This window comes from Pinus tabuliformis, chromosome 9 (assembly GCF_031772625.1).
Source record: "Pinus tabuliformis cultivar Carrire ecotype Pingquan chromosome 9, CPIR1, whole genome shotgun sequence".
Taxonomy (NCBI): Eukaryota; Viridiplantae; Streptophyta; class Pinopsida; order Pinales; family Pinaceae; genus Pinus; species Pinus tabuliformis.
The window spans coordinates 101,177,731-101,249,819 of record NC_142307.1 but is presented as its reverse complement, the minus strand read 5'-3'; the positions used below and the strand labels follow the sequence as shown (position 1 = coordinate 101,249,819).

General features: G+C 37.2%; 1 pseudogene; it reads right to left on the bottom strand.

Moving 5' to 3' along the window:
* Positions 1-14,363: 14,363 nt before the first annotated feature.
* Positions 14,364-56,738, bottom strand: LOC149147279 (DNA replication licensing factor MCM4-like; annotated as a pseudogene).
* Positions 56,739-72,089: the final 15,351 nt, after the last annotated feature.

Sequence of the window (72,089 nt, the reverse complement as noted above, 5' to 3'; positions counted from 1 at the left end):
TGGCATGGATGCCCCAGCACCTCAAAAGTTCAGTATCCCTTACTTTCTCCTTCAGTCCCTCATTGACTCCAGCACCAATGTACAAGCGCTCCATGCAAAGGCGAAAGGTCAACTGGATTGGCCTCAAACTGAGTCCTCCACTCATATTAGGCATGCTGGAAGGCAGAAGAGAAGAAGAAGAGGAGGAGCAGTGGAAGGACATAGACAGAAAGGCAGGATTTTATGGGGAACATTAGCAGACCACAACATAAGCCTAGGATGCTAGGGAGGCCACCACGACCATAAAAGATGAAGAGATTGACTAGGTTGCTCAGAGGATGAGCAACACCTTCAGTAGGGGGTGATGATGAGCCTCATAAATGGGTAATTATATGGGCTCATTTTACCTCCTAACCTAGTCAAATCAACCATTCTCTTAGCTTATTGTATGATTTTCTGATTATATTTATGCTTATAGGGTGAGTTGAGTTAGCTATGATGCCATGTGGTCTAACATGTATTTAATGCAGAATATTGATAGATTTCGAGGTCAAAGTCAATTATCCAGTGGTCAAATTGTAGCAATAACTCGAAGTAGACAGAGGAGAGGACTTATAGGAGGGAATCCCCCTCATTTATTACTCCTCACTTCGAATTCCCCTTCATTCAGCTCGGAGTACAAGCAGCCGAATCATGCACTAGAAGGCAACCGAGCAAGTGGAGGATGACTGATAGTTATCTTGAGTTTTTGGAGCCAAGCCTCCCTGATTTTAAGGAAGTTGTTGGTAGCTTCAGATGTATAAGTAGAGAGGCCTAGGGCCTCACTAGGGTCAGATTTTTTGCTTATGTAAACTCTGCTCAAATTTCGAGCTTATTATTTTGTGACAGCTTCATGTAATCTTGCTATTGTTTTGATAATGAAGATGAAATCCTTTTTGAGCTAGCACTGAGTTACCTCAGAGGGCTGAAGCTCTTGGGTTAGGGCCCAATCCAAGAAGCCAAGATTCTCTTTGTATTTGTATGCTTTATTTCAGTTTGTAGATTAATTTGTTGTTAGATGTATTTCTCTTATGGTTAAGAATAGGTTGCTTTTGATGATTTCATATTTTGCTTCCATTTGTGCTTTCTATAGCTGGTTAAGCAGCGATCAGAGAAGATTCAAAAAGGCTAGAAACAGTGCCTTGGCCTCTCTTCCTCCCTCTGGGACCATGATTTGAGGCAAAGACCTTCTTGCTGCCCCAAAAACACATATTTTCCTCATTCCTAGGACTTTTAGTGTTTGCAGCTCTTTAGTAGGTTGATAGTCCAGTTTCTTTTTGCTTTAGATCTTCTTTATCATGTCGAATTCCTAATTTGCAATAGTAATTTTTCATGCTTTCCTTTCCTACATCATTTCTCAGTATTTCCTTTCACACATCATAGGTTAAGCCATTTTAATGCAAGACTCTGTTTTTCCTAGATGCAGTCATTTCATTGGTTGCTTGATTTCCTTCGTTGACTGTCAGTTTCTATGTAGCAGATATCTGCCAGCAGTAGGCCATCTCACCAGAAATCACACCCTCCATTTGATCCATGCCCTACAGGTCTCCCAAACCTCACCTCAATTCTGCCCTAGTTTCTTGCATTTTTCATAGAACTTCTTCCTCCCTCCTTGAGCAAACCCGATCATCTTTCTCTCTCCTCGTGATTCATGGCAGACCTTAGGCACCATAACACCTCATTCCAACCTTCATCCACCTTTTCCACCCACTCTCACACCCTCAGAATAGTGAAAATTGCTCTCAGCCTCCTCCTGTAGGCCCCCTGTAGTTTCCCTGTTTTCCTCCTGTAGTTTTCCTGTGTCCTCCTGTAGTTTTTCCTGTAGGATTTCTTTTGAAGTCCGAGTGCGGGAAAAGCCACTAGAAGGCCGCCTAAGACCTTTTAGGACCCATCCACACCATCCTACATCCTCCCAAGCTCCAAAACCGCCCTCTAACACCACCTGTTCGTTGCCAAACTTACACATAATAAATTAGATGCATGTTGAATTAACATAAAAAAACATAAAAATCAAAAAATATGTTTTTTGCTTATTTACTTCCAGAAATAGCATGGTTAGATGTTGTTTACTTCCTTGAGTAGGTAATGACATTGCTTTCATGGTTTTCATAGTGCTTTTGGCAAAAGTAGAATTAGCTTGTTAATTAGGGTTTACTAAGTTTTGCTTTACATTCTAGTCTTTCTCCTTTCTACAGTTAGAATAGCATCTATAGAGTAATATTTCTTTCCTTTCATCATACATAGAGCTTCTTCTGAAATCTATAGAATTTGGATTGATCTCCTAGTGATCTTGCGTCGGCTAACCAAGTGACAACCTGCAGTGAGAACTATTACTTGTGCATACAGCACCGACGCTTCCAAGTTTGTTACGAACTACCGGGTTGATAAAAGTAAAGATGGCAGCCCATGAGTTGCATCATTCTTGCTACAATACTGGTGCTCACCATGATGCATCTTCACTCATGTGTTCCCTTCCAATCCGTGTGTTATTACAAGTTTCCAAGGGGTACACTGACCCCACTTTCCGCGTGTTAGAACCGTTCATGAACCTTCCTTGACTCGCCGCAGCTGTCACACCCTTGCTACCAACAGGGACATCTTACTTGCCTCTGTGCAAAACCACGGTCAAGGAGATACCGTATGACCCACTTCTGGGTCTCCTACACCAAATGGTTTGAGGTCTAATTGGGACTTCTTACCGGGGAGATCCCCTGACATGTTGGCAGGTCTAGCACCGTCAACAATAGTGTTGGTTATGTAGTCTCCATTAGTAGGAATTTTGGACCATATTAGTGTATCGTTTTTCAGACTCAACCTCATAAAGCCACTCTAAAATTATTGATTGAAGAGATTCCATTGCTCAGCTTTATGTCCATCTAAATCTAGAAATCCCTCATTATTCCCACATTGCTACCATAATTAATTACGACCTAGAACTATTAGTAGCTACATATGCTAAGATTATAATATCTTGTTGCAACTTGGCACAGATACTAAATCAAATATTTTGACAATTTGTTCTAGCCATTACATCCCACCCAAGGCTCTATACTCAAATCAAATACTTCTCTCATTTCCAACTTTCCAACATAACCGATTCTCTGCAATGGGGAATGCCAAGACTAGTGCTCTCCAAATGATAGAAGCATTACATAGGTTTGATTGGAAATTTTATCCAACCTTCTATGGAAAGAGAAATAAGGTATTTTGTATGCATTACTTACTACTCAAACCCTTCTAGTTTGATCATCCTCCATAGGCTATTTGTTGCAAGGGAGTTTGCCTCTTTCTCCTCCAGCCTTCCTATCACATCTCATTTAAACCTATGATCACACACACACACACACACACACACAGTTTAAACAAGGACTTCATTTTGTTTTCAAGAAAATATGATATACAATGTAAAAATAGATGATTGAACACCATCTTACTAAATTTAGACCCCCAACATTCCTATGTACCTGAAGAACTCCAAATGCTTCAGAACAGAAAACATTTGATAAAAGAGAGCATCCAAGTATTCCCATTAGTCTCGTACATTCATAAGTCAACTTATTTGTTCATCTCTTGATGTGGTCTTCCTGGTCCATTACCTTATTCATCTCCTAGTGCGGTCTCACAGTGCTACTTCCATGGGAAGATTCTTAATCAAAGTTGATGCTCTTAGGGGTTTCAGTTACAATAGACTCATCCCTTACAAAAAATGTGTTTGAAATTAAGAAGACATGATATTTTTATTCACTTATCCTCCTATCTAGGAAATGCTCAAAGCATAGGATATGGTTGGTGACTTCACATAGCCATTGTTCTGGCTACTATTGCACATCATCCCCCAACCCACCTAGCCCCGAGTTGATCTGGCAAAAGACTTCCACCCGATGTGAAAGCCTTAATACCATTGCAAGGAACTTGGGTGATGTTTGCAGTCTACTGTAATTTTCCCTTGAGGAAACAATGTTCAACTTTCACTATAAGGAGTCTATGTTGAATTTCCACTATGTCATTTTTATTAGTGGATCTGGATGGGCAAGTAGGTTACTTATTTTAGGGACTAGTTTTTGCAATTGAGTAATAAATATGAACTCAGAGAGAGTACTATTCAACAAGAATAACACGTGGGGAAGGAATAGGAGGGAAATGTTGATCCAATCACCACACATGATCCTCTACACCAACCATATTTTTGAGTGTATTTGTCGAAAAGCCACTTCCTGATGGTTGTTGTCGATCGATAACTGTAACACAATTGAAATTATTTTGCATGATGGACGTAGTCTGTTGTATTCTTCCCACTTAATAAAAAAATATATTGAAGAGTATATACCGAAGGGCCTTTATATTCCCTTTTCACATTTTCCAACTAAGCATGTTAGTTAACTCTTCATGGCCATTGGTTCCTCCAATAGAATAATATATAAAAGCCTCGAGCAAAGGAATATTCAGTGAGAATAATGATCAAGGAGGGATAAGGTGGTGATTTGTATATAAATTTTTCCATCAACCCTTTAGTGTGGAATATTTAATGGATAGTCACCCTCAAAATCTAAATCCATGGGGACTAGTTCTCTAAGAAACCTTCTTCCATCAAAATGGTGTTGGACCTCCATCTGGGAAGACTTAGGTACTACTAACTGGACTTGAGGGAAATGTTCATCACGATGTGGGCAAGTCATCTAACACACCTTAATGGATAGAAAAATAGGGAGACTAGAATTGGTTATGGATGTCTCTTCTTTAGTTTTCCCATGTCTTATCATGGTCATGGCATGATGTAATCATGGGAAAATTCACATTTATCCTCATAGGGTTGTGTGCTCCCTTTAATGTTCTTAGTAAGGGGTGTAGAAACCTACTATGTATCTTCCATATACTAAGATTTCCAAATGAATTCATGGAAGTGGAAGGATAAATTTTTGCCTCTACCACTATTCAGTCCTTATAAATCCTTTACCCAGATATAATTCCTTCATTCACTAGTAAATAAGCCTCCCAATTTATTTTTTTTGTAACTTGCATCATGCTAAACCCACAAAGGATTATAAAAATAGCATAATCCTCATCATCCACACACAGAGTTTTCTTACTGAGACACTTTAAAGGGTGGAGACAATTGGTAGAGAATCCCACACATAATTAATATGCTTTTTGTTAATATTTTGGAAAAGGACAAGCCCCTAGAAGATAGCAGTAGGTTCAGGAATTTTGTTTGTTGTCCTCTATCATCCTTAAGATAAATTATGGTTGGAATTTCCAGATAGGTTGCAATTGGTGGCCCTGCCACCTGCAGGTGCTATCTTTCCCTTAGACATTCCATCAAAAAGTAGTTCCTGAAGGGTATGGATAAAATTACTTCTAGGAGGGACATGGGAGATACAAATTTATGGGGCTTTGGAGCTAATATCATGTTTGCATGCTCCAAATTCCATAGACTTGTCTTTCCCCATTAAAAATTATTTTTTAACAACTTTCTCTGGAGGGACATGGAATAGCCAAAGCCTTGGGGCCTTGGAGCCAATCATGAATTTTAAGTCTTTAGAGAATATGGACCTATCTATTCCTTTTAAAATTATATTTTAACAACTCTCTTAAAAGGGAAACTACTTGGGCTATGATTCTGTGAGTTGGTTGCATGTCATCAAAAATCAGTTTATTTACAGCTTGTTAGGTTTTCCTTTGAGTACAACTAGTTAAAAGTAATTCCGGGCCCATAAGAAAGTACTCTAGTCCATGGTTTCCCTTACCTCATGCATGTCTAGATCCTCAAGAACTATTCTCCAAGTTTTGATAGTTAATGGCCAATTTAAAAAAATGGCTAGAGTATTCATCATCAAATCCACACATAAAATATTCCATGTAATTCCATGCAAGATTCAAGAAGAATGGAGCTTAAAGACATGATACTATGCAAAAGGATCGACTGTTGAATAATTCCAAAAAAAAAAAAAATCTCACCTCGAATCCTCCATATTAATGATGACTCTTACCAATATCGTTATATGTTGTTAGACATATTATGTAATGTCAAGTACATTTGAAGGCATAGTACACTGAAAGAAAGAAATGAATTAAGAAGAAATATATTTGTGAAAGTCAAAATAGTTCACAAAAGACAAGATTCCAGACTGGAAATCTTCATCCCCATAAACAATTTCATTGCCATGAACAACTAGTTTCTTCATTATCCAAGCACACTTACAAGAAAATGAGAAAGAAAAAGCATAAATATGGTATTGCTAGACATCATCAAAATTTACAAGAAAAATATCATAGAATACCTATTAGTGTCAAGACTTCATGATCGAAGCCAAAAAATCAAGAAATGATAAAAGAATCATTAATACACTATTTTCAAATTCAACAGGTGACTAAAAGGTATAGGGCTAGAATAGGTAAAATATCATCTCATAGCACAAAACCAAAACCAAGCCTTGTTGATCCAAGATAATGCATAAGAGGACATAGAAAAACAACCCAAAGAATTTTGGACAAAGGAAACTAAAGATAGCAAGAGTTCAAGCACATAATTATACTTTCAAGGGTAGAATTAATGTGATCACATTCCCCAGAATATATTTATAACAACATTGCATGCTACTTTTTATATACTTTGAATACATGTTATAATAAACACAAAAAATAGTAAATATAAAAAAGGAAAAGAAAATAAAAATTAGATGTCCTTTAAAATTGCTTACCTGTTAATTCTCTTAATAATCTGCAAATGAAGCTCCCACAAATTCTAATTATTGTAACTGTGGTAATTGTTGAGGAATTTATTGAACGGGTTGCAATTAAGGTAGATATTATTGAAAGGACTATGAAGAATGACCTTGGGAATGGAGGGAAGTAAGTTAAACTTGTGTTTGTCCAAGCTTCATGAAATTAGTCAGATGTTGATGGTATAGTCGTTGAAATTGTTGATGCTGAAGGGGTGGTGCAGATGGAGGTGGAGGTAGCAGAGTTTCCATAGAAGGTTGTACAATTTGTGTGATAGGAGACATAGAAGAGAGTCTTTGCGATTGTTGCCTTTGTAAGAAAGGAATGTTTCTCGATGATGGTGTCAGGTGACATGAAGTCAAATCTCAGGGGATCAGAGACAAGGGAATAACCCACATTGGCATGATATTTTGGTACCATTCCCAATGGCATTTTTGGACCTGATGACCTAGAGTCATTCACTTAAGTGATAGGGTGACCAGTAGAATGAGTTAAATTGAATGAAGATGACAAGCCAAAACTTGAATTGTTGTGGCCAAGAACATAAATTTGAAGTGTTCTCAGCCTTTATTGTGAAGTTGGACTATCATTTTGATGTTTTAGTGAGGAGGTCGACCCATTATATGTCAATGTCCTAATGCACCTTGACTACTTTGCGGCAAAGACGATGTCTTAGTAGACATATCTTTGATATTTTTAGACACAATGTCTAATTGTAGAAGAGAATATGGATTGTGCTCCTTAGAATCCTACATTAAGAAAAATATAATTCTATTAGACATCCTTTACCTTTACATGCTAAGGAAATCACTAAAAGACCAAGAAGGAGAAAAAGGAAATGAGGAATATTTTTTCATCAAACTAATTAGATAAAAAAAATACAACAGGGAGAAAGGAAGGCTACCCTTCTACGAGGTCATCTCTCCTCACTCATCATAGCGCTATCCATATGAGACAAGCATCCATGCATCTATGAATCACTGTCAAGAAGAGTAGGTTCCAGATCCATTCTTTTCTCTCTCTCGAAGCCTGACCACTTCTTTAGGTCACCAGGAAAATAATCATATTTCCTTGAGTTATCACTTCCTCTACCATGGTTCTCCAATATTGGGCTCATATCCTCTCAAATTATTCTGCTTCCTCTAAATTTCACCAGTTTCCAGACACCATTCTACTTCTTATTATATCAATTTCCTCAGGTAGTTGTACATGTGAAAGTAGTCGATGTGAATATCTTTTGTCCCTGTAATTTCCATAGGCATCAATTAGAGTACCATGTATTGGATGATGCCTCCAATCATAGCCATTCCTTGAACCATATGCTACACTCGTATTATCAGTGTCAAGTTTCCTGAGGTAATCTCCATCACCTTTCCCACCCATTATCCTACTCTTCTTTCCTGTCATTCATCCTTCTAAAAATCCTTGATGGAGAAGGACTCCTTCAAACTCCAATTCTTGATGATGCGAGAGGATCACTCTTGCCTACAACACTTGATAGAGAAGGATACCTTTCGATTCCAACTCTTGGTGAAGAGGAAACCCTTCCACCTCTTAACCTGGAGAGCAGAGGGGAAGGTTTTCCAACTCCCATCTTTGACAAGGGAGAGAGAGGCCTTCCAAGTCTAATGCTTGATGGAAAAACATTGAAATCGTAATCATTATAGCTTGTAGCAGGATTCTATCCATATCCAAGCTCAAGAAAAGCATCTGCACTTTCTAGTTGATTGGCCTTCTAGTAATAAGAAATAATAGTGAGTGGTAATGTAGAAAGATACGAAACCTACAATCCAAAATCAATTCTACATGCATAACATACAACATCCCACATGAGTTCATGACTTGATGGTGAGGATAAGGAATTTGGGGTCACCAAACAATATTTGACTATCCAAGAGCATGATTATAGAGGTTGGGGCCACATATAAAGGAAATAGTACCTGAAATACTTTGACACAATATGAACCCCCCTGTTGTAGTAGCATAACCACGCATGCAATTCATAACAATATGAGAATAGGACATTTATTTTTGTAGGTTGGCTAAATGGAACTTTGTGATTTTCCATTCAAGGAACTGGACACATTTAGGGGAGCACGTCAATTATAAGAAGTTATGATTTAAACAATAATATACAACACCAAGCATCAGTGAAAAAACCAATTAAATGTGATGAGAATCACACAGAAAGCTAAAATGTTCAATAATCCAAATAACAACAATCAAATTTTTTATTTAAAAAGAATGATGAAGTCCATGGTATTGAAAGAAGCTAGCTAGACAGAATTCCCAATGATTTTTCTAAAAAATTGCATACGCATGAATGGTTTCCAAATAAATGTTCTCACAAACTCATACTTAACAAAGAAACACTCAATAACTTGAGAAATACTCAATAAAGACTATTTCCAGTGGCAAGCATCAAGAGCAAGTCTTAGGCAAGACTCATGAATCTTAGCCAGCTGGTGAGTTTCAAGAGAAATTCTTAGGCAAGACTCACGAACCCTAGCCAACTCAAACTACACTGTTCCAAATTTTTGCAAGCATCAGTTGCAAAAGCTAGGTCAGATTAAACAAGGTTAGAACTGTGAAAATATGTAAACAAACTTTTATGTGTCACATATAGAGAGGTAATTTTCTATAAGACATGTAAATGTTCATGATCGTATTAACCTAGCAAACATAATCTTACATACATCTACATGATTGGTTACCATTAGGTGTAAACTTCAATCTATACACTATCTCAATAATTGGGCTACATATCATAGAAGAATATTATACATACTTGAAATAAAATTTAACAATTGTCGGAGAAAATTATAAAGTACATTCTAAAACTAAAAGTATATGTTAACTAGAAGTCACCTACAGAGTCATATTTTGACTGTGTTGTTTATCTCAAAAAGAAGAATAACATGCATCTAATCTTTGGGAATCTTCATGCCACCTTTCTGGACTTTCATGTATAGATCTACCAAATCTCTCTAGTTTTGGACTTGATGAAACCTCATTTATTTCTGAATTTGACCCCTCTACCTACCATGTGGACCATGTCCACATTTAACATGAATGTTAATTTGCTACACCTTAAAGAAATCAAATATGGGACTTTTTTGCATAAAAATGTACCAGAGAGCATAAAAAACATCAATAATGTTGTAGATCTAACCCAGAAATATTATAGATCTGATATCAAAACATAAGATAATGCAAATAACCCAAAAATAGATAGAAATGATTCTCTTTATTAGCAAAACCCTTATGGTAGGGCAACACCATACATTCACTCCTTAAGGAAGGAGAACACTCCACAAGCCATATGCATGTTCATACAATAATACTTCTCTTCATCTTCATATCCCTCCATGTGGAGTCTCTAGCCTCTATATAGGCCTCATACATACAATACCATGGGTCATTACCATGGTTCCCTCATACCATCAACTAATACCATGGGCCCATTACATTATTATTAACTACTTGTGGTCCCTTACATGACATGGGTTAACCACCTTATTTATTACTATGGCCCATCTCATTATTACATTATTACTTTGGGTACCTCCCTTGGTACCCCATATTATCCCCCCTAGGTATATAACATTCCACCCCCCTAAGCATGTTTCGTCCCCGAAACATGGGAAGAACATAAATAGTAAGATCTACTCAAAAGAGTAGTCCACTGGTACCATGCACGTGCATCTAGCCATCCAAGAGAAAGGTGAACCCTCGATCTTGCTGGTGCCTCGCTCGCTTGAGATGGAAGTTGACTGCGGTAGCACTTCTGTGTGGATGTGTAGTAGGTGGATCTTTGTTCCTCTCGATCTGTCCTGCGGGGTTTGTTGTCCATGTGGCTAATTGGTTGCCATCTTGATTGTTGTCTTGCTGGGTGATGTGGGTGATGATATGTTGAAGTTTTAACCCACGATGGCTTTTTCTTTACTTCACCTTGTTGTGGTGCCTGTTGTGGTGTCTTCTTTTTCAATATGACTTCAACTACTGAGCTCTCCTCTGATGTATCATCACCTGTAACCTTTTCTTCTGCAGCCTCTGTTTCTGTTTGATTGTCGATCATCAAAGGCTCATCATTTGATATGTCAGTCCCTTGAACATCTTCTGCTTCAGCCTCCATGTGCTCTACCTGTTTATGGATGGAAATATCCTGTAATGTAATTTTCTTCTTTTTATACCATAGCTTCAGGAATTTCTTCTGTACATTAATATTGATAGTACCCACTGATTCCATCCAAGGGTACCCCAAAACAACATCCATGTTATCCTTATCTGAAGCATAAAAATCACCATGAAACACATACTTATCCATAGAAAGCTTCAAATTCTTATAAATTTGAACATCCTTATCATCAACCTGTGTATGTTCAATTTGTTTTGCTGGGACTTGCAATTTTTTTGCCAAATTAACATTGATAAAATTATGCTTGCAACTCGGATTTATAGACACAATGATTTTCTCCTTCTGAATCAATCCATGAACCTGCAATAAGGATATACCAGTAGGAAATAACCCCACATGTTTCTCCTTATCTTGTTTTCTAGCATGAGACCATCTGTCTAAAAGTAATTTTTCAAATTCTTCATCAGGCAGGTTGCCAAACTGTTTGATGCCAAGTGATCTCCACCATCTGTCAGCCTCTTCTGTCAAATTAAACCGTGCTTTACCTTTCCAACATATCCCATAATCGGACTTTATTCTTTGTATGAATTCTTCAATAGTAGGACCATCATCTTTTCCTGTAAAATATAGATCCTTGCTAGAAGCCATGAATGGTTTGGAAAAAAAATTCACTTTCTTGGCGAAAATTTGAAAATGTCACAGTTTCGTCAATATTGCTCAGAATCTCTATTATAACCTGTTTTTGGAAATGGAACAACCATTCTGCATCTGCCCATGTGATAGAAATCCTGATCCAGGCACTTTAAATTTTAGATCTGTGCTGCTACTCTCCCGTCGTCACCAAAATTTCTGCAAAAAGAGCTGATTTTAAATCAGCGATATCTCCCTCATCCGGAGTCCGATTCGACTGATTTTTTTTTTGAAATTGGGTAATTTTTCTCAAAAAATTCAGATCTACAATTAGATTTTGTAGAACTTGCACCAGAACGTCTAGATCTGCGCCGCAAACTCGCTGCCCTGAAAATTGTCTGCAACCCCACTGATTTTTAAATCAACGATATCTCCTTCATCCGGACTCCGATTCAATTGATTTTTTTTTTTAATTTGGGTATTTTTTCACAAGGAATACAGATCTGCAATTAGATTCTGTAGATATAGCACCAAAATGTACAGATCTGATCTGCAAATTCGCCGCCCCCGAAACCTTGCAAAAATGAAAAAAAAAAAATTCTCCACGGTTTGCCCAAGAAAGAGCTATGATACCAATTGTTGTAGATCTAACCCAGAAATATTATAGATCTGATATCAAAACATAAGATAATGCAAATAACCCAAAAATAGATAGAAATGATTCTCTTTATTAGTAAAACCCTTATGGTAGGGCAACACCACACATTCACTCCTTAAGGAAGGAGAACACTCCACAAGCCATATGCCTGTTCATACAATAATACTTCTCTTCATCCTCAAATCTCTCCATGTGGAGTCTCTAGCCTTTATATAGGCCTCATACATACAATACCATGGGTCATTACCATGGTTCCCTCATACCATCAACTAATACCATGGGCCCATTACATTATTATTAACTACTTGTGGTCCCTTACATGACATGGGTTAACCACCTTATTTATTACTATGGCCCATCTCATTATTACATTATTACTTTGGGTACCTCCCTTGGTACCCCATATTATCCCCCCTAGGTATATAACAAATAACCCAGGTGTTCCAACCATAAACTCAATTTTGAAATTCTTATAAATGATGTTCTTCAATGCATCTTAAGGGGAAAACCTCTTACCATGCTTGATTGTTCAAACTATTTCCTAGCTTCCAAGTACTTTGGATTTACATGGATGTTGTAGCTCAGCCATTGGGTCTGAGACTTAGGTTGTCTTGGAGATTTAGTCCCAGAGGATGGACTATTAGGAGGAATTTGGAGGTCTTCCTCGATTATCCAGATAGGTACATAATGAAATGCTCCTCCCCACGTATGGAAAAGATGTTGCATTGCACTATGGGAAGGTGGATGAGATCTAAGGTCTTGTAACATGATCGAGGTATATGTTTCCATCATAGCCCTTCATCTAGTGTAGTCATATCTTCTTCATATGATGCAAAAGGTCATCTCTTGTTGAACATTATCAAGATGATTAGAAAGGAAACCTATGCACTTGTGGACACACTCTTAGGTCATTATAGCCATTGTCTTGAAGTATTATTGAAGATCTATCTAAAAAAGGAATGCTTGTTTTGGTTTTCCCCCTTGTGGGGTTTTTCCCTAGTCTTTGACCTAAACATCTATATCTCTTATTATGATTTGTTATCTTTTTTTTCTCCTTACTATTATTGATTTATTTATGAAGTGAATTTGATGTTAGAGATGAATAAATTATATAAGATTCTCTAGCAACCTCACTTGTAATTAACTGGAATATCATTTATCTTAAGCAATACAGACCATCCTCATAAATTAGACTAACAGGGGAAAGAAATGCATGTATGAAGGGATATATCAATAACTAAATTATCAATTGACAATTGGTCACATAAATTGATGCAATTTGAAATATCATACTATATTATAATGACACATTTTACAACTTTAATGGTTATGTCCCCCAAAATCAAACAATTACTTCGTAAAATTTTAACTTGACAATTGAATAATGCAAGGAACTGAGGACTAAAAAATCAATTGAAAGAGAAAAATGTTGTATAATTGGTTACATAAGAAGGAATAATATAAGAGTTTACACCTTTGACTTGTGATATACCCATTTTCATATTCTAGTCAAAGCTCATAAATAAAGGCTTCACAAGGTGTAAATATTTCTATGTTACATTTGCTTGTCACAACCATTCTCAGGACTTCTTTTCTTAACTTGAATTTTTCAGCCAATCTGGTACCTGTTTGAGTTGGTAAGGGAAGCTTCCATGAAGGGTTACAATAGTTTCAGGGTGGATGACAATTATGTCAAATACACTGCCTAGAAATATTACAAATTGACTTCAAAAGAGGATCACACAGAAGGCATCAACGTAAGAGATCAAATGGGTCTGTGAAATACAACCTTGATACTTTCTAGGGACACTAATTTGTGTCTTATATTCTCTTGACATTGTCTCCATGAATAACTACAAATCCCTTGGTGATGAGGATTACAAGAGCATTGCGAATCTGAAAGAATCCCAAAGGAAACCAATTAACCATGTGAGCATACTAGTGTAGCCAACCAATAAAGACAATCATTTCAACCACAACATACAAACAATCCATTATGTCAATCTATATATGCAACCATGATTGAATTGAAAATACACAGAGGGCATCCTTAGATCATGAAGATGAACTTTGACTAATCCCTAATTGCACATCCCCTCCAAAAGTTGGCGGTTCATCCATATATCATAGGTTAGGATTTTAATGCAAACAAAAATCAGTACACTTCTAGCTTATCTAGAGGAGTCAAGAATATGTCACCTATGATGTTCGAGTAGATGGTCCTCCAACTTGAGCCTTTTCCATGATAATATTTTTGAGTGTTGTAACTAGATTAGCCTGCCTTATTCTTTCATTGGAAGAAACTCCTGTTGTAATGAGATCCATGTCAATAGCCCCTATCACCATGACACACTGCATTCATTGAAATTATTGTTGTATAATATATACCTTAGACCTAGATTAAATGGATATAAAAAAAACAAAGGCATAGTTCCATCCATACGAGTGAGACTGGCATGTTTCAAGACTATATAATAAGAGACTTCTAAACCCGAGAAAATTGACCACCTTTTATCAATAAAGTTGTAGAATTTATGAGTAGCATGATCAATGACAGATTGTTTAAAGGAAACTTCAAGAAGTTTGAATGCTTCAGCCACATCACACCTTTCAATATGCACAGGCCACCGCTATTAAGCATTATTTGTATAATTCCAATTTTCATGGCCATATATATCTATATCTATATCTATATCTAGATATATATATATGTGTGTGTGTGTGTGTAGATATATATATATATATATATATATATATATATATATATATATATATATATATATATATATATATATATATATTATATATATATATATATATATATATATATATATATATATATATATATATATATATATCTGTATATATATGTATATGTGTGTGTGTGTGTGTGTGTGTGTGTTTGTCTGTGTGTGTGAGTGATTTTATAGTCCCGTATGTAGTTTGATTTACTTGGGAAGATAGTTTTATGCACAACTTCTATTGTAGATGAGGTTGGCTTCTTACCCACTCAGAGAATCAAATATGAGCATGTGATTCACTAATTCATATTAGGCTCTCAATTTGTCTAGGTGTTGTTGTGATAACCTGCAAATTTTATCAAGGGACCAAAATTGAATTAGCACAACATGTAGAATTTTATGTGTCTAAATATGATGTGGAAGAGAGAGAGAGAGAGAGATCAACCATTATGTTTGACTCTATTTTCAGTAAATATTTTGGACACATGTGCAACTAACCTTTTTACTGTTGCTAAGAAAGTTTCCCCTCCAGAGCATTTCAACATAAACATGGGTAAGATCCTCTGTAGCCTCATCAGATATCTTGGGATGTATGTGCGATCTTGGATAACTTATATATAAAGTTAGGGTTGATACATCCAATGTGTATACTCTTAGGTCCTGTAACGATAAATGATATAGTTGCAGTCATGTAAACTGGAATAATGTCCTCCAAGTACCATATGAAGCCATCCCAAGCAATAGACATAATTCCATACCTCGGGCTCTTCATAATGCAATGCAACAAAATGCCTTGCAAGGCACCAATGCGTTTTCTCATAGACTTTGTCAAGGGCCAAGTAAATCAAATCAAACTTTTAGGTGTAAACCCTTAATTTTGTAGATTTGAAAAGTGAGCAAACCCCATAAGGAATCATACCATATCCACAACACTCACTAAACTTTACATGGAGAGAAAGGTTGGAGGAAGTTGGATATTGTCAATGACTAAAAGTCTCAGATTGTAGCGTGAACCACTAGGGTTGCATAAGCTAACACAGATTTTCTGGAATTAAGGGATGTTATGATCCCAACCTTGGAAAATTACACGATATGTTGTTCCATCACCTACCTCAAATAACATAACACATTAAGAAGTGATAAAAACGTGTATAAAATACAATAGAATGTGGGTAAGCTTGATCAAGTGAAAACCACTGAATGCACAATATTTAGTCAAGTGATTTGAAGAGGGAAATCCCACCTCATGTAGCATGCTTCAAGCATTATCTAATATCTTGTTAAACTCATATATGTAACAAATTACTCTCACTCAGTACTAGTGCTCCACTTTCCAATGCTAATAAATTTGAAAACTAATCAATAATCCATAATTTCAATGGATGTGATAGTTCCATTCCTTCTTATTAAAATATTCAATTATGCAACATCAAAGTCGTTAAACATTTCACCAGTTTCACAATCCTTTGACACATAAACAATCAAACCAACTATAGAGCTTCCTCAACCACTTGTATAAATACCTCGAGGAACCAACTTATGCACACACTGAAGTAGTTGAGACTTACTCTTACCTAGGTCCCCAACAAGGAAAATGTGGATGCCACCATGGAAAGAAAAAACTACGGCTAACTATAGTGGCTTTCCCCCAAAAAGTTGTTTCCAACAAAAATAGCCACTTCAAGGTTTGGATCACAGTACATGTGTAATAAATTACTAGAAGTGAAAGAGACAAAGGTTTCAGATAGTATTACCTAACATAAACCTTTTTTCACATCTTTCATCTCTGAGATACTTGGCGCCTATGACTTGGTTAACTTCTCGTAGATATTAGGCTACCATGATAGCTCTTTGAACTTATCAACCTACAAATCGGATACACAAGTTGTCATGATATCTCTTTCAACTTCTCAACCTAAAAATCAGAAATACATGTTAGTGAATTCAGTAAATCCATTAGTTCAGTGAAAAGGTGAAGATAAGAGTAAATTTATACCTTGGCTTCATACTAAGAAGCTTAAATATCACCTTCTTGAAAAGAAGCAAAGCAATCACTAGTGGCATCATGCTCCATTGGATCTTCAGCTTGTAGTTGTGTCTTGTCTTCCTTCTTTAAGTGAAGGGAGTTGATGTAAGTCTACAAACAAACACCATTTAAAGCTTTCATTTACAATGCATAGTAAGAACAACAAATCTTCAAGCACATGCAAAGAAACTTTGGGGCATGATTATACCTTAAAAGGGGATTTTACTATCCTCTAGTTTTGTCCTACTCTAACACTCATGGCCCCGAAGATTCCAATTACTTGAAAAAGATTCACAGGTCATGATCAAAACACCTTTCACAAAAATATTTTTTCTACAAAAAACCATTTCTATAAATCATTGTCTACCTCAACTCTATTACCAAGTTTGGCAGCATCCACTATATTTTCATGCATTAACAAGTCGACTGTATGTGGGGTTCCCCCTCTAGAATGGCATTAGGGGTTTCTTGCAACCTTATGATTTACTTGTCAACAAACATGACCCCAAAATAAATGAAAAGGAGAATGTTGTATTCAATAACTAGATTACTATTTAACTCAACTATATTGACAATTACCTGCATCTATTATGAACCAAAGTCATGGAGTTCATATCAGCACATTCCAGCCTTCCACATCGAGTAGGTTCGTCAATTCGACCTGGTAGTCAGGTTATGAGTAAAAACATGGGTTTCCAAATACATTTTTGAAACTCTTTTGAGACATAACCATTTCCATAGACAACAAGTAGCATTCACTAAGAGAGGTTGAGAACTATTTCCAATGGCATGAATAAATCATGAACATTGACACATCACTCCAAAAGAAAATTATTTTCCCTTCAGTATAAAATCTATTTTATGTAAGAAACTATATAATAATGAAGAAATTTAGGCTACAGTCAAAAGATATAACTACAAAAAAAAAATTATAGTTGTTTTCAAGCATACAAATACCTCTATCAATGGGCACTAGTGGTGGAGAATAACCACAAACAAGGGTCCTGAAAAATGCCTCTTTAATTTTAGGAATTATTGAGTTGCATCATATAATCATCCCTATCATTGAAACCATTTTCTGAATATCTATATTTCAATGGAAATACAGGTTATGATTAGTTTCTACCAAAAAGGGGCATTCAAACAAATGTCTAAAGAGATTAGATAACATAGAAAAAAAATGAACTAGTCACCAAATCCTACCCGAGGGATTCAAATCTTGCATGTTAACTATATATTTGAGATTAAATATTCTTTCCTAAATACAAAAGAAGTTCCAACCCTAATCCTAATTCCAACCCTAACCCTAATTCAAACCCTAATCCTCTTTGGTTAGACGAAGACGCTACTCTGGCTAGTAGGTACAAAAGGAGCTCTGAAGACCTCGGGAAAAATTTGTTTGGGTTCGAGCTAGTCAAGCTCTGTAGTGCTCAAGATCTCATAATTTGCAACGGTCTAAAGAAGTGGCCCAATTCCAACAAGATGACCTGCATCCATGGACTTGCTAGTTGCATGGTAGACTACGTTATTTCTGATCTCCCATTATACAATGAAATAATAAATTTTGACATATTAAACGACCATGAACCTGACTCTGATCATAGGCCTTTACTTATAACTCTCAATTTTGTCATGCATAGAGTTCCCATAGAAAATAATACTTACAGCCAAAAGAACTTAAAATTTTATAGAAATAAAAATTATCTCTTTCTAAATGAATTAAAAACTAATTTTCTTCCTTTATCTAGTATAGACAACATAGAAGACCTCTATCATAATTTTACTACAACCCTCTCATATTCTATTAACAAGTTCTCAATTGAAGTTTCAAATAATAAAAGAAATAGCAAACCCAATCCATGGTATGACAAAGATTGTAAAAGTGCGAGGAGAGCAATTAAGGAGGCTGTTGATGAATCTCTTAAAATGGACAAGATAAAAATATACAAAAGAGGCAGTACATTCGTCAAAGATAGGAGAATCTATTACACCTCTCTAAGGTAGCTCCTAAGAAATTTTGGAGGCAGATTCTGACTAGGAAGACTAAAGATAATAATAAAATTTCTCTTCACGATTGGAATTCCTATCTTAAAAAGCTTTATGAATCTCCAAATTTCATGGATAATTTGGAAACCCTGCTCACAACGAAAGAAGTTTTCTCTTTAGAAGACATTGAGTTTGGGGTTAATCGCCTTTTTAATGGTAAAGCTAAGTACATTGAAGGTTACCAGGTGGAAATCTTAAAAATTGGAGGTCTCACAAGCTTTTCAATCAAGCAGTCAAGCAAGGGTTCCCTAAACCTTGGACTGAGAGCCTCATTATCCCTATTTTTAAAAGTGGGGATACAAATAACCCCTCTAATAATCGGACAATTATGATCAGCCCTTTCTTAGCCAAGTTATATGGTAGTATTTTGGAAAAGAAGTTAAGCATATGGCTTGAAAGTGAAGGTAAGCAGGCTAAAGGCCAAGCAGGTTTCAGAAGGCATCACTCAACAACAGACCACCTCGTTACGCTTAGGATTATTGCAGAGGAATGTCGTAATGATAAATCCAATTTATTTTGTTGCTTTGTGGACTTTAGAAAGGCTTTCGATACGATTCCCAAATACAACCTTTGGAATAGATTAGAAGAGCTTAAGGTTCCTCTCGAGTTGAGAGCTGCCTTATAAGGTTATACGAGAATGTAATTGCCATGTTAAAGAGCAATGAGGGGTGGTCGAAAGATATTAAGTGTAACATCAGAGTTAAACAAGGCTACCCCCTCTCCCCTACCCTATTTGGCATTTACATCGATAAGCTTGAAGGATATTTAGAGGAAGTAGGATGTGATGGCACGATCTTAGCTGGGATAGTCATCATCCTTCTTCTCTATGCTAGCGATATTGTTCTTTTGGCAAGGTGCCCATCTGATCTTGATAATCAACTCAGGCTTCTTAAGGATTTCTGCTCTACCATGGGTATGACTGTTAACACTGACAAAACAAAAGTTATGATTATCAAATCCAAGAAGGACACTGATGCTAACTTTAGGTATGGCAATAATAACTTGGAGGAAGTGTATTCTCACAACTACCTAGGAATTGATATTCATCACAAGCTCATCTGGAACCATAGCATTGAGAAAAGGATTAATGGGGGGTGGAAAGCTTATTTTGTTCTTGAAAATAATTGTAAAACAGCAAACCTCATAATGTGGGATAAAAAGAAGTTCCTCTTTGAAACTTTAGTCACTCCTGTTATCTGATATGGTTGTGAGGTTTGGGGTTGCAACATCTCCAGAGAATCATGGAGAAAGATTGAGCAAATCCGGAAGCGTTTTATAACTTATAACCTGAAAATTAAAAGTAATACACCCTATCCTATTCTCCTTATAGAAGCAGGTCTTTCCCCTATTGAGAGCCTAGCTATGATTAGGTTTCTACAGTACAAGCACAAAATCAATAACATAGACGATCATAGACTTCCTAAGCTAGCTTTAAATTCCAACCAAAACCACCTAAGGCTCAATCGAGGGTGGCATAAAGACACAAGGGCCTGGTTAAACTATTGGGAGATCAACAAGAATAATGCATTGCAAAACATAAATAACATTAAAGATATTGTTACTTCTAAGTTCAAAGAAAAAATGTGGTGTGAGAAAGATTTAGCGGCTAAAATAAAATTAAGTTATTATAAGAAGGTCATCAACCCCACCCTAGAAGATAAAAAGTATCTCTCTATTTTAACTAGCTCAAAGAAGAAAATTAATATAGCAAATATTAGAACGAATTCTCATGAGCTCCATAGTGAAACAGGTCATTGGGTAGCTCCTAAAATGCCATGGATGGAAACGATCTACCATATATGTGAGAATGGGAACATCGATGATGAAAACCACTTCCTCTTAGAGTGCCCCGCATACAACCACATTAGATCTCAGTTTCACAATATTTGTTACAGTACTGACCTTCCTAGCCTTTTACAATGTCAAAATTATAGTGACCTTGGGAGGCTTCTGTTGGAAATAATACTGAGAGGGGGGGGTGGGTGAATCAGTATTATCAGATCAATAAAACTTTTTCAATGCTCAGAAACATATACGCTACTTCAGTTAAGTGAACCAGCGTGTACACGCTACTGTGTCTAAAGAAAACAGCGTATAACCAGAAAACTTATAATTCAGTTAGTTTATCTTCAGTTAAGTGCATCAGGTCATTATTCACCATATTAAGAGTAAACAGATGCAGTATAACATAACAGATCATCACACAAAAGCCACACACATGAACACCATGATATAAGGTGGAAACCCAATGTGGGTGAAAACCACCTGCTGCAAGTCGTCTCTATCTTTCTTTAATATGAAACTTCAGTTTACAATCTTTTGTACTGGTGCAGCCTTATACCAGTACGCAGGCTACAACCTGCTGAAGGCTTCAACCTTCTCTCGTTCTCCAAACTTTCTTGGAAGGGAGCTCCAACCCCCTTTGCTCTTGTACTAGCTAAGATACTAGTACGTAGGTGCTAGCCTACAATCTTCTTTCCTTCAAGTACCACCTTTCATACATTTTCAGACTGGATATTCCTGAAGCACAACATTACAATCTGAAGACCACAATTCATTCAACTTTCATAGCAGATTACAAAACAACCAATACTCGCATCAACAATCTTTGAATCACTGAACCACTGAAAACCTGTCAAACCCAGTCACCAGAACACAATGCAGACTACAGAACTCTGCAATAACAGTCAGACCCAGCTGCAACCCCAAAAATCAAGCTCCAAAAGATACACGCTACTTTAATGAAGGCAACCCGCGTATACACGCGGTTTTACTGAAGACAACCTGCGTACAGATCTAAAAATAATTTTTCATAACTTGCAGCTGTACCAGATATCAGTTATACCCAGAACATAACATTGCGTCAGTATGCAGATCTAGAAATACGCATAATCAACCATATAAAGATAGTTCATTTCAAACCATTTGATTCCGATCTCTCCTTAGATCTTGTTCTCCATCAACCGATGAGATCTCTCCTTAGCACAGATCAAGCAATACATCATCAACCAATAACCTGCATACTGGATCTAATACTTCATCAGATATTCAAGCCTTTTCAGATGCACTTGCCTAATGATTTCCTTCTCCTTATATAGCCTTAGGCCTTGTTCAATACCAAGGGCCAAAACCATAGAAATCCAATACCATCATCTTCAAAACTAGGGATCAACACGTCCGTCGAGACACCAAGGTCCAAAACCATAGGCACAACTTCCAAGGAATAACCGCCGTGGACCAAAGATAAGTTTTCCACATACACGCGCTTTTACTGAAGCCAACCAGCGTGTACACGCGACTTGGTATATAGCGAACCTGCGTATACACGACTTGGTATATAGTGAACCTGCGTATACGCGACTTGGTATATAGTGAACTAGCGTGTATATGTGACTTGGGCTTAATGAACCTGCGTGTATGAACTTCCTCTTCTTCTTATAGTCTGATCATCAATCCCTTGCTGCTGTCCATCTGCACTATGATTTCTCATTAGTGTGGTTTGCCATCAAGGACAACACTTGTCTCATAATGCCAACAGCTTCTCTCCAAGCTTTTTGAGCATAGGAATAAAATCTTAAATCAAAATAAATAATTTGTTTCTTTAGGTCCGATAGACCAATGTTTGGTCTCAGTGGACGTTAACCATCATCGTCATCATGTAAATAAACATAAATGTTTTATACAATTTTATGGGGTGGTCAATTTGAAAGGACCATGCAAATGAAACCATAAGTTGAAAATGAGATATAGTTGACACATGAATATTGAGAGGATTATAGTCTGCCTACCTATATGTGCTTCTCCCACAAACGTTTAAGGCGAATAGCAACATGTATCAAAACTATCTAAAAACTAGCAATAACTTCTAGGGGGTATTTAATCATCTTCCCATAAATGTCGTCATCATAGTCCAAGATGTTCATTTCATGAACGTCTAAAGAATCACCTTCTACTTCCATTGTCCGCAGGGCTCATCATCTAACTGCAGTCAACATAAAATATAAGGTATCCAACCAAAGAATATACTACATGTAAAACATGTTAATAAGTGGAGGATGATTAAAAATAAAAGAACAAACAAACATGACATGCTCTAAAATCCACATGTATTTTCCCTTAGGATCTGAAGGATCATACTATGTAATTCCTAAGAAAATGTTGAACTAGTTGATTAACATCTTGAACATTAACGTTACTTCCCCCAACAAGAATAAGAGGGTTCCCACCAAGATCACCCTCAGAATATTGATGAATCTACATATACCAACCAAGAACATTTACTATGTAGTTAACATTGTGCCTACCTTAGGTGATCTGAAAATGGAATGTACTTGTTTAAGGGTGCAAGGTATCCATTTTCCATAATTTCAAATGTGAGTTATACACTCCAAGTGACCTCTAAAAAGGTGAAAACTTCTTATTTCTTATACAGAGATAGACTGTAGGGGCATTCACCGGACATGTCACCTCTAAAGAGAGGATGAGTTCCAGAGGCTACCTGGCCCTCTACAGGTTCTGCCTAAAGAAATAACAAAGTAAACACTTAGAAGTCTTTGACATACACATACTTGAAGTTTGATGTCTTGCGAAATAAGACAAATAAATTTTTGCAGCTGAATAGGTGCTTATGTGTGTATGAAAGTTATGTATATTTGCTGTTTAACACTTTATATCAGTTTTGTTTAGCATATCATCTTCAGCAAATAAAGACAACAAAATGATGAAGCAGTTCACCCCTCCTGGGCTACATCTGCTGGACCAAACCTCTCAAACTAGGCTTGTCCTATTGTATTAAAAATGCTACAAAGGCTAATACAAGAATATGAGTGTCTCGAAAGACAAATCTGACTGTAAATACAGAATCAAAAGATAGGAATTAGCTAAACATGCTCCTTCCCAAACACTAAACAATGAAATTGTACCTTATACAGTACTTTCCCCAATTGGCCCTAGTGGCCCTTTAAACTTGCATGGAGAATTTTGAGGTGAAGATGACCTCAATTGGTTCTGAAACCTCTGCCATTAGACTCAGAAGGTCAAAAATAGCAGACATAGAATTTTGAATCACCAAAAATGGATGAACATAGCCCCCAAACAGCTCAAGCACTGAAATGGCCCTGGTGGCCCTGAAAGCTTCCCTGAAGCTAAACAGTGAGAAGAATGCCTCAACAGGAAAAAAAAGCTGTAGAAATGGATTCAGAATGCTGAAAACCTTCAGGAATGACCTTCGTTCCACATTCAATGGCTGCACAATTCCCAATGCAGCTCCCAAACTGATTTGGCTCTGGTGGCTCCTGGAACTTCCACGAAGAAAAATCACCTGCAAACGACCTCAGATGGTTGTGAAACCTATGCCAATGGCTTCAGAAGGTCGAAGAGACCCAAAATCAAAAAAAAAAATCATCCAAAAAGGACTTTCCTAGCCAAAGTTATGGTCATTTACTCCCAACTGCCAGTTGCCCCTACAAAAACTCCAAATAACTTTAGTTGGAGCCAGTTAGGCCTGCCAAATATGGCGGGTCCACCAAAATTTGGCGCTCTGCCAAAATTTCCGCCAGTCTAACTGCTTGTGATTAATGGGCATGTGACCAAAAATTCCAGGTTGGATGTTTGCATGGGATTCCGTGCCAACGGTTAAGGGTGTAGGCCCACGGTTTTGGGCGTAAGGGCATATGGAATGGGGGCTGGCCGTTAGGGGCTGGCCCCCTTAGGGCCCGGCTCAAACAAATTGAAACTTTAAATGAAGTTTTCCCCGCCCACATAACAAAACCTATGGTTGTGGCTCAACGGTTAAGCGTTTGGCTGTTGAACGGGAGGTCATGGGATCAAACCTCACTGCCACCAGAATTTTAACATATGAATCCACCCATTTGCTGACGTCACCATGAGCCACATGGTGGTCTCGGAGCATGCCACGTGGCAGTTTTTGATTCTCTGCCAAAAAGGAATATTCCCTAGAATATTCCAGGGAATATCAGTGGAATATTCTTTTTTTAATTTTTTTTTTGGGAAAAATATTCAAAAATTAAGGGGTATTGGGCGATTTTGTTTTTGGCATAACTTTCTCATACGGTGACCGTTTTTCGAACCGTTTGCGGTGCCAGAATTAGGAGGACGAGCTCTATCTATTTGTTTAGTTTTGAGCCAATTTTGATCGCTTTCATTTTTGACCATTTTACGACACTTGGTCCTGAGCTCCTGATCACACCTCCCAAATGAGAAGGCTTTTGGTCCCCAAAAGCTCACTAAATCTCTGAATTGAACTATACAGCACTTGAGGAACAGAAATATCCTCTTCTGTTTAGCCAAAAGAGCATACTGATGCAAAAATGTCCTGCCTTGCCAACTGTCGTCTTGGCGACTTTTTGCTGCATAAGCCAAGTACTCGTCGAATCCCTACCAAGTTCTTTCGCTAGACAAATCTGAAATTGCAGGAACCAGCAATGAAACTTGCTGATATATGAGCTGAAATATTCCCCTGAACATGTGGGCTTGCCAGCTGTCATGATGCCCATCCATGGAACCTCCGCTCCAAAAGAAGAGCTGCCTCCCAAATGAGAAGGCTTTTACCAGTTGTAGCATGTTGAATGTGCTGCAAATGCTCATCCCAAACTCTTGGGATACTTGCTGCAAAAACTTCTTAATAGAAGTAGAGAACCATGCTGAAATTTAAGCCCTCTTTGCATGCTGCTTTTCTAGCTCATAGAATTGTGCACAGCTTTGCACCAAATTCTTTCCCTGTACCAAATGACACCAAAGATATCTTGTGCAACAAGACAATCATCAACAACAATTTGTCCTGAAATATGCTGAACAATGGACTCAACCATCAACATAACAAGTGTGTACACAACCGACACAAGTCGACAAAACATGTGCACCACAATCGACACAAGTCGACAACATAAGTGGCACAATCGACACAAGTCGATGAAACATGTGACACAATCGACAATGTAAAAGTGTGCTCATAAGCGACACTAGTCGACTATCAACAAGATACATTTACAAACACAGGTATGTATCAAAAACAATGAACTATATACAGTTCGATAAACACACCTACAACATCTATGTACAGGTGCAACTTCAACTCTTCTTTTGCAAAGACCAACAGGTACATCAACCCCATAAAAACACATATGGGTGACAAGAGCTGAAATGAAAACATTTCTACAAAACTAGTGAGGATCATACTCATCTTTTACCATCCTGCAACTTGCATTCCCTTAACAAAGAAATGCATTCAATCAAAAGACATGCAACTTTAGTTGGATAAGAATTCTAACCATTTCTTACCAATCCATTTCAAAGGCGCTTCCTTTAACTGCACATCAATATCAACATGTGTATCATCCTGACACATTTCAATGATGGAAACTTCCTTCCCATTCTTGCCATACTCTTTCTCCAATTTCTTCAACTTTTGTGGAAGCATTGTTGGATTCAGAGTCCAACACCTTTCAGCAGTATGTCCATGCTTATGGCAATAAGTGCAACACATGTTCATCTTCTTGACAGCATGATTTGCATTGTTCAATGGAACTTTGGCTTCTTGCCTCCTTTCCTTCAAAAGTTTCTTGTATGTTGCCATTCTTTCCCAACATCTAGAAACACTATGGTTAACCAAACCACAAAAAGAACATGCAATTCTTTTCCAATGCTTGTGTGGAAATTTCCCATGCTTTACATGATCAAAGGAAGGGTGATGGAAATCAGATTTATACCTTTCTCTTTCACCTTCATTACCTTCATAAGGTGGTGAATCGAAAGAAGAAGAAGCTCCCTTTGGAACACTATCAGTCCCTTCAATGGTTTTAGAGCTTTCACCACTTTCTTGTTCAAGTGCATGCTTATGCACACCTTCTTCTTGCAAGGTATGTTTCAAACTATTGCATTCATCAAGGATACAACCTTTACAACCTTCAGATAGAGAACTTGAAATGAAACTCCTTCTAGGAACTGTTTCAATTGCCTTCATGGCTGCTTTGGAACTTTCTCCATTAGATTGTCCATAACCAAGACCCAAATTCTTAGGCCTTACCTCAACCATTATTGGCTCAACTATACCCTGTGCATGTTTGCCCAATCCTTTTCCTTCATATCCCATTTTGGACATCAACTTGGACCCTATGCCTCTGGTATGTTTCTCAAAAGAACCAACATAAACATTCTTATAAGAATTTGAAGACAAACTAGAATTGTTTACCTCTTCTTCAAGCTGATACTTGGCTAAGGCTTCTTTGGCAACAAGGAGTTGTGTCTCCAACTCATGCATCATTTCCAAATTCATCTTTGCAATATGAAGTTGTTCTTCCATTTCCTGCAATTGGTCAAAAAGCAACTGCTTCTCTTCCCTCATGGAATTCAACTGCTCTTGAAGTTTAGAGCTCTGCCTTTCATCCTCATAGATTTCTTTCACCATATTCATCATGATAAAAAATTCTTGCTTCAAGCCTTCATCAAAAAAATCTTGTGAAGGAGGACGATTTTGAGAACTCACTTATGGAAGTTGTCATTATAAAAATGAACAAAAGAGCTTCAACAAACTCAAACAACAAGTAGTTTGCAGAATAATAAAGCAGTCAATCTTCAACACTGCTTAAGACACCTTTCAAGCTACACAATCAAGCTAGTGATGTCAATCAAGCAAACCTAGTGCTTTGATACCATCCGATCTGAAAATGGAATGTACTTGTTTAAGGGTGCAAGGTATCCATTTTCCATAATTTCAAATGTGAGTTATACACTCCAAGTGACCTCTAAAAAAGGTGAAAACTTCTTATTTCTTATACAGAGATAGACTGTAGGGGCATTCACCGGACATGTCACCTCTAAAGAGAAGATGAGTTCCAGAGGCTACCTGGCCCTCTACAGGCTCTTCCTAAAGAAATAACAAAGTAAACACTTAGAAGTCTTTGACATACACATACTTGAAGTTTGATGTCTTACGGAATAAGACAAATAACTTTTTGCAGCCGAATACGTGCTTATGTGTGTATGCAAGTTATGTATATTTGTTGTTTAACACTTTATATCAGTTTTGTTTAGCATATCATCTTCAGCAAATAAAGACATCAAAATGATGAAGCAGTTCACCCCTCCTGGGCTACATCTGCTGGACCAAACCTCTCAAACTAGGCTTGTCCTCTTGTATTAAAAATGCTACAAAGGCTAATAAAAGAATATGAGTGTCTTGAAAGACAGATCTGACTATAAATACAGAATCAGAAGATAGGAATTAGCTAAACATGCTCTTTCCCAAACACTAAACAGTGAAATTGTACCTTATACAGTACTTTCCCCAATTGGCCCTGGTGGCCCTTTAAACTTGCATGGAGAATTTTGAGGTGAAGATGACCTCAATTGGTTTTGAAACCTCTACCATTAGACTCAGAAGGTCGAAAATAGCAGACATAGGCTTTTGAATCACCAAAAATGGATGAACATAGCCCCCAAACAGCTCAAGCACTGAAATGGCCTTGGTGGCCCTGAAAGCTTCCCTGAAGCTAAACAGTGAGAAGAATGCCTCAACAGGAAAAATGAGCTGTAGAAATGGATTCAGAATGCTGAAAACCTTCAGGAATGACCTTCGTTCCACATTCAATGGCTGCACAATTCCCAATGCAGCTCCCAAACTGATTTGGCCCTAGTGGCTCCTGGAACTTCCACGAAGAAAAATCACCTGAAAACGACCTCATATGGCTGTGAAACCTGTGCCAATGGCTTCAGAAGGTCGAAGAGACCCAAAATCAAAAAAAAATTCGTCCAAAAAGGACTTTCCTAGCCAAAGTTATGGCCATTTACTCCCAACTGCTAGTTGCCCCTACAAAAACTCCAAATAACTTTAGTTGGAGCCAGTTAGGCCCGCCAAATATGGCGGGTCCGCCCAAATTTGGCGCTCCGCCAAAATTTCCGCCAGTCTAACTGCTTGTGATTAATGGGCATGTGACCAAAAATTCCGGGTTGGCTGTTTGCATGGGATTCCGTGCCAACGGTTAAGGGTGTAGGCCCACGGTTTTGGGCATAAGGGCATATGGAATGGGGGCTGGCCGTTAGGGGCTGGCCCCCTTAGGGCCTGGATCAAACAAATTCAAACTTTAAATAAAGTTTTCCCCGCCCACATAACAAAACCTGTGGTTGTGGCTCAAAGGTTAAGTGTTTGGCTGTTGAACGGGAGGTCATGGGATTGAACCTCACCGCCACCAGAATTTTAACGTATGAATCCACCCATCTACTGACGTCACCATGAGCCACGTGGTGGTCTTGGAGCATGCCATGTGGCAGTTTTTGATTCGCTACCAAAAAAGAATATTCCCTAGAATATTCCAAGGAATATTCTGTGGAGTATTTTTTATTTTTTTTGAAAAATATTCAAAAATTAAGGGTTATTGGGCGATTTTGTTTTTGGCATAACTTTCTCATACAACGACCGTTTCTTGAACCGTTTACGGCGCCAGAATCAGGAGGACGAGCTCTATCCAGTCATTTAGGTTCAATCTAGTTTTGATCACTTTCATTTTTTACCATTTTACGACACTTGGTCCTGAGCTCCTGATCATTAGGGAAAACAATGATCATCTAAAATGACAATAATATACAAAAGATGCATCCCTATTCGTAATTGTCAACAAGTTACCTCCCTATTTGTAATGCTAGTTGGAATCAATATTCAATAAATTGACTTGTGAATATATAATCTTGTGAAGGTATAGAATATTATTGACCAAATATTATCATAAATTTGTTGTTTCATGCCAAAAATTGGGGTTCGTGACTTAGATACTAGGACACCAAACACAACATCACAAAATTGTTGTTTAATGCAATAATGTGAAAGTAGACAACTATATTTATTAACACTTCTCCCTAAGATTGAATTTTAGATTCTATATTATCAAAATGTACTAGAGTAAGGTCATGGCCTTCAACTTCTCTATGACTATTCAAAGGTATTACAACTTGAACTCCAAGAAACCTCAATTCAAGGAATTTTTCCAAACGACTTGCTTGGAGCCCAAACAACTTTCTTGATCCAAACAATTTTTCATAAGACACATAAAAGAAATAAAAGGATCCATGGTGTGATGGTGAAGACCTCATCCTACACTCTTAATGAGAGGAGAAAATCTATTTTTTCTCTCACAGAGAAATGTTTTTGCATAGACATGAAATTCTGACAAGTCAAAGGATTTTTACCCTATACAACTATTATCACTGGGCTAGAAAGGTTTGGGATATATCAACCTTCAACCAAGTGTAACTATTTAAAACCAACTTTTGACTGGAAGTTAGTCCTTCTAATCTAAGAGGGGTGTTATGGGTAGAATCACCCTAGAGTCTTGGGTTGAGTACCCAAACAAAGTGGAGCACATACACCACAAAGAGACATGCAAACAAGCAATCCTAATACTTAAATTACTGAAATAGGAAGAAGAGGTATTACCCGGAGGTCCTACGTTTGAGGTCATTCCTGTAGGGTACAAACCCTCTGCTTCTTCCAAAGCCTTAGAACCTGCAACTTATTCAATCAAAGCATATAAAACAACATTAATAGAAAACATGTTCATGATATAGGTGTTAGGTCATATAAGCATGTAATCAAATAAGTATTAATATAAGATTTTATAAGCAAGTCATAACATATATTAATTCATAAAGACCATAAACATCAGGAACAAGACAACGCCTCTTTATTGATGTAAACTAAAGAAAATATAGAATAACTACAACCTGAGTCGTCTGCTGGCTCCAAGGGAAACCGTCCTCCGGATCCATCCTGACCAGGGCTCAGCAATCCTCATCCATAGGTATGGACAAGGATGTCATGAAGGGATGAAGGACATCTCAAGAAGGCAACAGTGGTTTCCTATGACTTGGGAGTGCAAAAGGCACATGGATTTCTTCTGACTTGATCAGGGATGTAATCAAATATAATATCAATATCTAATATTTTCTCCTCCTTTAGGCCTTCCCATGGAGGTGTATTTATACTTCTCCAAATTAGTTTTTTCAGTTGGCAAACAATTGGGTCATGGGCTATAATAGGTGAGTAATAGGTAAAACACATAAACTCTGCTCAAATTTAAGGAGAATATATATTTTTTAATGTTTTAAAACGTATATGCGGGTTTAGTATAGACTGACACACGTGTACACACATTTTATACAAACAAAAATAGTGTATGGGATTTCAAACATTGTTTTTTATAATTTGGACTAAGTGTGGAAGGGAAGGTTTTCCCTAGGCCATATCATAGACCATCTCATCTACCAAGGGTGGTAAATGGTTATATAATAGATGCCCCCTAATATATGAGGTTAGAAGGGGTACATGATGGCTGAAATGTATTAAGTGTATAGAAGGAATCATGCCAAGACCTGAGAGGAGTTCACCAGATTTCAGCCTGCCAAGCTAGTGGAAGAGATCAGAAAGAAAGTTGTTGTCTAAGGTAGCCATACTCATTCTGAGAGATAATAAAGCATGGATTCCTCATATCAAATACAAAAGAAAATCCACTATGTATACACATATAAAAGGATTGAAAATTCACAGTGGATAATATGATCATATCCATAGAAGTACATGTCACAATATCACATATAAAGAACTGATCAATGATGCTGAAGTAGAAAGCTGATCACTGAAGTCATAAACATGATCCAAAAAGTACCAAGTCAAATAGTGGAACAAATGGTACTACACGCAACTCGGGTTCCAACATATAAGATTTCAATGTAATGAATTGCAACATATAAGGTAGATAGTGTCACTGGTAGAAACAAGAGGAACTGGCAAGTGAGCTAACAAATGTTGATGCAAACTCGAGGTATTCACCGACTACCATGGTACATTTCCACACAATGGGAATAAATGATCTAAAGTCGACCATGTGAGAAATCATTTGATTATCGGTCATTGATGTATACCATTAACAAATGCGAGACTACTCACTGATAATGATAATGAGAGCCAAGGTACCGAGTATAATCTAACAAGTGCGAATAAATATGCTAAAGTCGAACACTTGGAAGAATCTATCAATCAGGAGACAATGATTTTTTCCCACTGTTGATAGTGAAGGAGTCTGCCACTAATGTCTGCAAACCCTAACTTACTGCCAAATGGACTCTAGACCTTGTTCCCAGAGCAATGAGTTGAAGTCGATGGGAAAATATCTATTGGAAGGAAGGAATTAAGGCATCCTTCATAAATCTAGTGCGATTGTAACCTATAAGCCAATAATGTGGAAGGAATCAGACGAAGAAAGATGTAGTAACCAAACTGAAGCATGTTTCTAGTGTACACAAGATGTGGCTAGCACACAATAGAAACCCTATGAACCAACCAATAATGAAAAATGATAGAGAGGTGAGGAAAGCACCAATAGGGTCAAATGGAAATGAAGGTACTGCACGAATCCCAATGTGTGATAATGAAAGTTGACGTCGAACACAAGGGAAACCGCTCAGTCAAATACCCATGATGCTGAGCACAAGGTGATCTATCAATAATGAAAATAGGGCTAGGGTGCGGCTCTAGGTCTACTCTTAGAGAAATTTGTCGTAGTCGATATGAGCAAGACTCGCCACTAAGAAGTCAATGGAGACCTTCTCAAACCAACATGAGAAAAGGACTAAACAGTTGATGTGATAGTGAACATGATTCTGACAACTAGGGATGGCCGACTAAAAATAAGTCAAGAGACACCACAGAAAGGTCAACTCATGTTTACTTCCCTTAAACAAAATCATGACTCAAATGTGACAATATGGCAACATATGATAACTTTGTATAGGCTTGTCATGCAAGAGGCACAAACAAACTCTCCATATGATTAGAAGAGATAACCAACCAGAGTAGTACTGACTGAGTAACAAGGTTAAGGCTCTCCTAAGTCAAACTAAAGCCCAACCCAATGGAGGAAAGACTTAATTTTAAGTGCTTTGTTCAAGGGAGACACAACTGACTCTAGCTGCCATCAATCATGGAAGTAATGTCCCATTACTGCTCTTTTTGGATTTTTTTTTTTTTTTTTTTTGTCTTTTTCATATTTAGAAAGCCTGAAAAATGATAAAATAATGCCTATGGTATAGTGGAAATAATGAGTGTCCAAATACAGATGCACTAGTTCCTGGGAGGGGAACATTCCTATGCTCAATGCAAGGTGACAAAACTGGTCAATGACACTCAAAGGAACATTCTTTCCACGGGTAAAAAAGTGTCAAGTTGCAAAGGCTAAGTTGATTTCGCAAAAGACATGGTCGAAACGTGGCTTAAACATGAGTCCAAGTGAAGTCGGCTTAAGGCCAAAAGGTACAAATGGTCAACATGCAATGCAATAGTACAACTCAACACAAAGGAGCCTCTAGGGTATAAAGCCAGAAAAATAGCGAAGAAGTAAGAGAATGAATCTTCAATGCACAAGTCATGGCGAGACTAAAGAGGACTCCCGAGCCTACACAATATAGTAGCATGGGAAACATATGCTAGCGAGGATCTAACTAAGATGCCCATGTAAAGGTTGGCTCTACCATCATGTCATGATTTTATAAGTCGGCGAGTGAAAATGGTTTAAGAACCAAGACATGATGGGGTCGACCCTATGGCCAAAAATATCGCAGTATGGAGGCTAGTATGAAAAATGCAGCAAAAAATGATATTCCCTAACCTATATGCCAGTGAAAAAATGATACCTGCCATGACGGGTCTGCAGTCATGGAATCGAAGCAGTCTCTCAAAATCTCCAAAGTATCCTGAAAAAATGACCCATCCCAACACTCCAAGCCAAAAAGGTCATAAAGCTCATAAAGTTTTAAAAAGAAAAAATGAACTTTAGAAAAAGTGATTTTCATATGTCAACTTATATAAAGACCTTTTGACTCACAATTCTTCATTTGTGTTATGAGCAAGTGAGTGAAGGAGCTCTGGAGCAAAAACCCAAGCAAGCTTAATCCATCAAATTCATCTGTTCATTCAGCCTTCAATCCTCCAGGTAACCTTCTAACTGATTTTTTGATAAGTTTTACTGCTTTTTAAATGTTTTTGTTGAAAATTTCACCATGGGAATTTAGTTTAAAAATTATGCTTTGCGTACATGTGGGTTGGACATAGGTGCACCGCGTATAGAAAATCCCTACACACGACTATGTAAATACCAAACCCGCATGTGCGCGATTTTAAAATTTGAAACACGGTTTTTAATGATCTGAAACACTTTTTTTTGCAAAATGTCGATTACTTGATGAGAAAGGGAGCATATTGTGATTGATAATGAAGTGATGGAAGATCCAATTGCATTAGATGCATTACGAGGATGCAGATTATTGATTTTTTCAAAATTCCAAATATGAAGGCAAGATGCTTTTACTATTGACCAAATTCCTCTGAGGATAGAAATAGAGGATATCTATTTCATCATTGGTATCTCCCGAAGAGGAGAGAGGGTCAAATCAATAGGAAGAACAAGAGGTAGCCTCAATGTGGAGAACTATGTATGCATCTACTGTCCAGGAAACAACAAGAAGATTGGAAACCATATTCCAATTAAACATGCAGAGAGCTTAGCCTTGAGAATCCTTCTCTTTACCATCACCAGAGTAAATGGTTCAACTTCCCTACACTAGGCTTCTCGAGTTTCAATGAGTCTAGCGGTGGAGTGTCTCACAACAGTTTTTGATTGGTGCACACCCCTCTTAGCCAATATGAAAAAACAACTTACATCTATCTAAAAAGGTTGGCAAAAGAACTTTGGATATGGAACCATCTTGTGCTCCTTTTTCTTTGAGAGAGTACCAAGGCTTCGAACCAAAGTATTGTCCACTATCAGTAGCCCAAGGGATCCACGAATGGGTAGATGGGTTGATCTAATGAAGAGAATAGGGGGCAGTGAGGTCCCTAGAAACACTTTTGATGACGATTTCTTCTCCTGGTGGGAAAAACAAGTCATAGCGGTCGAGGACTACCCCTATGCTAGCATGGACTTCAGAGGAGATCCAGATCTGGTGTTGCCACCGGATGCAGCATGGGGAGCCATAGGTACAAAATGTTTTTAATTTTTTAGATTTTAAGATTTCTTTTGGATTTTAAGTATAAATGAACTGAAAATATTTTTGATGAGACAAATACTTACAAAATTATTTTGATCATGACACAGATGTTGGACCAGTAAGACCTGAGGGTCTACCTCGACACAAGCATCATGGAAGAGATGCAGAGGGTGCCACAGTAGAGACTGAGAGGATCCTCCATGATGTCCAAAGAAACTTGGTGAGGTTGAATCACTAGGTACCTATGGTAGCTATAGAAGATCTTCCAGAGGAGATGAAAATATGCAATGTAGGAGTGCAGCGCGATTGGGTGTGGCTATTCCGATGGGTGGCATTTTCCATCGTCTTCTTTCATGCTGCTCACCCTAAGCAGGACCCATAGATGGATGAACATATCTTTTTTATTAGGCATGATTATGGGAACACGACTTAATTTTGTAGGATGTTTGTGTCCCAATTTTTTATATTATTTTGAACATAAAACCCTATATATGTACCAATGGTTTACCATGATGATCATATATATATAGATGACTCTTCAATTATTTTTTATTTCTAATGTTATGAATGATTTATGTGTCAATCTAATGCTTTATTAGTGATAGAATCTGCAAATGAATTTTCTGATCGTGGAATATGAATACATGTGATATAAATAAATGATCTCTGTAATAAACGCACTCTTAGAAATTGTCGATATAAATCAGGATCTCTCACACAATAGATGTTATTTAATTGAGATACCACCAATTGTGAAACCAAGTAAACTACTAATGAATCAATACCAAGAGATATTACCTCAGATAGTAAATTAACGACAACAGTGTATTCAGAAACATTATTTGAAGAAGGATTGATACATATTCCTCTTGAAACAATCAACTGGAAATATGGACAATAAATCACCCAAGACGCGGAAGCAGGGTTCCGATTGTGTGTACTAGCATCATCGACAAACCCTATATATATCAAATCATCCATAAATATCTTCCAAAGAAGATCAAAAATATCGACATCAATATGAAACCGATAGATAGATATGCACAAATATACAATATTTACAATCAAGCAAATGCTAGGTCAAAGCCTAAGAAAAATACTTTTTAAGATAGAGCCCATTTCTGGGCTCTACCAACTTGTTTCCCTCAAAATCAACCAACTCATAAGATCCCTTTTTCAAAACCTTTTTGACAATGAAGGGACCATACCACATAGATTTAAACTTGCCTGCCCCCAAGGCATCTTTGTCTTGGTTATAGACCAGGACAAGGTCACCTTCAGAGAAAACCCTAGGATAGACAACCTTAACATATTGAGTTTTCACTCTCTTTTTATGATCTTTGTTGATTATGGTTGCATCTCGACACTGCTCATCAAGATGCTCGAAATGAACGAGTTGTTCGTCGATACTAGAAGTACCTGGAAGAAGTTCAACATCTAATTTAAGGGAAGGAATTTCACATTTCACAGGAAAAATTGATTCCAACCCATAAACTAGTTGAAAAGGAGTAAAACCAGTAGCAGTATTTACTCACATTCGGTATTCCCAAAGTGTCAGATATATCATAATGTGCCAATTGGATCGAGATTTGTTAATCATCCCTTGCAGCATGATTTTTAGGGATTTATTCATGACTTCAACTTGCCCATTGGCTTGAGGATAATAAGGAGACGAATTCTCCTACCGGAAACCCAACTTAAGAGCCAATTGAAACATCATCTGATTCTAAAAATGACTACCATGGTCAGTGAAAATCTCTTTAGGAATACCAAATTGGGAAATGACTTGATTGAAGAGAAACACACCTATTGTTTCACCATCATTCTTGAAAGTAGGCATAGCCTCGGCCCACTTAGTAAAGTAGTCGAAAACTACGATGATATACTTGCGATTTCCCGCCAAAGGAAAATTGCAAGTAGTAAAATCAATAGCCCACTTTGTGAATGGACCGACAGTGATCACAGGGAAGAGCGGAGCTAGATGCATGCGCATTTTCCGAGTACAAAATTGATAATGGTGGAATATTTTGACCGCTTCAATACAATCCTTGAATATCAAAGGCCAAAAGAATCTTGCAAAAAAAAAAATTGGGCTATTGCAAGCATAGATAGATGACCACCACAAGCTCCATTGTGGCAATCATTTACAACAAACTCTACTTCTTCTAAGGTTAAACAACGTCTAAGGATTGAATCAACCCCACAATGATATAAAGTTTCACCTATAATAATATAGTTTTTAACCAGGTGACATAACTTTCTACATTCATCCTTCGAAAAAGTGAGCAGAAACTTCGAAGTCTGGAGATATATAATGATATCTTCAAACCAATGATCTTGCGAGGAAATAAGGAAAATATGTTCATAAGGAAAATATTCCTCATAAACTATTTCTTCCTCATAAGGCAACTCTGAGATCAATTCTGCAAATACTAAGGATTTTTTAGACTTAGCTGACATGAATTCGAGATCAAATTCTTGTAAAATGACAATCCATCTATTGTATTTTACCCCAATCGCTCGCTTGCTGAGAACAAATTGAAATGGATTGACTGCTGCTAAGACGAATGTTTTTCGAAGCAGAATATAATGTCTAAGTCGCTGGGTAGAATGGACAACTTCCAAAGCTAATTTCTCAATGGGAGAACAATGTAGTTGAGGCCCCACTAAGTTTCGGCTCGGATAATAGATTACGTGCCCACTAAAAACATCATATTCTTTAACTAGAACCATACCAATAGTTGATTATACTGCAACGAGATATAAAAGGAAGTCTTTGCTGTAATTAAGTGGAATCAACAAAGGATCAGAGGTTAATGCCTTTTTCAAAGAATCATTTAGCGTTGCACGAAATCATCCCATAGAAATGGGACCCATTTCTTAAGAAATCTCATAAATCCTTTAGTAATCTCGACATAATTAGCTATAAATATCCTTAAGAAATTGGTTTTTCCTTGAATACTCTGAAGTTGAAGAATAGAGGATGGGGGAGGCAACTGAAGTATTGCCTCTACCTTGAAGGGATCTACCCGAATCCCTTCATTAGAAAAGATGAATCCCAAAAACCGACCGGACATGACAGCGAAAACACAGTTATTCGGATTCAACCAAATTTTATAGAAATGACATCGTTCAAAAATTAATCGAAGATGCTTGGGATGATTAGTTCTCTTTCGAGAGCGAGCAGCTAAATCATCCAGGTAAGCTTCGATAACATGTTTGATACCATGAAAAGCATATGACATGGCCCAATGAAAGGTAGTTCCAACATTTTTAAGGCCAAAAGGCATTTTCTTATATGAAAATGTACCTCAAGGGAAAATAAAAGTTGTCTTATGTTGATCTTCTGGACGAATAGAGATTTGATTATAACCAGAAATCTGTCCATAAAAGAGAAAATCTCATTACCCGCACACTCATCGATAATTTGGTCAATAAAGGGTGTGGGGTAATTATCTTTAGGACAAGCCTTATTCAAATCCCTAAAGTCGATGCATATACAGATCGTTCCTTGCTTCTTGTCAATGGGGACTAGATTCAAGACCAACTCAGTTAAAGGAACAGGGTATATGAAACGTGCCTTACACAAATTTTCAACCTCAGCTTTGATAACTGTTGTTTTTCTAGGGTTTACTAGTCGAAGCTTCTGGCGATTAGGTTTTTCATTTTCGTATGTCTTGATCTCATGCTGGACTATAGATGGATCTATCGCAGGAATTTCCTCATAAGACCAAGCGAACACGTCTCGAAACTCTTTAAAGAGATCGATATAAGTTTGAATTTCTTCGAGGGAACAATCAGCTCTAATGAAGACATTTTTGATAATGTTGGGATTCCTAGAGATCTTCACTGGAATAGTTTGTGAAATGACAAGCATGTTACCTTTGGCCGAAAACTGTGCTAGAGCCAAAGGATTTAAAACTATGTGAACATCACTTGTAGATGAAGGACTGGAGAAGCTTGATTCTACTTCTCGTAAATCAGGGAGGAAATATGACTGGTGATGCAAATCATCCTATGGTCTCTCAACACCTGTCATTTCTTCTAGGATTTCTTCTTTGGATAGAAAAGCAGTATCTATGCAATCCATAGCAGAAGTTGAATCAAGAGTCCAAGCCAGAGCCACATCCCCATCCAACTCATTTGGTGAAAAAGGAGTAGGATCGGAGTCTGCAGTGTTAACTATAGATTGATAAGAAATTTTAGCTATAGACATAGGAAATTCCATTCCACCCACTTTCCCCTCGTCTAATGTGGTGGTAGAAGAGGGTAAGGGCCAAGGGTCTGAAAAATAATGAGTTCTAAAGAACTCTCTTAGAGAAGGTGATGATGATGAAAACTATAATGATGATGTAAGATTCTATGAATGCTCATATAATAAGAAAATTTGTTTCTTCACAATATCAATAAGCCGACTTGATTACAAGGAGGGCATAAATTCAATGAAAAGCTTCCCTTGAAACCAGGTAAAACCAACGAAAAAAAGTTCACAATTGCTCAAAAACAATGAAGAAATCAAAAACAAAACTGGAAAGAAAAAGAAAGGCAAGAACTATGGTTTTGTCTTTTTCTTTTTTAAAGAATCCAAAGAAATTTTTGAGACCACAAGAGACTACTAAACTTCAAAGACCAAAAACAAGCATAAAGAGTCCCAAAATTCACAAGTTATGCACATCATTAATATAATGAAACTTGAAACGATAAAGGACTACAGAATTACATAGATCGATTTGAACAACAGTATGAAGGGCTTTAGCAAACTAAAACAACGTCATGAAAGACTTCCAATCTTGCAAAAGAGACACTCAAAAACCATGAAAAAAAATAGGTCCACCAAAAAGGGAAAGCAAAGGAAAGAAATCTAAAAATTGGGTTATAAACAAAACTGCAACTAGTTTCTTGTTCCAGAAAGTCAGAACAATCAAGAACTTACACAAGAAGGCTTGAACCCAAAGCCTAAACTGAAACCTTACTCAAAAACAAAACCCTAGATTAACTACGTTTTTCAACAAGAGGAATATTAGAAATTGAAAACTTGCAAGAAAGCAGAGCTTCACTGGAAGTGAATGACCAAAAAATAGCAAAAACCACCAAGCAACAATCTTAAATAGGCCAAATATTTTGAAAAATTAATTCAAAATAAGGTATTCGCGACTATGTAAAGACACAAAGGTGTATATACGTGACTAAAACAGAGGAAACTCATGTATACACTAGTCTATTTGAAGAAAATAGCGTGCATACGCCATTGTATCCTATGAGAAATGCAAATCAAGAAAAACAAAAAATCTAGGCATGATCCAAAAGAGTAGACTTGATGCCCAGGAAGAAAATAGGCCACAGACACTGTAAAAGCAAGAAATCAATCAAACAGGCCCTGATCAAGGATAAACAACCTAATATAGGAAAAACAAGAATGTTTTCCCTAGCGGAGTTGCCAATTTTGTTACGAGTAGAATCACCCTAGGGTCTTGGGTTGAGAATCCAAACAGAGCAGAGGCCATACAACATAAATAGAGATGTAAACAGATAGTCCTAATACTTAAACTATAGAAATAGGAAGAAGAGGTATTACCTGGAGGTCCTACGTTTGAGGTCATTCCCGTAGGGTCCAAACCCTTTGCTTCTTCTAGTGCCTTAGAACCTAAAATTCATTCAAGCAAATCATATAGAGCAATAGTAATAGAAAACATGTTCATGGTATAGGTGTTAGGTCATATAAGCATGTAAGAAAATAAGCATTAATATAATTTTTTATAAACAAATCATAAGATACATTAACGCATAAAGAACATAAACATCAGGAACAAGACAACGCCTCTCTATTGATGTAAACTAAAGAAAATACAGAAGAACCACAACCTAAGTCATCTGCTGGCTCCAAGCGAAAACAATGTAAACTTTGAAACGGAAACTATAAACTCAAAACGAGAACTCTAGCCAAAAAACGCCAAAAAAAAATCAAAAACAGTGCTAAAAACGAAAAGTGTGTATACTAGAATGATGTTTTTTTTTTTTAGGGACAATTTTGAACATGTTTTAAAAATGGCAGTGAAAACGAAATTTTCATGCAAAATACAGCTTGAAAATGAAAAAGTGGTTATACTGGAACGATGATTTTTTTTTAGGGTCAATCTTCAAAATTTAAAAAAAATGCTAGTAAAATGATCCAACAACATAAAAATGACTCATAACTTCTCATTTAACACCATATGGAAATAAAAAAATTTATTTCAAGATACGATGCATACATCAGTTAGATAAACGGTCTTAAACAATTATTCAAAATCACTCATATTTTCTTGCACACCATCAAAATTCACATCTTCAGATGAGTGACTGGATGCTGACGAAGATGTTCCATATTCTTCTCTTTCATCAACTAGTGCCCCATCCGAGTCCACATGCATGCCCATCATTTCAAGTTTCAAAATTCTTCTAGATCTATAACTGGTTTCAGCAGACTCCCATCTCAACACTGTTCCTTCTGGTAACAACCTTTTCAGAATCTCTATTGTCTTGAAGCGAAGAGTTCCTCTCTTTGTTAAATTGAAGTTATAAACAAGTATGTCAACATCCTCCAATTTTAGTATGTCTGTGCAGCGACGATTTATATTCGTACCCTTTCTTTTTCTCTTTCCACCATTTTTTTTTGTCAACTACCATCTCTGGCTTATACACACCATTGAATGGGTGTATATTTGTGGCATACCAATGTACTTCAACACTTGTAACATCCTCATTTTCTGTAAAGACCTTTATAACTTTAGCAACACAGAATGGATAGCCATTGGGATCTCCATCTCCTAGCACTGTGATCATGCAACCCTCCTTAATACCCTGTACTGAACCCCTGTAAAGGTCTTCCATGGCTTCACGTTGTGCACAAGATCTTCTAGAACCAATATACATCTCTCTTTCCTATGCCTGTGAAGAATTAATAATACCTTGAGATTGTTGTTGTTCAACAATGTTTATTTCCACATGTGCATTCGACACATTTTGTGGCCAAATAAATGGTTTTTTCAAAGGTATATCTTCATTTGTTGTTGTTGAAATGATATCACTTTGATTATTGAAAAATGACTCTCACCAAACTGAATCAGCGATGTCAAAGTACACATATGTATATCTAATACATTTTTTAATTTCTTCTAGGCAATCAGAATAATTTATATCTCTATTTTGTCTGCGTGCATTATGAACTTCACCAACTGATTGTAATAACAATATTTTGATGCAAATATTGGATGATTTGGAATGAACTTCAAAAATTGAAAACCTGATGATAGTGCCCATTCTGCAGTAGTTGAATACTTCTTGCCCCATATTAGTGTTTTCCTATCAATTTTTTTGATACGAAATTGATGTTGGAAGCTAATGTCATTAAGTTGTTCAATGCATTTCCCCTCACCATATCATCCCATATTAAACCTTCGCATGTCAACAGTTTCTTCCAACACATCAAAAGTAGGCTCCAGCATGTATGATTTCTTAATACATTCAATTAATGATGGCAAGCTCCCAACTTCCTTCCTCCTCAATGTGATTGAAAAACGACTGAACATCTGATCAATATGGTCATGAGTGTGCCCAACAAGAAGGAAACCAACCTTTACCTTCTGAAAAATTCTCAATTCAACAAGCATGTTTAGATATCCAAAAACAACCTGATTTTTGTTTTCACGGTAAGTGTTGTCCAATTGTAGATACAAAACTTCAGGAAGATTACCAGACCAATGAGAAAGCACATCATGAATTATGGTTATGGTCATATTTGCATCATTATGAATATTTGGAGCTGTGAAGTACACCCTTGGCAACATTTTCCCATTGAAGACCATACAACCGACCAAGTGATACTGAATAAAATTTTCCTCCTGTAAATTTTTTGGTGTGCGAACAAAATGTGGTAAAAGTGTTTTCTTTTGGTCCATACCATCAATTATCAAACCCAGATATTTATTCAGATTATCATAACACTTATTTCGATGCTTGTACAATTTTTTCCTTTCATTTGTTTGTTGTTCGCGATGCTCCTGAAGTTCTTTGACAATTGAATCTACACAACATAAAAGAAAGCCATTAAGAAATATGTTTTCATACTTGATGAATATACAATTTTAAAAGTTAAAGTTATGAATGCTTACCTCTTTTTGACCCTTCACATTTGTCCCTTTTTTATTTAAGAGAAGAACATGTACTGCAAATCCCCATCCTTGTCTTCTTAGGAATATGGACATTATTGAATTCTTTCTTCCATACCTTCACAAAATATTGATATGTAATAAACCGGCCATGTCCCTCAGCACCTTCTACATATTCTTTGTATAAGTTGTAGATATCTCGTCTTGAAAATTCATCTGGAATATGTATTGTCTCTCTATTTGGCATACACTCTCCATGCTTTGAAAATAAATCTTTCATCCATGACATTACAGTATTTGATAATGGCCCAAACTGTCTTTTATGACGTACTTCAGAATAAAATGTGGGATCCTTTTCCAAATTTTCTTGAATTCTTGAGAGACGAAAATTCCCAATCGAATGAAACATTTTGAAATTTTTTCTATAGATAAAAAAAGTCCTAATATGATAATCATAACCTGACAATGTAGATTGCATGCACCCAACTAAATATGAATTTTGCATGCTTTCATTCATCGACAAATATCTCTTCCTGCTCTCTAATGCAAATTTGAAATCCATATGTTTCAAGCAATCTTTTTGGCAACATTCACTTGAAATGAGTGCGCTGATAGAACTTCTTCTCGTCAGATATTCTGCTATACCCCTTGTATAACTAGAACATCTTGCATTGATACGAAAAGGTCTGCTCCTACTCCTCGATACAATATTTCTTGGTAACATCTCCATCATTGGATCATCATTTGTATAAGGATTTTCATCATCATTAAGAGGAATGTTATCCACGCTATGAATAGCTATGCTTTTCAAATACTGACTTGGAGGATATTCTTCATCTTCCCCTTCTTCAGTGCTACTGTCATAGTCCTTAGAATTCAGACTCAATGGAAAATTTGACTCGATGTTTATTGGATATTCTTCCTCATGTGCATTTTTAGTGCTTCTCTCATAGTCCATAGAATTAGGACTAAGTGCATCATCCTGTCCTTCATCACTGCTACCTCTATACTCATTAGAATTAGGATTAAGTGCATCATCTTGTCCTTTATCACCACTGCTCTCATAGTCCTTAGAATTAGGACTAAGAGGGCATTGTGACACTCCATTCTTTTGAAATTCATCATCACACTCTTCATCACTGTTGCTCTCATAGTGCTTAGAATTAGGACTAAGTGGACACCGTGACACTCCATTCTTTTGAAATTCATCATCCTACTCTTCATCACTGCTGCTGTCATAGTCCTTAGAATTAGGACTAACTGGACACCGTGATACTCCATACTTTTGAAATTCATCATCCCGCTCTTCATCACTACTACTCTCATAGTCCTTAGAATTAGGACTAACTGGACACCGTGACACTCCATACTTTTGAAATTCATCATCATGCTCTTCATCACTGCTGCTCTCATAGTCCTTAGAATTAGGACTAAGTGGACACTTTTACACTGCATTCTTTTGAAATTTGTTATCACGCTCTTCATCACTGCTGCTCTCATAGTACTTAGAATTAGGACTAAGTGGACACCGTGACACTCCATTCTTTTGAAATTCGTCATCATGCTCTTCAACACTGTTGCTCTCATAGTCCTTAGAATTAGGACTAAGTGGACACTGTGACACTCCATTCTTTTGAACTTCACCATCATGCTCTTCATCGTTGTTTCTCTCATAGTCCTTAGAATTAGGACTAAGTGGACACCCTAACACTCCATTCTTTTGAAATTTATCATCAAGCTCATCATCACTGCTTCTTTCATAGTCCTTCAATTTGGACTAAGTGGAATCTATGGCTCTTTATTTATTTGAAATTCTCCATCCCCTCTTTCATCAGTGCTGCTCTCATAGTCCTTAGGATCAGGACTAAGTGGAAGAATTGACTTTCTATTCATAGTGGAAGAATTCCTGCTATATTCATCCATATGAATAGAGTTGTTACACGATGAAGATGTTGATGCTGTATAAATCGAAACTTCACTATCAATACAATCCATCCCTTTCAAATAGAAGATGTTGAATGATACAAATGGAGAGTCTCCTAAAGATATTATATAGCTTAGAGAATGAGATTTTCCCTCTAAAAATCCCCCCCCGCCCCCCCTAAAAAGTTTCACAAAAATATTTCCCTCCTAAAAGTTTGTGAGATTTATTTCTCTTCATTATTTTATTCTACAATTTAATGAAAAATGTAAACTAATTTTTTTTATGAAATAAATCATTAAAGTTAAAATTGTAAACTACAACTTCTACCTAAATTATTTTAATAGTCAAAGTATATAATATTTACTAAACAATTGAATGTTTTTTTTATTTTTTCTAATACATTCTGAAACAAATTAATCCCACATTCACCCCGCTGTAAAACAATTCCATAATATTCACTTTATCATATTTTCCTTCATCGCCATAAAAAAATTAACATGTTAAATTTTTTTAAAACTAATTAATCCTGCATTCACCGTACAGTAAAACATCTTCGTAATTTCACCTATATACTAAATTCCATTATCACTATTACTCACATTACATCAAGGTTTTCTGAGGTTTGTTGAAAGACTTGGAGCGAATTTGTGGAGTAGCTACATTGCTATCAACAACATATTCAACAAAGAATTCTCGCAATTGAAAGGTCATTTAAATTTTTTTCCTTGAAAATTTTCATATTAAATTAGTTTAATGAAGTAGATTTTTTTTATTTTTTATTTTTTTTAAGATTAATACTTTTTTTCAGCCAAATTAACCAATACTTCCATCGTGAGCATGGTGGGCCCAGAAAAGCTGGGCACCCCCACCCCGCACCACCTCGCTGGGCACCCCCACCCCACACCACCTCGGCGGCCCGACCGTCTGCCCACTCCACCCGGTACCCCAACCCACCACCTCACTACCCACCTCCTCACCCCACGCGGCCTCTCCCCCACACCACGCAGCCCCTCCCCCACACCCTCCACCCCACAGTCTCATTCCCTGCCCCCCCACGCCCCATCGCCCACCTCTCCCCCCACCCGCCACCTCCAGCCTCCCTACCCGCCCCCCTTCCCCACCCCCTCACGCCCTTCTCGCCCGGCCCCTCCCTCCCTCCGCCCCCCAACCCCTCACCCCATGCACACCCTCCCCCCACCCCACACCGCACCTCCCCCCTTTCGCGCCCCCCCCCTCTTCCCCCTCGCAATCGACCGCCCACTAGCCCCCTCCCCACACCCTACCCACTCACTCCCCACACTCCCCTACCCTACTTCCTACCCCCCCTCCCCCCACGCCACCCACCGCCCCCTCCCCACACTCCCCTACCCCACTCGGCCCCTCCCCCCTCCCACCCGCCCATTCCCCCCCCCCACCCCTCACCCCACCCCCTCACACCCCTCCCACCCACCCCCACCCCTCACCCCACGCCCCTCCCACCCGCCCCCTCCCCGCGCCACCTCGGCAGCCTGCCTGCCTGCCCGGGGTGGCTGGTCGATTCTCAGAATCAGCCAGCCACCCCATGCAGGCGGGCAGGTCGCCGGGGTGGCGCGGGAAGGGGAGCCGCCGCCGAGGTGGCATGGGGAGGGGAGCCGCTGCCCACCCCGTGCCACCCTCGCGACCCGCCCGCCCCCCCCAGGGTGGCTGGCCAATTCTTAGAATCAGCCAGCCATCCTGAGCAAGCGGGCGGGCCACTGGGGTGGCGTAGGGTGGGGCGCTGTCGCCCACCCCGCGCCACCCCAGCGGCCCGCCAGCCCACCCGGCGTGGCCAGCCGATTCCCCCACCCTACACCACCCCGGCGACCCGCTTGCCTGCCCGGGGTGGCTTGGAGTGGGCGGCGACACCCCACCCCGTGCCACCCCGGCGGCTCGCCCGCCTACTTGGGGTGGCCCGCCGATTCTTGGAATCGGCAGGCCACCCCGAGCAGGCGAGCGGGCTGCTGAGCTCGCGCGGGGTGGGCGGTAGCGCCAGGAATCGGCCGGCCAGCCCGGGGTGGTGCGGGGAGGGCGGGTGGTGGGGGGTGTGGGGAGGGGGGTGTAGGTAGGGTGGGGGGTGGGGGGAAGGCATGGGTGGCCGGCCGATTGTGGGGTGTGGGGAGGGGGAGGGGGCGAGTGGGAGGGGCATGAGGGGGTGGGGTGAGGGGTGGGGTGAGGGGTGGGAGGGGCGAAGGGGCGGGTGGGACGGGGGAGGGTGAGGGCCCCGGGGGGGTGAAGGGGTGGGTGGGAGGGGGTGGCGTTAGGGGTGGGATGGAGCGGGTAGGGTAGGGGAGTGTTGGGAGGGGGCAGGTAAGGAGGAGGCTGGGGGGAGTGGACAGGTGGTTGGCCGATTATGGGGTGGGTGGGAGAGGGGGAGGGGGTGGGGTGGGTGGGAGAGGGGGAGGGGGAGGGGTGGGTGAGGGGGCATGAGGGGGTGGTGGGGTGGGGCATGAGGGGGTGCGTGGGGTGAGGGGTGAGGGGGCAGGAAGGGGGTTATGGGGTAGGGTAGGGGAGTGTGAGGAGGGGGGGGGGGTAGGTGGAGAGGCAGGGCGAGTGGGCTGGAGGTGGGGGCAAGTGGGGTGAGGGGGCGGGTGGGATGAGGGGGTCACGGAAGGGGGTAGATCGGGAGGGGGTGTGGGGGCAGAAGGGGCAGGCGACTGCCTGGGTGGTGCGGTGAGGAGCTACCGCAACCCCATCCAGCGCCACCATGGTGGCCCCCCCGTCTGCTCGTGGAGGTTGCTTGATTCTCAGAATCACCCGCCACTCTGCGGATGGACGGGGTGGTGTCGGTGGGCTTCTACCATTTCTTAGTGTTAATATTTTTTTAATTTCAATTATCTGATTATACAAATTAAAAATTTATGATATATTTTCGTTGTGGATTTAAGTTAATATGTTTTCATTATTTACTGATTTATGTGTTTCTATTTTTCAGGAAAATGGCATCAAAGAAGATTTCTGTGAATCTTTCTAGACCAAAGACTCTTAAAGGTGCATCTTCAAAAAACATTGGTGAACAAACTCCACCTGAGCTCATGGATACAAATCTTTCAAGTGCCTCAAATGATAAGAAGATGATTTCATACTAGAAGAATTCAAAAGAGGTGAAATTTCTATCAAGAATCTGGCATGTGAAAGAAAGAAAAAGCCAAAATCTGAATATATATCTATATATTGATATACCGAATGATAATGGAATTTATGAGGTGATGGGAAGAGTCATAGATATGTGTTCGGTACCAGACACTGAAGTTGTTTACATACTTACAAAAGCTCACAAGTCACATGAAAGGATTAAATATCGACTTTCATATTCATTGTATGTCACGAGAGAGGTATCTACAAAGTTGTGTAAACAAGTCGTAAATGAAATGAAACAAAACATCGTAAGTATTGTTATTTATATTTGTATTTTGCGTTCTTGAAAGTGTCTCACTATATTTTTTTAACTTTGTTTTTATTGACATATGATATTTTGTTTGGCAGAATTTTGTTAAAAGTTGTTCAATTAGGTTGGGAGGCATTCATTTCATAGAGTATGATATCATGAAAGTTGTCAGCAATTTTTACTCAGTGTCAGAAGAAGTTATGGAAAACAAGCAAAATGTAGTAATTGATGATGCTACAAAACTACATCCAAAGGATCAGAAAAAAAGGCCTCTAGTGGATAAATCTAGCAAGGGTTGACAAGTTACTTTTGAGGACGATGAAGTTGAAACTGACAGTGAAGCATATGTTTCCATTACTGAAGATGACATTGGAACTAAGAAGAGCCATAAAGGACCAAAAGTAACAATGCCCAAGAATAAATCTGTTGAGAATGTTATGACGAAGAAAAGTAAAGTTTAAGAATTTGAAGTAGTCATTACCAACAGTCAAGAACCTAGTGAAACTTCAAAAGAAAGTAGAGAAATCGTTACACCAGGAGCTGATTTAGAGGATGGCATTATCAAAACAAAACAAAATTCCATTCGACAGAATTTGACAAAGAGAAACTTATTTGATGGTGGTCATACATTTCAGCTTAATGTCAGACAAACCCATAAGGTAAGTGAAGGACAATGTCAATATCAAGTTAGAAAGCCACACCATCTGCATGTTCACAACTTGAAGACATTGATGAGGTGCAATCCATATGCTCATGTGGTTAATTATGTGCTTCTTTTTGATCCAGTTCAAGTTCCCAACAAAGAAGCATTTGATAAGTCAAAATGTTTTGAATACAATTATTATGTGCTTGGGGGGAACCATTCTATAGAAGTTCAAAGACAATTGATGGAGGAATATCCCAATAACCCATGTTTTGAAATAATGAAATGTATCATTTATGCTGGTTTATCAGATACAGAAGCAAAGTTAGTGGCATGGGATCATAATTCAGATAATGAATATAGGATGTCTATGAATTTCATCCAAACGGTTAGATTTATTCATAGTGAATTTCAAGAAAAATGTGGTGGGGATAGGATAAATGTTACTACAGATTTCCGAAGGGAATGTTGTATGGAAATAGGCTATCAAATTGAAGAGAAAAGCAATTCAAAAGGTGGAAAAAAAAAAACTGTTAGTGATTTATTCAGAGGTGTTGATAACATTTTCCAATTGGCATTTAGAACTGGAGATGTTTGGAAGTTGATTGATGAGATTTTTAGCATATGGGAAAACATTGGCATTAAAAACCAGAAGGTCAAAAAGTCTAAGCCATTGATATGTAGCAGCAGTAAATCAGCGCCTGAAATGAAGCAGCTTCTAGAAGATATGACTATCACACCTTGGAGAGCAATGCAAGGAGTGAAAGATGAAAAAATTGTCAAAACAATATTATCTCGTGTGATGTCAGGCGAATTATCATTAGAGGAAATGTCTAAGGAATTTCAAAAGTAAGTTTGTTGAATTATTTTTATTTATTTCTAGATTATAATTTTCTTTTAAATAAAACATGTTGTTCTTGGTAGTATTTGTTATACATATCATTATATTAACTTTTTGTTACTTTATCTATGCAGTCACTTAGTTTACATGAAAATTCAAGAACAAATGGTTAAATTGTTGAATGAAGATAGTTGGGATGATGTTGTACGCAACTATCCAGTTTCAAGTTCTACATCAACATTAAAAGCTTTTTATCTTGCATTTAAAAAGGTATCTTGACTTACACATTCATTTTTATTCATCTGTGTACTATTTTTAATTTATAACTTACACATATATTTGTTTATTTTATAAAAGATGAAGAAGGATGATAATGGAACACCAGATAGCTTCAGAACCTTCATTGAAAAAATAAAAATTGAAAGACTGAGGAAGCAACGTATTAAGAATGTTGAACTTGATCCAACTCTTACTCATTTCATTTGGAATGGACTAGACACTATTCAATATCAAGTAATACAAGGCGACTGTGAAGACATTGCTAAACTCATACCTAAAAGGGATTATGCCCTAGTTATTGTAGAGATTCCCCATGGTTTCAATATTCCAAACATTGACTATGATAGTGACCCTTATACTTATCAAGCTCTTAGTAAAGTGGTTGCGGGATTTGTAGAAGTCACATCATCACCAATATGGAGATTTGTGACATTTCATTCAGACACACAATTGGCAATGATATTGTCAAGCTTGAAGGGGAAAACAAATTCAAGGATGCAGCTTACATGGTAAGACGTTTAAAATGTATATTTGATTAATGTTGAAAAATTCATTTATGTGCAAGTTGATTGAACTTTTACTATTTCATGTTACAGGCAAAAGTCAAATCTTCTTAACCGTGAAGATCAACTATTTATAAATGATTGTGAGTTCATTGATATTTATAGTTGGGCAAAAGATGATAGCTATATGTCTATGATTTTTAATCGGGTAGACAGAAAGAGTCATAGCCAAATATTGACTTATGACGCTGTTGTGAGAAAACTAACACATGAAGAGAAAGAAGCAAAAGGAGAGATAGTTAACATTTATCAAAAACCACAATTATTGATTAACTATCTTATAGACATATGTTCAAATGAAGGAGATTGGGTTCTGGATTTATTTTCTAGCTCAGGTAAGTTTTATTATATGGAATTGAATTTCAATATGTTATTTTTTAATTAATATGTCATTGTACTAATTTACTTCATTACTTTTTTGTGCTTGATAATTAGGTACAACACTAGTATGTTGCCTTCAAAAAGGAAGAAATTGCATTGCAATTGAAAAAGATCCATTACAGTGCAATTTCATTTAGCAAAGAATTAATGCTCTTCAATTTCTTCTAGATGCAATGCAAGAAATTGGGTTGAAGAAAGGGGATTTTAGTGAATCATGTGTGGAAAAAAATACCAAGGAACCCCAACCACCATTACATGGGATGTTTGGAAAGACATACATTGGGAGATTCGCAGAGATCAAAGATCCATTAGAAGACAAAAATGAGCAAAAAGAAGCAGAAAACATTGTGGAAGAAGACAATGATGAAACTCTAGAGGACGAAGAGTTTGGATTACATGACATTGTTGATTAAATTTAAGTTATGCTTGGAAATCAAGCTCATTTTTTGTAACTATTAAGTAGTTATACTTGTAATGTTTTGACTTTGACATTTTATGAGAATAATATACACTCAATTAAGGTTGCTATGTGTTCAATATTTGTAATATGTGATTTTCGCATTAATTTTTAAGTTAACCATTATTTTTTGAAAAAAAAAGTGATTATTATTATTTTTTTGACATGAAATTCATAAAAAAAGCTATTATTTAACCATTTTTAGTTAAACTTTTCTTATAAAAATTGTGATTTTCGCATGTCAATTGTAGCAAAAAATTATCAAAACGTGTAGTTTTTAGTTATATTTATGTTAAAAATGGTTATTTTTATGTCCATTGTTAAAAAATATTGTTTTTTAGAAACAATTATTTCTTGTGGATTGAAAAATTAATTAACAATGTATAAATATGTAGAAAATTCAAAATATTGACCTTCTTCTTTAATTATGCAAAACAATAAAAACCTCACCACAAAAAAATTAAAATTAAAATAAAAACAAGAAAATATGAAGAAAAATACCACTTCAAAACTTATTAAATTTACAAAATAATTATTTACATTTCATACATTAGAAAATAATAAAAAATAATAAAAAAAACTTAAAAAAAAGGGCTTGGTGTAGAATTACCACGTTTTTAAATCAGCATAAAAAACACTACCATTCTAAAACGCAATGTACATAAAAAAATTTATAGTGCCAAAAACTATGCTCTAAAAAATACGTGTGTTCTGCATCACCCCTTTTCAAAATTGGGTCACTTTTTTGCTATCTCTACAAAACGGGTAACAGTATGAGTTTCCTCTGGATCCGTCCTGCCTAGGACTCATCAATCCTCCTCCATAGGTATAAACAAGGATGTCATGAAAGGATGAAGGACATCTCAAGAAGGAAACATAGGTTTCCTATGAATTCTAAGTGAAGAAGGCGTAGGGATTTCTTCAGACTTGATTAGGGATGTAATCAACTATATATCAATATCTAATATTTTCTCATACTTTAGGCCTTCCCCTGGAGGTTTATTTATACTTCTCCAAATTAGCTTTTTCAGTTGGGAAACAGTTGGGTCATGGGCTATAGTAGGTGAGTAACAGGTAAAACCCATAAAATCCACCTAAATTTAAGGAGATTATATATTTTTTAATGTTTTAACACATATACATTGGTTGAGTATAGACTAACCCACGTATACATACTTTTTATACAGAGAAAAATAGTGTATGGGATTTAAAACATTATTGTTTAGAATTGGGCCAAGTCTGGAAGGGAAGGGTTTCCCTAGGCCATATCATAGAGCATCTAATCTACCAAGGGTGGCAAATGGTGCTATAATGGAGGGCTCTCTCAAAATATTTATAAATGACTATGATAAACTCAAAATTCAGATGACTAACTCTGATCTCTTTTTGTGATTTTGTAGGTGAAGAAAAATGTGATGACTGCCACCATTGGGCATGGAGTCAAATTAAAACAAATTATGATCAACAACAATGTTTAATGGAAGTTGAGGCATCTATGGCTTTGAAAATGATACAAATGAACACCCACAGTCATACACAGTAAATGAAGGAAATTGGAGCAGTTTGACAGATTTCCAAGTAATCAAGATACTATGTAAAACTTGAAACAATATGATAAAAACCCATAAAGCCATGACATGAATCTCAGGTACAAAACTAGAGTTGTTGTAGATTTTATATTAAAAGATCAAAATATTACAGAAGGTTAGTTCTTCACATTCTCCATCCATCCTTCTCAGAGTAAAAAATCTACTTATTTATAGAGAAAATATCTCTTTACATATCTTGCCACCTGGGCCAAATTCGATTCATTGTTCTAGAGACTTGTTTCTACTTTTCTTCTAACTAATAGATTTTTCATAGGGGTTTTTTATTTTAATAGAGTTTGAATACAAATAGGAGTCACATCTAAACACAATTTATATAACTGTTACAATAATTCAGGAACAAATTTCATCTGTTTGTAATGTTGGCACTGTATATGTGGAAATTGAGAACATTTTGCCTTTCAAATCCTGCGGTCCTATTTCTGGGCCTTTAAATGAGCAATGTTGTTTGTCATGATGGTAGGCATGTTATTCATTGATTGAAACATGTGTGAAAGTTCCTTCACTGCCATATGTGTCTCGCTATCCTCTTTTATCTACATTCTATTTGATGGCCATGCTGCTATATATATGGCAAAAAACACCCGCATTGTCCCACTGAGCATAAGCGAAATGGATATTTTAATGTTCGTTGATTTGGGTCATTGTTTCGGGCTGATTCAATTTGGTTCATTGATTCGAGCATGTTGTTATCGCAATCATAGTACAGGAGGGGGCTTTTTTCCCATGTTTCATAGTGCTTGCCAATTTTCCAGACGCGAAACTTCAATAAAGTATGACACACATAAAATATCACATCCGGAACCAAGACTCGTATATCACCATCAGAAAGAGAAAAGGGGCTTTAACACTGATTTTATGGTGATTTCCCAATATGCTAGAGTTGAAATTTCTCAAAACCATAATACATAACCTTTCAGGTCCATCACAATCACAAGTCGGAAGGGAGTTCAGTAGAGAGTAGAGTTATGTTTTGTGTGATCCCTGATTGCGATATCGCAATCAACGAGGAGAGGATTTATCACGATTGGTGGGGAGGACCTTATCACAATCGGTAGGAAGGTGGAAATATTGTGATCGGCAGGGAGGACCTTATTGCAATCAGTAGGTAGAGAAGGGACTTAGATATGACAATCGGTATGGAATTCGCGATATGCGATATCAACAAAAAATTTGCGATATTGCAATCGGTGAGGGAATAGCTTTATTTCAGTGGGTGGGAAACTTTGTGATATGTGATATTGCAATTGCAAAAGCAAAAGGGAGATGAGAGGATATGTATTGCAAAGGAAAATGGGCCGATAGCGATAAATTTTTGCAAGTCCCAGCCTTTTAAAAGGCCTTCGGTATGTTTTATGAATGTTTCTTAAGATACTTCAAAGGGGAATGGGGAAACACAGCTAGAGTTGGAAATACAAAAGGGATTTCGGCTAGAGTAAAAAATGGGTCACTGCGGCTAGAGTTTATAAAAAAAGGGTAAAATGGGGTTTAAGAGAGAAATGAGGTTTTTTAGAGAATATGAGAATTTCTCCAAAACAAATTAGACTGGACCTATCCTTCCTCCTTTAATCTCCAATTTGTAAATCACAACAACCTCTTTCATAAAAGCAGCAGATAGATGCAAATGGCTAATCAAACTAACAAATTATTTCTAGGGGTTATCATGGATAACAATGGCTCCATTGGGGATGTTGCGCCCCTATGGTGCAGTAAAGAACCATAAGACTAGTTTACTTATTGAAAACTGAAAATTGAGGACATAATCTCCAAGTTTTCATGGCCTTCACTTCGGGCTCAAACTTTTCAAATATATCATCCACACCTGCAAATGAGAAAAAAAGAAAAATGGAATATACACAATGTATTTATTTTGACTGGATCAAGAGATATAATGTTTGAGAAACCTGTCATTAATAGGTCCTCCTGCATATAGTTGACCATCCATCTCTTGCAATATAAATGTATTATCCACATGATAGGTTGAAATCTTATACGACCCCTTCTAGAGATTCTCAAACTTGTCGTATTTTCCTTTATCTTCAATCTTAGCTTCTTGCTTCAAAAGTACATCTTGAGGATTGAAATTTTCTTCTTTGATATTTTTGTCAAAAGTATTTTTGATTATGTTTTGAGATTGTTGATGATTGTTGTAAACTTCTTCCCTTTTTTCTTGCAGAGCAAATAGTTGGTCGATCCTCCTTTAGATAGCATTTGGTTCGTCTTCTAGTCCCTGCAACAATTTCATGACCAGAACTCCAAGAGAAATGGGAAAAACAACTTTAGTTCCATAAACTAACTCTTAAGGAGAAACCCCTATATACTATTTAGTACAAATTATGTCAGCCCATAGAACAAATTTAAGCTTTAAATGCCATGATCTTTTATTTTCTTGCAATATTTTTTTGATGATTCTAACTAGGATTTTGTTCTAAGATTTAGCTAAGCCATTGCATTGGGGGTAATAAGTTGTAGAATGACCAAGAGTGATATTACACTAGTTACAAAAACTTACCATCCTTTTCTATTTGAAATCCTGAGCATTGTTAGTGATGATCTTCATGGGGTAGCCAAATCCTGACATGATGTTATTTTCCAGAAATTGAATAATGATTGCATCTGTAGCTTTTCGTGTGGGAATTTCTTCAATCCATTTTGTGAAGTAATTAGTGGTTGTTAAGATCCACCAATATTGGCCTGAAGATGTAGTATGTATTTCTCCACTAAAATGTAACCCCCACTACTCGAAAGGGGCTTCCACAAAAACAGGTTTCGAAGGAAATGAGAGTAATTTCCTTATTCCTTCAAATATTTGACATTCATGACAAGCAACAACCTTTTTGTATACATATTTGAACATTGAAGGCCAATAAAATCCCGCTCTAAGTATTTTATTCATTGTTTCTCTCTAGTAATGATGTCCTCCAAAATAACCTTTATGAAACTCTTCAATCACTTTTTCAGCTTCATCTTCCAATAGACAGTTAACAAGTATTCCACTTGAATCTTTACAATACAAAAATTTATTCAAAATAAAATATCTTACTCATTTCAACTTAACAAATATGGATTTTGACTTTTTTAGTTCAGGAGGAGCTCTATGATTTTGCAGTACAAAGATAACATCTTTATACCAATCTGACATTGTAAACTTTTCTTCAACAGGCATCAACTCTTCATCTTCAATTGTATCTGAATTTTCTACTACAAAATTAATATCTAGGTAGTCAAAAATTGATTGAGTCATCAACTTTGCCAATCCTTTTCCTTTTACCAATTTTGTAGGCCTGATTTCCAAATCATACTCTAGTAGAGTAGCAATCCATTTACTCCTCTTACGATCTGGATCAACTTGAGTTAATATGTCCTTTAATACAACATTAGGTTCGTAGGCAATAATGTGTGAATGAATGACATACAGCCTAAAATATTTAAGAGCTTTCACCAAAGAATAAGCTTGCTTCTCCATGATGCTATATTTCAATTCAGAATTTCTAAGTGTTCTACTAAAAAATGAAATAGGTTGTTCATAACCTTGATGTATTTTCTGCAACAATAATCCAGCAATTGTGTGTTCTGAAGCAAACGTAAAAACCATAAAATGCTTTGAAAAATTAGGATTTATGAAGACTAGAGCCTAAGTAAGAGCCTCTTTTATTTCTTCAAATGAATGTTTAGCATTTGCTGTCCATTTAATATCACAATGTTTCCTAATCATATTTGTGATGTGTTTCAGAATTTTTGCAAAGTTAGGAACAAATCTTCTCACAAAATTCACTTTGCCTAAGAAATATTGGATTTCTTTTCTATTTCTGGGCAGACCAATTTTATGGATAGCAGAATCCCCTTCGATCAATCTTAATTCCTTCCTTTTATATAATATGACCCAACAACTTTCCCTTTGTCAAAGCAAAAATTCTCTTAGTTGGGTTTAAATACCGAATTTTCAGCGTTTTTGAAAGACTATCTCCAAGTTCTTGAGATGTTCTTCTTCTTTTTTACAAAACACAGTGATATCATCCAAATATACCACTACAAACCTATTTATCTCATCTTCAAATGCAATGTCCATAGCTCTCTAAAACTTTTCCCCCGTATTCATAAATCCAAAAGGCATCTTTGCATACATAAAGGTTTCCGAGGGTGTGGTAAAAGTTGTCTTCTCTTGATCATCATGATATACCAATATCTAATTATAGCCTAAGAGAGCATCTAGCATTGACATCCTTTGTGATCCTACAATGTTTTGCAAAGTATGATCCGTTTTGGGAAGTGGATAATTATCTTTTAATGAATCTTTATTCAAGTTCTTGAAATCAATGCATATCCTAATTTCCTCATTCTTCTTTCTCACAGGCACCAGGTTATACAACCAATTGGAAAACCTAAATGCTACTATGATCTTTTCATTAAACAACTTTTTTATCTCCTTTTCAATCAATGGAAAAAGCAATGGATTTATCCTTCTCAATTTTTGCTTGAAAGGTTTTTCATTTTCTTTTATTAGTATTGTATGTTGAATAACATTTGGATCATAGCTTTTTAAATCAGAATAAATCCATGCAAAAATATCTACATATTTCTTCATCAAATCTAGATATTTTTGTTCTTCCTCAAGAGAAAGAAATTTGGAAAACTTGACATTCTTTAGATTTTCTGGAGTACCAAGATTATAAGTTTCAACCTCCTCATCATCAGATTTTATCTTCGGGTTTTTGGCCACATCATTCTGGTCAAATAACTTCTCAAGAGGAATCAGTCACTTTGGAATACAATTGTTTTTTAGAAGACCAACTTCGGTATTGGCTTTTTTTTAGCAAAGATGTTTCACTGGTCAACTTGAATAGATTCAAACTCTTCTTTCAATTCAATAAAATTGCTGACTTGCTGATCATTATCAAACAGTTGCCAGTTTGTTATGTTACCAGGTATAGAAGGCCTATGCCTAATTTCAACTTCATATCTATTGCTGGAATGAATTGGAATTGTAAATAGACTCGCTGAAACAACTAAAGAATCTGCAACATTGTTCTATTCTCTAGGCTTGATAGTAAAATTATATTCTTCAAAATTTTCCAGTAATTCAATAATCAAATTTCTATATGCTCTCATTCTAACATCCTTGGTTTGATAGGTGTTGTTAAATTGTTTGATGACCAATTCAGAATCACCAAAAACAAATATTTTCTTAGCACCTAAATTCTTCAAGACTTCTAAGCCCAAAACCAATGCTTCATACTATGCCATATTATTTGTGCAAACGAAATTGAGTTTATAAGAGAAAAAATTACTTTCATCTCCTGGCCTAATTATCCATATGCCTGCACCAAATCCATCTCTTCCTACAACACCAACAAGGCTCATGTGCCACCACCCTTTCCTATCAATTTCTTTAACTTGCTACTCCTTTTTTGCATGTTGATTTTCTGTGTTGTTGGTGATTTTATTGAAAAGTATAGATGAGCCCAATTCAGTCTCCATAGAATATACTGGAAATTTTTGAGGTTTTTCCTTGCTGCTGACCGTATATGCCATCCTAGATTATCTGTATAATCTCCTTTGTTCACCAAAAACCAAGATAGTAGCATAAATCATATCCATTTGAATGTTTCCTTTGACTTTGGTAGCCATGATCCAGATAGCAACATGCCAAAATTTGGTGGAATATCAGCCACAATAATATCCACCAGTATAGTCTTAGCAAGAATTCGACTCAAACCAACAACCACATCTTTGATTAGACCTATACATTTTACCCTTTTTGAATCCAAAGAAAATAAGTCTTTGTATGGCCTCGTTATATCTAAACCCAATCTCTCCTTGATGACCTTAGGCATAAGATTGTTTGATGCCCCGGAATCTAACATACCATTATGTAGTGTCATGTCATGGATGTTTAAACTCATATAGAAAGGTGGTACCCTCTTCATTTTGTTCATCTTCTTCTCTTGGCCCTAGGAACACAATAGGATGATCTTCTTGCAAATTCAAAATATTGGATGATCCAGCTTCAGTGTTAAGCATTTTAACAATTTTATTTCTATATTATGTAACCCTTGTTATTTCTCCAAAGGGGACAACAATGTTTATCTTTGATATTTCATTCTCTAAGTTGAAAACTGGTTGTGTCATTTCAACTTCCTTTCCAGTGGTTTCTTTCTTTTGTTCTGTAACCTTTGCAACATATTTCATAGGTTGATTTTTATTTGCAACTATAGGAACATTTATGTTTCTCAGATTATACTTCTTTTGCATCTCTAGAATAGCATGTTGATAGCCTTCAAAGTATTTTGATTGTGTCTCAGTTTCATCACCACCTAGTTCATTATTAGACTCATCGTGTTCTTCTTTTGTTAAATACATTTCTTTTTCATCTTCATCTAAACAATGAATGGTATCTTCTCAGATCTCTGGTTTCATTTCCTCATCATCTACCATGTTTTGATAGAAAGGAGGCCTAACTTGTTGGTCAGGGTAATTTATCTGTTCTCTTTGCCTCTATTGAATTTGAACCCTTATGAAATTTGGATTTCTAACTTGTGTTTTGGGTTATGTAGTAGGAGGATTATTCCCAAGGGTCAGTCTGTCCATGAGCCTTTCCATTGTTTTCATGATGGTATCAAATTTAACATCATAAGATGTAGAAGGATGTTATTCCTCTCTTACTTTTCCTTTACCAATTTTAGACCTCTTTGTTGTCGCCATATTAACTTCCACTTTCACAGCACCATTTTGCATGTTAGCTAAGGTAGCAGACTCCTTCTCTCTTAATAGGATGGAAACTCATAATCAAAGGCCTCAACATAATTTAACTGTGCATCTCCTGGGGCAGGCCTAATGTGAGAAGGAAGGGAATTATAGACTTTCTTGAATATTTTTTAAAAAACTTCTACTGATTCATGGCTTGCTTTCTTCAAATTGTTATATTCATTAAAATCTTGTACATGATTAACTTTACTTCCCCATTTCCTTAGGAAATTTTCTTCTAATTCATTCCAATCATGTAAACTTCCAGAGGTTAAATATTTGAACCATTTTTTCACCTCACCAATGAAACTCTAACAACCTTATTTTAACATCTTCATAATCTACCTCTTCTAGGTCTATAAAGTCATTGAATTGATCAACATGTTGTTCTTCAGTTATTCCCTCTTCAATTCCAAAATATTTTATTATAGTGGAGTACCCTTGAGGTAAGTCATGAAGTATCACTGGTAAAACAAGAGAAGCATATCTAGTAGGGTCTGCCATAATAGAAGTACTAGAAGAAATTCCAACAGGAGGGGTAAAAATGAAACTAGTAGGAGTAATGATGAAAGAATATGTACTCGAAGGGGCTTGAGTGACAAATAATTTTGTTTTCGCAGTAAATTTATTTCTTTCAGGTAAAGGGAAACTAATTTATTTTCTTGACAAAAGTTCAAAAGGATCAAATTCTTTTATTTTTTCTAAAGACTCTTGTTGAAGTGATAATTTTGATGTAGCAATTTCCCAAAACCTATCTTTAACTTCTTTAGGAAACTTGAAAATAGAATCTAACTCTAGTTTTGGTAAATCATTTTCTGATTTAGATCTGAGTAATATAGGCTTATACTCTTCATCAAATCTAATACCTTAAATATCTTGAATATCTCCAGAGGGTAATGAAGTAGATCTTAAGAGAAATGGCGTACTTGTTTTTGGTGAGCTAGCATCTTTTCTGATAATTTTTTCTGGATCATCAACTATTTCTGGTGGATTGGGGTATGATTTTCTCCTCGTATGAATTTTTTTGGAAGCCACCTTTAAGTTGAGAGCACCAGTGAAGTCACCAAGGTAGAAATGCAGCCTTGAACAATCTGATCTCTTGCTACCTTCAAGAGCTCAACTTTTGAAATGAAACATCCATGATGATATAACTTTCAGACTCCCAACATACACACCAAAATGTTATCACTGGGCTGGAACGGGTTGGGCTGTATCAACCTTCAACCAAGTGTAACTATTTCAAACCAAATTTTGACTGGAAGTTAGTCCTTCCAATCTGAGAGGGCTCTCTTAAAATATTTATAAATGATTTTGATAAACTCAAAATTCAGATGACTAACTCTGATCTCTTTTTGTGACATTGTAGGTGAAGAAAAATGTGACGAAAACCACCATCGGGCATGGAGTCAAATTAAAACAAATTATGATCAAAAATATTATTTAATGGAAGTTGAGACATCTATGGCTTTGAAAATGATACAAATGAACACCCACAGTCATACATAGTAAATGAAGGAAATTGGACAAGTTTGACATATTTCCAAGTAATCGAGATACTATGTAAAACTTGAAATGATATGATAAAAACTCATAAAATCCATGACATGAATCGCAGGTACAAAAAAAGAGTTGTTGCAGATTTTCTATTAAAATATCAAATTATTACAGAACGTTAGTTCTCCACATTCTCTATCCATCCTTCTCAGAGTCGAAAATCTACTTATTTATAGAGAAAATATATCTTTACATATCTTGCCACCTGGGACAAATTCGATTCATTGTTCTAGAGACGTGTTCCTGCTTTTCTTCTAACTAATAGTGTTTTCATACGGATTTTCTATTTTAATAGAGTTTGAATACAAATAGGAATCACATCTAAACATAATTTATCTAACTGTTCAATAATTTAGGAAAAAATTGCAATTGTTTGTAATATTGGAACTACATTTGTGGAAATTTAGAACATCTGACCTTTCAAATCCTACAGTGTTGTTTCTGAGCCTTTAAATGAGCAATGTTATTTGTCCTACTAGTAGGCATGTTGTTGTTTGATTAAAACATGTTTGAAAGTGATTGGTCCATATAATACTAGTGATTACCCCATTACTATTGTAGTTGTATCCCTTATTAACATTGTTGTGCCCCTATTGCCCCCATATTTTTATTACTGTGCCCCATAGAATCCCTCTATTGTTATTTTTGTGGCTTTAAACTATTATTTTTAGGTCGGCTGGGTTATATTGTGACTCCTTAGACTCCTATATATAGAAAGGATTATTATCGGTAACTGATGCCCCGAGGAAAGAAAATGCAAACACCTAGTAAGGAACCTGAAAGCTCTTGCATGACTCATGAAGAAGAGGAAGAAATGCTACATGATATATCAAAATTACAAGAACAAGTGCAACAAATGTCACGCTCTCAAAAGCTAATAGAAGCTAAGACAAATGGCGTGGAATCTAAGATAAATGGTGTGGAATATAAAATAAAGGGCGTGGAAGCCAAGATTGACGATTTGAAGATAGATTTGAAGGCAAATTTGACAAATTTTCTACAAGAAATACTTACTAATGGTGAAAGGGGAGTAAAGGAAGCTCATGATGCGAACAAAGGAAATGTTAATCATGTTTTCATAGACTCTAATGTTGGATCGAAGACGCACCATATTCCAAAAATCGATATGAGGAAGTTTGATGGCAAGGATCCCGCAACATGGATATTACAGATGGAGCAATTTTTAGATCTCAATAATGTGCAAAACACACAAAAGGTACGTATGGAAACTTTATATTTGGAACCAAATCAGTTTGTATGGTATCAATGGCTTTTCTCTCGTAAACAATTTATCACTTGGGCAATTTTCACGGAAGAATTGATAGCAGATTATGAGGATACAAAAAGCAACACTTTTTTTAGCCAATTGATAAGTCTCAAACAAAAGGGTTCAATAATGGAGCACATTGAGGAGCTCCAAAAATTGAACATAAGGGTAAAAGATATTGCAGAGGAGCATAGGATTGATGTGTTCATAGGGTCTTTAAAGGATAATATCCAACATGATGTTCGCCTTTGGGAACCTGACTCATTAGAGAAGGCATTCAGGTTAGCAAGAAAAATGGAAAGCAAAATTAATGCCATTAACGAATGGAAAATCCCCACATCCATAAAGCATCTGCGAGGATTTCTCGGGTTGACAGGGTATTATTGCAAGTTTGTTAAGAATTATGGGAGAATAACAGCACCTCTAACAACATTACTGAAGAAAGATGCATTTTCATGGACTTCAGAAGCAACAAAGGCCTTCGAACATCTTAAAGACGCAATGTGCCAAGCACCGGTCTTAGCTACACCGAATTTCACAAAAACCTTTATTGTGGAATGCGATGCTTCAAGAAATGGAATTGGTGCTGTTTTAATGCAAGATGAAAGACCCATTTCTTTTGAAAGTCGTCCAATCAAGGGAAAGTTTTTACACAAAGCTATTTATGAGAAGGAAATGTTGGCAATACTACATGCACTTAAGAAATGGTGACCCTACCTAATGGGAAGACACTTCAAGGTAAAAATAGATCATCACAGCCTTAAATCCTTTTTAGAACAAAGATTATCTTCTGAAGAGCAACAAAAGTGGGTCACAAAGATGTTGGGTTATTACTTTGAAATCATCTACAAAAAAGGGAAGCAAGATGTGGTGGTAGATGCACTCTCAAGAAAGGATGAGGATGTGGAAGCGTTGTTGTGCGCCATTTCTATTATCCAACTAGATTGGATAAATGAAGCAAGGGAGGAGTGAAAGAATGATGAAGAAGTGTGGGCACTTATTCGAAAGTTACAACAAGATTCCAATACGTCTGATACATTTAGCTGGCAAAATGATTCGTTATGGTACAAAGATCACTTATACCTCTGTAAGAATTTGCAACTCAAACAAAAGATTCTTATGGAATTGCACACTTCTCCCTTAGGAGGGCATTCAAGATTTTTAAAAACTTACCACAAGGTTAAGAAGGAATCTTTTTGGGATGACCTTAAATCAGATATTCAAAAGTTTGTGGCAGAATGTTTGGTTTGCCAACAAAATAAAGTTGAAACAATTAAGACCCCGGGTCTATTACAACCTTTATCCATTCCAAGCCAACTTTGGGAGGAGGTTTCAATGGATTTTATCATAGGTTTACCCAAGTCTGAGGGAAAGAGTGTCATCATGGTGGTAGTTGACAGACTTACCAAGTATGCACACTTTTGTGCATTATCACATCCATTGAAAGCCAGTACAGTTTCTACTGCATTTATGGAAACAATTCAAAAGCTACATGGAAACCCAAAGATTATTGTAAGTGACAGAGATCCCATTTTCACTAGAAATTTTTGGACATAATTATTTTCTTGTCTTGGTACTCAGTTAGCTCATAGCTCATCTTATCATCCTCAATCTGATGGGCAAACTGAGATAGTAAACAAATGTTTGGAAGGATATCTTCGTTGCTTTGTATCTGATAAACAGACACAATGGGTCAAATGGTCGCCTTTGGCTGAATGGTGGTATAACACTTCCTTCCATACAGCAACAAAAATGACCCCATTTATGGCACTTTATGGATATCAGCCACCATCTGTCACATCATATTTAAGAGAAAATTCTAAGGTTCAAGCGGTGGAACATCACATTGAACATCAACAACAGGTCCTCCAACTCTTAAAGGATAACCTCGTGTTGGCAAAAAACAAAATGAAACAACAGGCAGATCAACATCACAGTGAAAGAAGTTTTGATGTAGGCGATTGGGTATTCCTACGGCTACAACCATATAAACAAATGTCCCTCAAGCAAGCTAAGAAGGATAATAAATTATCACCAAAGTATTATGGTCTGTACAAGGTGTTGCAAAAGATTGGTACTATGGCATACAAATTGGAGCTTCCTGCAGCGTCTCGAGTGCACCGAGTTTTTCATGTTTCATGTTTAAAGAAGTTTATAGGCGACAACCTCCCAGTTCAAACAATATTGCCAGAACATGACGAGGAAGGAAAAATTATATTGGAACAGGAAGCAGTCACAAAAACAAGAACTTGACAGCTACGAAATCGATCAATTTCGGAGTATCTCATCAAGTGGAAGAACTTATCTGTTGAAGATTCCACATAGGAGGATGAGAATTTTATACAGAAGCATCCAGAACTACTCAAGCGTTGAGGACAACACTTTTTTTGGAAGAAGAGGGGCATGATAGGTCCATATAATACTAGTGATTACCCCATTAGTATTGTAGTTGTATCCCTTATTAACATTGTTGTGCCCCTATTTCCCCCATATTTTTATTACTGTGCCCCATAGAATCCCTCTATTTTTATTTTTGTGGCTTTATACTATTATTGTTAGGTCGGCTGGGTTATATTGTGACTCCTTAGACTCCTATATATAGAAAGGAGGTTTTGTCATTTGAATCATCCAAGAATTGTTCATTTATGTAATGTAAAGGAGGTTTCCCCCTTGAAGAGGCTGAATTCTAAGGCGTGGATTTATCTTTTCCATCTTTCCTTGAGCTGGTTTCATAACAGAAAGTGCCTTCACTATCCTCTTTTCTTTGCTTTTTGTTTGATGACCATGCTGCTGGATATATGCCAAAAAACACCCTAGTTGTCCCGTTGAGCAAAAGAGCAATGGATATTTTAATGTTCGTTGATCTGGTCCATTGTTCTGGGTTGATTCAATCTAGGCCGTTGATCCAAGCCTATTGTTATCGCAATCACAATACATGAAAGGGAATTTTTACCATGTTTCATAGTGCTTGTTGATTGTCCAGATGCAAAACTTGAATAAAGCATGAGACACATAAAATATCGCATCTAGAACCAAGACTCGTATATCACCATCAGAAAGAGAAAAGGGTCTTTAACACTGAATTTATGGTGATTTTCGAATATGTCAGACCTGAAATTTCTCAAAACCTTAATACATAACCTTTCATGTACATCGCATTCACAAGTTGGAAGGGAATTCACGAGAGGAGGGATTTATGTTTTGTGTGATCCCCGATTGCGATATCGCAATCGGTGAGGGGAGGATTTATCGTGATCTATGGGGAGGACCTTATCATGATCGGCGGGAAGTGTTACAAGCAATTTTTTCACTGTACTTGTACTCCACATTCCTTGATCATGAAGGACCTCTACAGTGAACCCCACATGCTTTTCCTTCATGAAGGAACTCCCATTATGTCCCTCTTCATGAGTAGATAAATTCCCTCTTGCACCATTTCCCCTGAAACTTTTTTTTGACCAGTTTACAAGACTGATGCTAATGGCCTTTGTCTCCCCCCATGCCAATGTGCAGAGATTAACACTACTCCTCGCACTGACCAGAGTGATTGAGCTTTGTTCCAGTCACGCCGATCCTGTTATGGAAATTTTTTTAAATTAGAGCCAAAGATTCCAGCTCTCGAAGCTTCGTAACGGAAGTTTAGTAAATGGTTTGGCCGGATGGGGTGGAGGACGACAGTTTGGGCTCCTTTCCCCTATAATGATGGAACTACCTCAAGGGATAAGTCCTTCTCCCATGAGAAGAGGATCCATCTCCCATCCATATTTTGTATATAAACCTCCCTTCTTCGCAAGCACAAGCTAGTTTTTTTTGGTTGAGTGTTGATACTATTTTGGTTTGGAGTAGACAACAAGCTATTACTAGTTGTAGCTATCTAGTTGTGTGAGGGAAAAGTGTGATTTGGTTTGGAGTGAAGCCTAAAGGGACGAGGATTTAAAATATTTTTGATTAAGGCCATCATGGAATGCTAGCATAAGTGTGTGGGAACCTGGCCTTGTCAGAGGAGGACTACAACGTCAAGACGAATGGTTGTAATCTCTCTTTGATATTAATATATGTAACTATCGATTGATTTCCTACATATTTTTTAATATTATATATTCATGGCTTAATGTTTCTTGACTTGTTAAGTAGGTTGAATTTCAATTTGTCTATTATCATGTTTGTTGCTTGTTGTTGTTTACTAGTTTCAAGAGCTTGAAGAAGGAAGCGAGAGATAGCTAGAGCAAGCAAGCAAGGACATCATCAAGCAGGATAAGCGGACCAAGAGATAGTCCCTCTTGATTGATCCTAACCTAAGGAAATCTTCCATAGAATGTATCTATTGTGGCTAGACCCATCATCAAGCTAGAGGAATTCGTTTGTGTCCGCACTTATAATTTTACTTCACCATAGGAAGGTGGAAATATCGCGATTAGTGGGGAGGACCTTATCGCAATCGACAAGAAGATAAGGGATTTAGATATGACAATCAATGGGGAATTTGTGATATGTGCTATGAGGGGAGAATTTTTGATATTGCAATCGACGGGAAATTACGATATGCGATATGAGCGGAGAATTTGCGATATTGCAATCGATAGGGGAATAAGTTTATTGTGGTAGGCAGGAAACTTTGCGATATGAGCTATCAAAATCGCAAAAGGAAAAGGGAGATGAGTGGATATGTATTGCAAAGGAAAATGGGCCGATTGTGATAAATTTTTGTGGGTCCTAGCCTTTTAAAAGGCCTTCGGTATGTTTTATGGATATTTTTTAAGATATTTCAAAGCGGAATGGGGAAACATAGCTAGAGTTGGAAATACAAAGGGATTTCGGCTAGAGTAAAAAATGGGTCACTGCGGCTAGAGTTTTAAAAACAAATATTAAAATGGGGTTTGTGAAAGAAATGGGTTTTTTTTAGAGAATATGGGAATTTCTCCAAAACAAATTAGACTGGACCTGTCCTTCCTTCTTTAATCTCCAATTTGCAAAGCACAGCAACCTCTTTCGGAAAAGTAGTAGATAGATGCAAATGATTAATCAAACTAAAAAATTATTTCAAGGGGTTATTGATGAGTACCAATATTGCAGCAAGAATGATACAACTCCTGGGGCTACCATCTTTACTTTATCAACCTGTGGTTCGTACAAACATGGAGGTGACAGTGTTGTATACATAAGTAAAAGTGATGGTTCTTCCTTTTTTCACTGTTCAGGTGGTGAGAGACCACCAAGGTTGTCAAGCCAGACTTCTATGGATTTAGAAGAAGCTTGATTATTGATGAAAGAAAGAGAAATCTACTCTAGGAGAAAGCTTGTCTATTGCAATAAGGAAAAGGTTTGAAATCCAATGCTAAAAACACACAATTTCCTAACTAATTGTTGAGAAACCAGGCTTTACTAGAATTTCAAGCTAACATGTATGAAATGCTATTGTCCTAAGCATGAAAGTTCAAAACATCAAACATCACTACCATGCATGTAAAGGACTGAAATAAATCTGTTTTTTCTTTTTATTCATTTTATGGAAAAGCAAGTGTGAAAGCTAATGTCTTTTGGTGATGTGGCAGGTGTCTTAGGGATGTTGGTGGATGTTTGGAAGGTTTGGTATACCCTTAGGTGACCTTTTGTGGTTTCCTAGAGGTTTTCCCTCAATTCGTCCTCAAAACAGGCCACTACAAGAAAACCTACAGGATGTCCTAAAAACCTATAGGATTCCTTGTATTTCTACAGGATACAGCCGAGAGCAAAATGATGGGTGCTGGAGGTGATGGAAGGCTTAGGGAAGGTGTTTGGTGGATGGAATGGAGTGAGAAAATGCCTAGGATCACTCAGAACTCAAAACCAAGGTTGGGAGATGGTTGGATTTGCTCAACATGCTTGGAGAAGTTTCCATGTAAAATGATGAAATTGGTGAAGGTCTTAGTGAAAGAAAGGAATGATTATGGATGGATGAAGTTGGAAGGAGGTTGCTTGCTATGAAATATTTCTCTACTTCTGAAACACCTGCACTACATCAAACAATGATATTTGCCCAAAAATCATGTAAACAAGAAGAATTTCAATGAGCTAGAAAAACAGAGTTTAATGAGCTAGTTGTCTACTTCCTGCGTGTGGAAAATTTTCAAAATAAGATGAAGTCATTGATGAGATCTACTGTAAGACTTAAAATGGAAGAAATGGTAATTAAATCCTACACTCGTAAACTGATCAAATGCTGGTTCAAGGACAATAAACTCTAAATTCTATGAGAAAGTAGAAATCTGTCTTTTTGGGGTTGCAAAGGGGTTCTTTCCTCAAATCACAATCCCTGAAGGAAGAGGTGAGGCCAAGACACCCACGCATAGCTTTGTGATGCTCCTTTTATCCCTTCTAACCTGATGCTAAAGTAAATCACAAATGGAAGCAAACTAATAAACAAACTAATCACATCTACACTACTTGCAATGAAATACTTCTAAGGACAATTTAACCATAAATCTATGAAACTAATCTAAGCATATAGATACAAGAAGAGGAGCCTTTGATGCTAGGGTTGGGCCCTAAACCAAGAGCTTCAATCCTCTAAGTTAACTCAGTACTAGATCATGAAAAAGCTCATTCTCATTATCAAAACAAAAAATTACGTAGCAATGTCTTCCACAACTCTGGAGTTCCAAAATAACTAGTGTTTTTTTACAACACGGATTTGAATACTAATGAGGCTCTAGGACTCTTTATTTATACAACTGAAGTCTCCAATGACTTCCTTAAATCTAGGGAGGCTCAGCTCCCAAAATTGAGATGAACTAACTCTTTGACTATCACTTGCTCGACTGCCTTTTGATCTTCATGACTTGGTTGCTTTTACTCCAAGCTAGTGTGATTGATGGAGGAATATTCAAATGAGGGAGGAGTAAATGAGGATGATTTACCTCCTACAATATCTCTTCCTTGTACCATTCTAGTTTCATTCGAAAATCTTGCCAAAGTTCCCTAATTTTCTCTCATAAACCTGCATTTAATGCACATTAGGCCACTAGGCATAATATCTCACTCTGACTCATCTCATTAAACAAAATATAATCAAAACATGCAATAAATTGTGAGAAGAGTTGATTTGACTAATATAGGAGGTGAATTAAGGTCCCTATAGTTACCTAATGATGAGGCTCATCATCACCCCCCTACTAAAAGTGTTACTCATCCTCTGAGTAACTCAATAAATATCCACGTCTCTCATATCTCTAGTGGGTTCAGTGACATCCCATGCTTTTGTTGTGGGTTCTTCTTCTTGTGCATAGAATCATGCCTTCCTTTCTATCTCCTCCCAATACTTTCTTTCTTCCTCTTCCTTCCTTCCTTCTAACATCCCCAAGAGTAGCGGTGGAATGAGTCTCTAGCCAATCCAATTGACTTTGAGCCTTTGGATGGTTTTTTTGTACATGGGTGTCCTATTCAGTGCTTTTGTCATCCTTTGAGGAGAATGGTACTCTTTGATTTTCAAACTGTATGGAAAAGTATTCCATCTCCTTTAGCAAGCTTGCATGTTTTCATCCCCTAACAGTCTGAACATATCCTCAAAATGTGTGATTTCTTGCTCTTGGGCAGCAAGATACATGGGTGCAAGTTGAGGATCATTTGCAATTAAATTATGTGTGCTTATGACAACCATTGGATTTGACTACTTAGCTCTTATCATTAGAGGCTCTTTTTGTTCCCTTGCCAATATCTTCTTAATTTCTACAACCCTTTCTTCATCATGGTTCATCCATGATGCCTAAGCCATCAACTCTAAATCCCTTAGCTTTGCATTAGGGTCCCATACAGTCATATCTATGAAGGCCATGTTATGCAAGTATAACTCAGACATCTTAGCCCTATCTTCCAATGTGCTTTGATCATAAAGATTAATGAATTGTCTATAATACTGGAATGGCATAGTGCCTTTCTGTGCTAGGGTCTTGATTTGGAACTTCAGCCACTATTCCTTAAGGTATAATGCATAGGACTTAGAAAGCATCTTGCATTGGATTGCTTCAAATATAGACTCGCCATGGATGCCATTTGATTCTCTCTTTCTTACATTTGTCCTTTCAACCATGCATTTTATGCCTCCTAATAAGTTTTCATTATGGCCTCTCTATCCCTTAGGCTACTTAGTTCTCTGGCCATCTCTTTGAGCTTCTCCTCCATGTGACCAATTTCCTCCGCTCCCTTGGACTTGAAAATTTGCATCCATCTATGTGTTCTGGCCCTTTCTTTCTCAAGCTCAAAGAATAATGGGATGCCAATTTTTTGTGGAATGACCCTACCCCCTTCAATAAATCTATAGTAGGAGTCAAGGTTAGGTTGAGGACTAGGTTCCCTTAGCCCCAAGTCCTCTTTCTTTGTTTCTTGCTAAATATTTCCTTCCTTATCCAATTTCTGAGTTTCCTGTAGGTTTAGCAGAGTTTCCTATGGGACTGCCTCTGCTTCCTATAGGTCCTGTTGTGTATCTTGTAGGATGTATTTTCCTTTGTTTGAGGTAGATCTAGTCACAGGCCTTCTCTCATAAGTGATAGGAGACTTAGGGGAGGTTTATGCTAAGGATCCTTCTTCTTGAGTTTTTGTAAGAGGAGACATCTTATCCTGCTATTTAGGTGAGTCCTAAATAACAATGGGAACCTTGTTTGGAGTTTGAGGTTTTCCTTGCCTTATCCTTGTACTTTTCCTTGTTCTAAAGTATAATGGGTTTTGCCTCTGTCTCTTGCCTTTTTGTTTTATAGGGGTGCTAAGGGCAGTGAGGGAAATTGCTACCTCTTTCTCGGTGGGTGCTAGAGACACCCTAGGTGACTTCTCCTTGTCCTTTGCCTCCTCTTTTCCATTGCACTTTTCACCTTTGTCTTTCCCCTCTTCTTCTCCCTCTAGATCCTCATCTTGTTTATCAATTTCCTCCTTAACATCCTCCTCTATTTTTGCATCACCTTTCTTCTCTTTATCTTCCTCTTCCTCGTCATCTATTTCCTCTTCATCCCTCTTTACTTCTTCTTCATCTATTTTAGTGTCTTCTTCATCCTTTTCACTGAAAGTAGGGATTCTATCATATGTGAGGGCCTTGATGTCCACTTTTGCCGGCATGTCTCTGAAAGTTACCTAACTGATAGGAATTCTAAGGTTTTGGAGGGAATCCTCTATCATGATTCTAATTAACCCATGGTGGGCTAGCTATTGGTAGTTTCCTTCTTGCACCTTCATGCTTGTATCTATCAGTGATTGTAGAAGGAAGTATGATATGTTGAGCCTGTGGTG